Below are 64,367 nucleotides of genomic sequence, written 5' to 3'. Positions count from 1 at the left end.
TTGATTTTTCACCGGAAAAGCTCGATTTTTAAGGAAAATCCTGATTTTTCCGGGGAAAATCGACCAGACCCAGCATAACGGAGGTCATTTTCGGACTCAGCGCTAAAAACTACCCTAGTACAATCACATTTGAACCCGTGTTGACCAGTGTTACTTTAGATCTCTGGTCACTACCAAAATAGCGTAGTTTATAAAGAGTGTATTTATATTGGATCGGTGAGGGAGGGGGGCTGGGGGGGCTTAAGGTGGAGGATGGGGTGCATTTTAGGTTATGTACTGCCTATTTATGAATAAATTGACCGATTAGAACTCTCAGTAAGGCCTGGGAAAATTTGCCAAAATTGACGAAAAAATGCGAAAATTAGCCAAATTTGGCAACTTTAAAGGCCCGTCGCAACCTCTAAATGTTGACCAAATGCAAAACTGTTCTACAACGTTTGTTTTTACACTAGTAGGAACGTTTTGGCGGGGTCCCTTGTCAATTTCAAAATTCATCATTTTTAATTTCCTCTATAAGCCGCACCCTAATGTGACATACCCGTGCAGGGCTGCCAACCGGTGTGCCCGGAGTTGGTGAAGCAAGCCTCCTCCGCCCAAGGCGACGCGCAATGCGTTAACGCCTACAGCGAGGCCAATTGCGATGGGTTTTTAGGCACTTTGACGTTCAGTGACGGTAAACCCTATCTTGACTTCAAAAACAAAGTGGTTCAAGATTCAATTTCCTCGATAGGCGAGTGTGTAAGAAACAATTCCGTTATATTCTACGAGCATAAGAATTTCGGCGGGAAAAGATGTGACATGCAAGTAAAGCAGAGCTGCCAACCCATATGCCCGGGATTGGAAAAGCAAGCCTCTTCCGCACAAGGATTCATTATTTGCGTCCATGTCTATGCCAATGCGAACTGTACCGACCCACTAGGCGCCATGAAGTTTAGTGATAAAACGTCCTACTTGGATTTCTCTGGTACTAGTTTTCAGGATGCCATCTCCTCCATGAAGGCATGTTGATAAATGAAGTACATCGACGGCGAAATTCTCAAATCACGAATCTCGTTTGCGATGTCTAAAAATCTCCGTCCCAATCAGGGCCGGATTAAGAGGGTGGCCACATGGTTCGCGGCCCATGGCGGCAAACTCAGGGGGCGGCCAGTTTTGCATTTTTTTTTAAAATGTAGGTATAAAAAAAAATCGGATTCAGAAAAAAAAATTACCGACGAGAAAAGGCTACAAAATTTCTTTTTCCTGAAAGTATAGTAATTTCTAATTTTGTCGTCTTTCGGTGATACAAGAGACTGCACCTTTAATTAGTCGAGTTAAGAGAGGAACCAAACACTCAGTTTGGTCTGGAGCGGCGCGGCGCAGAGAGGAATGATGATGAGGACTTGAGATGTAAAGGAGAAGCCCTCGGCGTGGCGCGGCGGTTGGCATGTAACACATATAAACGCCTGCAAGACTGCATGAATACTTTACGCAATGCGTCAAAAACCGTGCGGTCAGCGAGAAATTCACAGCGCCTACAAGACTGCACGAATACTTCACGCATTGCGTCAAACACGGTGCGGTCAGCAGAGGTCGGCATGAGACGCGTGACGCCTACAAGACTGTACGAATACTTCACGCAATGCGCTAAACACAGTGCGGTCAACGCGGCGCGGCGGCGAACATTAAAATTATTAAATCCCATTTATATTTGTTCTTTCATAATTGTTTCGTTCATTTCTTATAGATGGAAGGCCTTGTCCACACAGAGATAGGTTTACGGAACTTAACTTTCGCGCAAAGTTCCGTGAAATTTTGCTAGTAGTGTTGAAGGGGCTTTAGCAAAAAAATGCGCCAACGCGAGTAAACGTACCTTATGGACCCCTTTCCTCCGGCACGTTCACTTAATGATTTTTATCGATGTTTCAAAACGAATGAGAAGGAGGCGGCAAAATACAGGCGACCCATGGGTGGCAAGTAAGTAAATCCGGCCCTGGTTCCCATATTATTTTTTCACAGGTGAACGAATCAACATCATTACTTGAAATTTTCGCAGAATTTTCCTCGCACGGAGAAGAAAAACTATGACAGTTTTTAAAAATGGCCGTTAAGTAGTTCTCCATTTAAAAAATAAAGTATGGAGGGAAGTCTGCAACGTCGAAAACCGAGGCACAGAGGTCAAAAAGATAGAAGGGAACTTCCTGAGATAGAAGTACCGATAGCTAATGCCTATCAGGTCGAATTCAAAGAAATGGAAAAACAATGGTGAAAATTAAATTGTGGGAGTTTAGGGGGCAATGCACCCTCTGAGATTTTGAAAAGTTTCAAAAAATGAGAACGAAAAATCTACTCAAGGGTATCCTACCAGAATTTAATGATTTACCTCCCTGTATATCCATTTCAGTGTTTAAAAAATTTACGAAAGTTACACAATTCAAGAGTCAGGGCGAAAAGGACATACACCTTGATGGGATTTATAAATGTGAGGAAAAGTTAGGATATTTTTATTTTTCGAAAAATTTGTGTAATAACGTTGACTTTGAGTTTTGGAATGTCTAGTTCTAATCACGCAGATTTTGAGGTATAGTTCAAATCAATTAAACAATTTCATCATGTCAAAAACATTAACATATTTCTGTGGTTTTCTGAAAGTTAAGTAATGACCTTTTGCGCTTTTGAGCTTACAGGCATCAAATGGACGTATTTCTGTCAAGCGGAACTATGTGCATTATTACGTGAGCCGTGTTACGCATATATTCTCATGGGTCTCAGGGCTCATGTATTGATGCACATAATTCCGTTTGGCAGAAATACGTCTAAATATAACCTCCAGAAACCAAAGGGTATATCGACGGTGTAGGTCGGCAATCACATAACTCGGTTTGCGACGTCGCAGACTTCCTGTCATACTTTGTTTTTTAAACGGAAAACTACTCAACGGCAATTCTTAAAAACCACAGTGATTTTTCTTCTCTGTGCGAAGAGAATTCTGCATAAACTTCATGGAATGATGCCCATTTGTTCTCCTTTATAAAATAACATAGAGGCGGAGATTTTCAGACACCGCAAACGAGATATGAGATTGCGGACCGACGCCGTCCATATGTCAGTAGTTAGAGGTAAGAAAATTATGTAAAAAAAAAAAAAAAAAAAAAAAAACTTAAATTCTCAATGTGACAAATAAAAATGAAAATAAAGTGATAGCTAATGGTAACCGTGTGGAAAATTTCAATTTTATTCTGCAACAAAAAGAGTTTTATTTTAATTCATCGCCCAATGTGCAGGTTTCTTCGACTAAAATTAGTAAAATTGTACATATCTGCCGTCGGGTCATTTTCACCACTTTGAACATTGTGCACGTAATCATCGGACGTGCAATGGAGCACATTATTTCTTATTATAATCATTACATTAAGCTTGGACGTTACTTACACTTTGAACAACACAAGGTGGGAAAAGAACACTGCTCAATTGAAAAGCCTATCAAAACCGTTGTAGTGCGCGACGGAATTCTAGTATAGACTCAAGTATTTTCCTGTGAGCAGAAAATTCAAATGCCTCGTGATAGATGCCAATTAAAAGTGTCATTATCTTTGTTTTGAGATAATATAAGTTATTTTCGTCAAACGTGCGTCATTAGATTGCTTCAATTCGTACCTTGTCTAGTGATCCATTATTGAGTTCCAGGTGATTATGGGTTCAAGGAAGGATGGAAAGCGCGCCATTATACCCTCTCGATCAAGTGCCTAGTGTTCAAACTTCGACCAATGTTTGATATCTTAGGATTAATTACCCAATTTTATAGTTCTTCTTATTTACCGACAGCCCCTCCCACCACCATCACAGCGTACTTTGCATGACGCCATTCCCAAGTTAAAAGTGTTTCTGCCATGCTAAGGAAGAACGCTGTATGAGCCCTCAGGCGTTGTCAAATTTCTTTTGATAAAACTCGAATTTCCTAGTGAATTACTGAATATTTTTCATTCAATTTTTCGGATAGTTTTTTTTCGCAATTTTACCTAAAGTTCCTGGAAATGTCAAAGAAAAATATGCATACCTTTCCTAAAAAATACTCATTTATCCAGAAGGAAATTTTGCAACTCTCAAATGTTCATACGGCTTTTTTCCTTGTAGCACGGCAGTATTGTACACACAGAGACGAGACAAAAAAAGAGCGACGAGTAACTACTTGTACATTCAGGTGTTTCCCGGACATCCTCTAGATTCAGCAAATAGAATAATGCACGTTTGATGTCGTTAGATTTCAACGCAACGAATTGAATGGCTATTTGGACGTATTTCTATCAAACGGAACTATGTGCTTTAAGACGTGAGCCCTGAGACCCATAAGAATATGTGTATAACAGGGCTCACGTCATAATGCACATAGTGCCGTTTGATAGAAATACTTCCATTTAATAAACGTGAACGCAGTCAACGCAATGGGGGGGGGGGGGGTCTCCGGCAATGTCTTGACTACGACCTTCAGTGAGTTTTGTTTACCTCGATTTGGCTCTAAATTGTCGTATATATGTATGACATTGACCGTCAATTTTTCGAACAATTTTCACAATCGGTAAGTATAAGTTTGGTTTTTGCTCGTTCCGGTAAATTAACTGGCGTTAGATTATTTTAGGCATTGTAGGTTGTTACTATAATAGAACGTTTAAGTCGGGCCATTACTTTCCTTTTTTTTAAAAAAAATAAAATAAAATAAAATAAATAAAACATAAGAAGACATTAGGCAACATCTAATTACTTCGGCCTTTTTTAGGCCAGCATGAAAATCATATAGCTGGCTGTAGAATGCGGAGAAAATCATACGGCCGGGCTATACGAATTAAGCGATAAAAAATTATGCAGCCGGGCTATAGTTCCTGTCGCCGGGCTTTACACTTTATCGCCTGGCTGTTGCTTTTTCGCCATCGATTATAATAGGCTATAAGAAATTGTGTAGAAATTCGTGTGCTTTGGAAATCATTAAGTTTGATACGGAACCACCTTAATATTTACAAAACACACATTATATTTTCCTTTAATACGTATTTTTTTTCATCAATTAAAATGAGAACAATCCATACAGGGTGTGCAAACATTTCAAAATCATGAGCTGAATAACGCTGACTCCACCAGATTAAATATTAGAGCCTAACACAAAACGGAAAGGCGACGCACTGGCGCCTACAAACCTAACAGGGATACTTCACGCATTGCACAGCGCGTGCAGTATCCCTGTTAGGTTTGTAGGCACCAAAGCGCGTTTCGCGCTAGCTGCCCGCCTGCCGCCTATTGGAAATCTTACAGCCGGCTGTAGGTCTATGGTATTTTGAAACACAGATTCTACTGCCAATTTTTACCAGGGGCATCTATTTTTTGCGATTTCATACCGCTAATCGAAGGTGTTTCGGGATTGAATTTCGATTCAAGAATGAATGAATGCACCCGACACCGACATGTCTGGAGCTCACGTGGATTCCATTTATTTTCTTTGGAAAATCAGTTCGTAGAGTAATGGAAACGAACTGAGTGATCAGCTGAAGGTTGAAGGTGTTAGCAAAAATACTGGTCATTGACTCGTTGAAGTTAGATGTGAATTTTACGTGTAAAAATACGCAGGAATTGAAATGCTTAACATAAGTAAACAACGATTAAAACCTCATGGCAACACATCCATTTAACAAGAAAATGATTAAAAATTCAGGCAGGATGTTGGCCCCTTACCCCCCCCCCCCATTCTCCACCCTTCTCTCCTCCCTCCACGGTAGCTTGGAAATTATTCCTACACTCATCTTAAAATTTCTTGAGTTTTCTGTTATCGTGTGATCCTCAAATTAAACTTTGATTCCGTGGCCGAATCGACTTTCCGAAAAGGGGCCATTATTGGGTGGATATTTGATCCGGGATGGTTTTTTTTTGGAAATTCCTCCAAGGTAGGCCCCTGAGCCCCCTAATCTCTGAGAAAATTCTTCAACTGGTGCTTAAGATGTTTTGAAATTCGTCTCTCAACTCGTTTAGCACCAACAAAATGTTCTGAGTTTAACTTAAGGCGATTCCACGGACGCCATTTTTTGTGTCAGAGCGACGTGCGATTTATCGCATCAATTTGTTCCATAATTTCAGCTCCTTGTACTTTTTTCGGATTTTGAGATTGCACTTCTGTTGTCATGTGACTGAAGAATTCATGTCCCAAATTTGACAAAGAAATTCAACGTAATAAAGGCGTGGTATTTTTAGAGGAAAAATATCGCATTCGAGTGCAGTTTCGATAGCAGTCTCGAATGCTATATTTTTCCTCTAAAAAAACCACGCCTTAATTGGGTTGAATTTCTTTGTCAAATTTGGTACATGAATTCTTCAGTCTCGTGACAACAGAAGTGCGATCTGAAAAATCGAAAAAAATGACAAATAGCTGAAATTATGGAACGAATCGATGCGATGTATCACACATCGCTCTGACACAAAAAAATGGCGTCCGTCGAATCACCTTAAAGGTCCTTTTTGTTCATAGAGTACATGGAGTCGTAATGTAAGTGGGAGAGCTGGCGCCATGTTCTGCTCGACGAATTCCGAGCCCGGTGGGCGCCGAGTTCGGGTCGCTTTTTCAATACATTTTCGATCCAAAATGGTGGTGTGGAATACGTGGTAATTCCTATCTCCTTTGTTGTTGTTGCTGTTGTTGTTGTTGTTGCTGTCATCGAATGGCCGGGTACCCGTGTATCGCAAACAATCGATTATGTATCGAAAAAGTGACCCGGCGTCACACAGGAGTCTCGGAATTCGGGACATGGAAAATGCTTAAAATGGCGCCAGCTCTTCCACTTACATTACGACTCTATGTACTCTATGTTTTTGTTACAGGACACACAATGCCTCAAATATGCCGAATTTGCGAACAATTTATAGTTATATCTGTGATCATATGCAAACTCCACACCGTGCTGTCGCTGTCGTCTGGCGCTCCCAATTCAATAACGCTCTACAAGGACAAGGATTTCAAAGGCACCCCTTGTGAAATTCAGGTTGAGGGCTGCAAAGCGATGTGCCCTGGAATGGAGAGGAAAGCTTCGTCCATGCAAGGAAACGCCGCTTGCGTCCATTTTTTTCGCGAGAAAAATTGCCAGACGTACATGGGCACCTGGAACGCAACCATGGGTCCGTATAAAAACTTTCAGGGTACAGCCGGCCAAGACTCCATTGTTTCTGTCGGGGACTGCTCTCAACCGATCGATGTAAGTATAACTGTACAGGGTGTTTAGACTACCCTACCAGGTTTTTTCCCCGGTTATTTCAGTCAGATGAAGTCTGAGACTGCGAAGACAAATCGTCACCTTCCAGGCAAAGTATCACAAGCGCCATGCGACATTTAAAAATTTTCGCCGCCATTATATTTTTTTACAGAGAAATTATTCAACAAAGCTGTCCGAAAATTACACCAAATTTTCTTTGTGCTGCCGATAAAATTTAGTGAAATTTTCGAACAGATTCAACCAACAAATTCTCAGTAAAAAAATAAAATGGCGGCGGAAATTTTTAAACGTCGCATGGCGCTTGTGATAATTTGCCTGGAAGGTGACGAAATAGGGAGCAGACATCAAGTAATCCAAAATTCACGCCCCCCCCCCTTGGCGCCCCTGGGGTGTAAAATGGGTGTTACGACTATGGAGGTTGGGGTTCCGTCAAGATTTTTAAAGTATCCTATCAAACTCAGAGCGTTCGGACAATTTTAACCCAATCCTAAACCGAGAAATCCAGATTTGGCTTTCTCGTATTCGAACTACTGATCCCTCAAAATGGGGGGATGAAGCCCCTCTCGCCAGAATAGAGATGTTGCATGCGTGAGGAATTTGCGTTTTGACTGTTGATTCTTATGTAAAAGTTCGCGAGAAACACGATGTGGCCATTGGTTTTCTCTGATATTAACTACCAAGCTCAAAAAAAGCTCTCAAGTTGAGGCCGAAATGGAATGGATATCCCACGCTATCCTGAGAGTCCACCTCTACATCAAGACCAACTCTCCATGCAAAAATAGGGAACAAATATATTGACAGGGCTGCCACGATATTTGGGAACTCAAAAACTGAAAACACGGCAACCCTGCTGATGTATTTGCTCCCGATCTTTGCATGGAGAGTTTGTTTGGATGTAGACGTGGACTCTCAGGATAAAGTGGGATATCCCCTCCATTTCGGCCTCAACTTGAGAGCGTTTTTTTGAACTTGGGAGATGATTTCAGAGAAAACCAGTGGCGTCATCGTGTTTCTCTCGAACTTTTACATAAGAATCAACAGTCAAATCGCAAATTCCTCACACATGCAACATCTCCATTCAGTTTCACTAAATCGGCGTAGAGGTGCGGAAAACAATATTTTATTTGGTGATTGATCACTTAAAATCCAACTTTGACCGTCTCAAAGCCCCCCCCCCCCCCAAACATTCGCTGATGTGATACGGGGCACCCTAGACTTGGGAAACGTACACAACTTTGAGCCTCCTGTGACGAATCAGCAAATGTTTAGGGTGCTTCATGACTGTTCAAATAGTACAAGATAATTATCAAAGATGAAGTGCGTACTGAAAAGAACTACGCAGAAACTACATAGAAAAGATTTCTGTGGTTCCTACCAAGAGCAAGTCAAGTATATTCTGAGCCACTGAATCTGAAAACGACCTCGAATTTTTCTTGTTCCCTTCAGTTTTTCGAAGAAACGTTTTTCTTGGAAATAGTTTTCTCACACTGCTTTTGAAAGAGGGTAAAAAGTGCATTTGGAGGGGAAACATGTCTGGAAACTAAAGGGTTAATAATTAATATAATGTAAAATCATATTGTGATTTGGTGGCTTAAAGTACACTAGAACCACCCTTCTTTTGACCTAGAAAACTCACAAGAAAAAAAGAGGTAGGGTTTTTGTCCCAACTGTTGGATGACATGGACATTTCCAATTAACTGCGGTAATACCCTGATTAATTGTGGTAGTACCCCAATAAATTAGGTTACGAACCCGAATGTTACGATACTATCGCAACTTCAGTTGCGGTACTACCAACATCATTGGAAATGTCCATATCATCCAACAAATTAGGATACTACCACAAGTTTTGGGGATAACCCTTATACTTTATTACGTGATCTTGATTTTGTTTCTTGAGGAGCAAAAACTGGTGGGTATTAGGTAAAAATGTAAGTTATTTTTTAACTGTAAAGGAACAAAATACACCAAAAACACCTCAGTTTAAGACTGAGATGCTGCCCAATCGGAAATTTGACATTGGTATAATATTGTCAGATTATTGAGATATCATTTGACACGGTTAGATTCTCAACTTTATCCAAGCTTGGCACAAAGTCGCTATTACCGGCTTTTAATATTGGATCTCCAATCTTGTGGCAATGTTGTCTCAAACTTGCAGCCCGGACCCGAAAATTAGCCGCACGGATATTGGTGCAATATCCTGGGAAGCTTGTGACAATATTGACCAAAGGTACCTATTTTTGTAGCACACCGTCACTATCAAACTAACCATAACGACTACACTGAAAAAAATTCTAGGCGTTTATACCAAGGCCCGTTGGTAACTTTACCATCTCACTTTTTTTACCAATTATATTGGTAATGTTACCAAGACAGACTGGTAAGCTTACCTAACAACTGGTATTTTTACTTTTTTTCAGGTAAGAATACCGCTTTTATTGGTAATCAATTTCCGGTAAAATTACTCAGATGTTCCAGTAAAATTAACAGGAACGCGGTACAATAATCGGTTCAGCCCGCTATGAATACCATGGCAAGGTAAATTTGCCGGGCTGCTTCAATAAAATTACCGAGAATTCTTGATAAAATTACCAATTACATAAATGTTACTTTTACCAAGAAAAATCAGGAATCAAATAGAACCCTGAATTCTTGGTAATTTTACCCCTTTTGTGGTAAATACACCGAGATTTTTTTTTCAGTGATATGCGTTCCACTATTGATGCAATTGATTTCATGTTTCACAGCCAGATTATTCAATCTCATTTTACGAGCACAAGAACTTCCGCGGGAAGAGATGCAACATTCAGATGCCGTCGAGAGGTTGCAAGCCGATGTGTCCAGATCTAGAAAATCGAGCCTCGTCCGCATTTGGGACTGGAGTCAGCTGCGCCAGAATGTACAAGGAGCCGAATTGCAAGGGATTTTTGGGTATCCTGGACCTCACCGGGCTCGCTCAACCAGATTTCAAAGACACAAACCTCCAAGATAGTATTTCCTCTATCAGCGATTGTTCCAACAGCTCCATTTCATTTTACGAGCATAAATCCTTCCGCGGGAAGAGATGTGACGTACCCGTGAAAGGCTGCCAACCGATGTGCCCGGAATTGGTGAAGCTAGCTTCCTCTGCCCAAGGCGACGCGCAATGCGCGAACGTCTACAGCGAAGCCAATTGCAAGGGGTTCTTAGGCACCTTGAGGTTTAGCGACGGCGAACCCTACGATAACTTCAAATACGGAGAGCTTCAAGATTCGATTTCCTCGATAGGCGAGTGCGTTAAAAACAATACCGTTATATTTTACGAGCACAGGGATTTCGGCGGGAAGAGATGCGAGATGCAGGTGAAGAAGAGCTGTCAACCCATGTGTCCGGGATTGGATAAAAAAGTTTCATCTGCTCAGGGATTCGTTGATTGTGTCCAGATCTATGCTGGCGCCAACTGCACCGATCCAATAGGTTATTTGAAATTTAGCGAGGGCAGTTCCAACAAAGATAGCAGAGATTTTTTTTATGAAGACTATCAGGACGCGATTTCCTCCTTTCAGGAATGTCTATAAATGAAGCATTCAGGATCCAATGGGCAAAATGAAAATTTTTGACGCAAATGAAATAATACCATATCGACGGTGTAAGTCGGCAATCACGTAACTCGGTTTGTGACGTCGCAGACTTCTTGTCATACTTAATTTTTTAAATGGGAAACTACTCGACGGCAATTCGTTAAAACTGTCATGATTTTTCTTCTCAGTTCGAAGAAAATTCTTCAAAAACTTCAAGAAATAATGTCAATTTGTTCTCTTTTAAAAATATGACTTACGGGCGGAGATTTTCAGACACCGCAAACGAGTTATGCGATTGCCGACTTTCACCGTCGATATGTATATAAACAGTGATTTTAAGTCAAATTCGAAAAAATAGAGACACACTAAAATCAAAGTGAGGTGATGAAGGAGGAAATTTATTCCCAAAAATTTTGAAAATTTTAAACAATTGTCTATAAGTAAAAACAAGCAGTTCCAACGCCAAAGCGTTGAAGGGCGCTTCTTTAACACTGCGCATGCGAGGAACGTTTTCATACGGCCAAGCGAGAGTATTGTGGACGGACGATGTATAACAAATTGCCTACGTGAAGGTGGTCCGGCAGCAACATACCCGCCGCTAGTCTCTGGAAAACAATAGAAAATAGTAGTTGCGTACGTTGCCAGCGAGCGCGCTGCGAGCGCATCTGTTTCAATTACCTAGCATCGAGTCGGGCCTCTAACTTTCTATTCTCTCTGACATAACCTTAAACCTTCAACCCAGAGCAGAGACAAGAGACCCTCCACTAGTATCTTGGCCATGGTGGAAGCTTTTACTTTCGGGACTTCAGCATTCTACTGTTGACTTACCTACATGGTTGATGTTCAACAACGTGTTGGCAGTTTCGTTTTGCAAACAAGCCGAAAATGGCCGACGTTTGGGAAAGTTGTTTGGCTCATGACGTCATCCGAAGCTCATCATCGACCATGTAGGTAAGTCAACAGCCGAAACTAGGGTGATGACTGTTGCTCCCTAATAATGGGCCTGTTGCAAACTTTTGCTAGAGCAGAATGAAGAGTTGTTTCCTATAGATAATGCCTCAAAAATCACGATGAGCGCATCGGCAAAGTCTGAAATGCACTCATAACTTCACAATCTGCGTAAGAAATTTGCGTTATTTTGAGCTTCCCGCTTCAAAAACGATACTACTGCACAGGTGAACATTTTGTTAGAGGAGTCGCTCCATCGTCGGCAATATTCATCATGGCCGACGCTTGCGCAGTTCCTCGCGTAATTCGAGGAGAGTTCAAGGTCAATTAAGGCGGGCGAGGAAAATATGAACGTAAACACGCCGATTGTTATATGGTTTAATCCTGTTCAGGTGTTATCTCGTCCCATCACACGTGTTTTGGCGGACTGGCGTCGGCCATGATGAGTATTGTCGCCAATGGAACGACTCCTCTAACAAAATGTTCACCTGTACCGTAGTATCGTTTTCGAAGCGGGAAGCTCAAAAAACCGCAAATTTCTTACGCAGATTGTGAAGTTATGAGTGCATTTCAGACTTTGCCGATGCGCTCATCGTGATTTTTGAGGCATTATCTGTAGGAAACAACTCTTAGTTTTGCTCTAGCAAAAGTTTGCAACAGGCCCATTGTCCATAAGGAATTGTTGAAACCCCGAAAGTAAAAGCTTCCACCTGTCGCTAGGAGGCCAGTGGAGGGTCTCTTGTCTCTGACCCAGAGCCGCAAACATTGTCTCTGCGCAAACAGCTGACGCTTGACGATGCTGCGCCGAGAAAATGAACCAATCACAAAATAGCACAGTAATACGTCACTAAAATGAAGAGATCACGTGACTATTCGTGATTTTTTCGAATCAATCTGAAACTACAACCTCGAATATGAGGCATTTAAGCATAACGAAGCCCCAAAATAGTTTAACCAGGTAATACGTCCGTGCGAGATTGTTATGCTTAAAAGCAAAACATTTCACGAAAACTTTTACGAATACCAGATGCAGAAAAAAATCAAATTTTCCCGGGTGTACCAGAATGGCGTCATTACCCATAAGGCAAAACGGTATGTAGTATAGTACATGTTACATCGGGGGAGTCGAACGGCTGGAAAGGGCGCATCTGGCACCCAGAAGCGCCCAACAATGGATTCACTCAAAAATTGTCCAAGTAGAATTTTATAATACTCCCTCCTGTCGTATCAACTGTGTCCTCCAAAACATATCCTGAAGATATCTTTGAAGTATTCACGTGAAAAAAAAAACAAAAAAAAAAACATCCATGTTCTTTTTCTTCTGCTTCTTCTCCTTATCCTCCTTGATTTTATATGCGTTCCGATCTTACGTAGGTATGGACCATGTTTTGCAATTGAATCAGTGAGTTCGAAAACACACCAACTCGGAAAAAAAAAAAATGTTCAGGAAACACCTAAAACTGCGCAGCGGGCGAAGAAGTTAGTCTAAGAAAAACCTTTTTGGTGCCCTGGGACAAGTACTTAGAGACTTTTTAAAGCATCAAGTTGAAATCGATACACCATGTTTGATGACAGAGAATTAAGCGTTTAAAAATTTCGGAGTTGGTGTGTTTTCGTTCTCACCGACTTTCAGATACTGATTTTTCATAGTCTGCCCTGAAAAATGTATATTTTTCGACCTGAATAACGCTTGAATACACACGCTTGAATATTTATATAACTTGTTGGTACAAGATGTACTGAACCGAAAAAAGAAAACCGCAAAATCGGATGGTCACCCATTTCCCTTGAAATGGCCAAAAATTGGTATTTCTGATGAAATACTTCGATTTTTCGCTTTTTCCGTCGCTGTTTCGAGCACTTCCGATTGCAATTTCGAAATTTCCTTTTGCGTGCAGATGCTTCTATCCATAAGTGTTACTAAACCGTAAAAAAGTGAAAATCGAAAAAAACCCGAGTAGGTGTGTTTTCGAACTCACTGATTCAATTAGGGTCTCCTACTTCTGGCTCATCTATATAATGAGGGAAATGCCGCCAGATGACGTCATAAGGCAGCAAATTTTCTCACTTTTGAATCAATTTTCCAATTCCGTATGTCAGAAAAAAATTATGAAAAATACTGCGAACTCAGCTCATTAGGCACTCGTAGAGTCCCTTTATTTTGAGAGTTAAGACAATTCGAATCCATTTCTGATTGGTTCTCGTATTTTAGGCCTCCACAGTGTCACAAACGGGAATAAAGTTTACATTTTCACCAATTGCAAAGATTATAATCTAGATTGGAACGGGGGATAACGGATTCGGCGAGGAACAAACGGAATGAGCACAGGAACGGAGAAAGTAATTTGAGAATGAGCCGATCTGAGATTACGAGAAACTATCAATTTGTGTAATCTTTATTCCCGTTTGTGACTCCATGAGGGTGTGTTGTCTTGACTCTCAGTATAAAGGGACTCTAGGCTCGGTAGGCGTGGAGTGCATATCAGCGCCTACAAGTCCAAATGAATACTTCACGCATTGCGCCAAACGCAGCACGGTCGGCTCGGACGGTTTGAGAGGCATATTAGCGCCTAAAAGGCTGAAGGGATACTTCACGCATTGCGCCAAACACTTTCCAGTCGGCGCGGCGTGAAACGCATATCGATGGCTAACGAACAGGACCGCCTATCTGCAAACGGACGATTTTGCAGCACAAAGAGAAAACGTCGCCATTTTTGTGATTTTAAGGTTAGATTTGCAATTTTTTTCATTCATTAAAGCGTCATTGACGCGCTTTCCTTGAGAATGGGCCTGTTGCATGCAAGAGATACAGCCGTGCGAATAGACTTTTTAGAGGTTAAATGACACGAAAATTACGATGGTCACATTAAAAAAGTCTGAAATACACTCCTTACTGCGCAATTCGTGTTGTTAGGAACGCGCTTTTTCAAATTTCCCGCGTCTGGGGGCAGTTTTCTAACGGAAACAATTAACGGCAACTCGCGGCTATTTCCGGTCAACTAAAACTGACAACATAACCTAAAAATCGGAGCTCGTGACGTCTTGAAATGAAATGTAGAAGGATTGCGTTGGATATTTAAAAGTTGATCGATTTGGTTACCGCATAAAGCGTATATGGACCACTATAGGAGATCACGTTGGATTTGTAAACAAACTAAAGGAAAAAATAACAACAACAACAACAACAACGACTCGGCATCTTCCGGAAATCACCGAGCCCGCCGTTTGCTCGTTTCCGGTGATTAGAAAACTGCCCCCAGACGCGGGAAATTTGAAAAAAGCGCGTTCCTAACAACGCAAATTGCGCAGTAAGGAGTGTATTTCAGACTTTTTTAATGTGACCATCGTAATTTTCGTGTCATTTAACCTATAAAAAGTCTATTCGCGCGGCTGTATCTCTTGCATGCAACAGGCCCATTGGAAAAAAACTATCAGCGTTTGTGACTCCATGAGGGAGGGGGAGGGGTTGTCTTAACTCTCAGTATAAAGGGGAAGGGGCTCTAGGCACTCTCAGATGAAGCAATACAATTTGTGTGTGCAAATTCTCCATTATAGCGATCCGGGGGTCTAAAAGACCTAAGAATATCATAATGGAGCATTTGCTTGCAAATTGTTTTATTGCTTCATCTGAAAGTGTGTAAAGAGCTGATTTCACAGTATTTTTGTATAATTTTTTTCTGATATGGGAAATAGGATAAAAATAGATTTAAAAGTGAGAAAATGCACCGCCTAGTGACGTCATCTGGCAGCATTTCCCATTTAAACACACTGGTTTTAGCAGATTAGATAATTTTGTCATATCTTCTCCAATAATTGTTCAATTCATGAACCAAGGGTATCCTCGTGTTCAGTTTACTTAGTAGTTTCCACTTAAACACGAAATTCATCAAATTTTAGACACCTGCAAATTCTCAATTCTAGGGTCGAAACTTCATCGAAGTCCATGCGCGGCCGAGCTACCGTCGCGGATTAGCAATCGGGGGATAAGTCGAAGGCATCGGTATCTTCGGCGATGCGATGATTGATTATTCCACGCTCGACCGAAAGCGCTGAGTCACCGCCCCGCGTAATTCGAGTAGAGTGCCCATCGCCGGGCGCAAACCTCCATTACATATTCCACCTGTCATCACCGCTTCCGCACCGCCACTCGCCGCTTGACAATCACTGTCCTCCGCAGGTCAACTTTGAACTTAGCGCCATCGTTGACCACAACAGGTGCAGCAATGAAGAATCAAGCCTTCGAAGGATTGTGTATGCTTGGTCAACACTGTCAAAACCAAGGTGGGTGAAACATAGGTATGCTCTTTTGCCATGATAGCGAAGAGAGCAGTAAGTGTCACATTTTCGAAATCGAGTTTCCTTCAAAATTCGTCTCAATTCTTTTAGATGAAATCACTGAAATTGCAAATACAGCGAAATACATCTTAGTTCTATCTAAACGAGGCATATGAAAAAGCCGTAAGTGCGCAAAAAATGACGTAGTTTTAGGCAAGACAGCAGTAAGTGACATTGTTTCTCCAGAGAGTCAATGAAAACAGTGCTTTCAAATAAAGTGCCGCCCTCTTCTGACAATTTCTAACTTGAAAATGCGTTTGTTGTGCGTCCAAAACGCAGCCACGAAAGCAAGCAGGAGATATCACTTACGGCTGTCTTGCTCAGCAATAACCTAGCATGAAAATGGAAAATGCCTTTTTTATGTAATTGAAATAAAATCAGTCGATTTTTAATCATCCAAACCGATTTTTAAGAGTCTTCCGGACATTTAGTGCCCATTTGACAAATAACGGAGGCTTCCTTCAATGAAATTTTCCGGTCAGAAGCTTCTGAGCCTGTTTTCCCAAAACTTTATTTTTGCACTTACAGACTGTCTTCGCTATCACGGCAGTCTTCCCGACCCTTTCGGCCAGAACTCGGTTTTCCGCTCCCGCCGCTATAGAGATGTGGCGCGAAATTTAAATTTCAATATCTTTGCAGGCTTGGTGTCAGAGCACAAAGGAGAATTTCATGAGCCGCCCTGCACTGTCCGCTGCGCTCATGGCGCACGACCCGCCTCTCATTATTACACTTCATGTAGCGTTGAGAGTTCATTAATTACTTCACACGACCAATGTGTAATTTTAAAAGTCGAAAATTTAAAAAAAAAATAAAAATAAAAACAAAAAAAATTACACGATACACGAGTTTCTCCGCCAGGGAGCTCTTCCCATAAGAAATCGTTCACCACTCGCCCGCTGGGAGAGCCGTGGCGTGCTGCCAGCGCGAGACGCGCACTGACGCCTACAAACCTAAAGGGATACTTCACGCATTGCGCAATGCTTGAAGTATCCTGTTAGGTTTGTAGGCGTCAGTGTGGGTTTCTAGCTGGCAAGCACGCCGCGCCGCGCGCCGCAGCGTGCCATAAACTTGCTTACAATTAATAGGTCAGGGTGTTAAAATGCAGGCAATTTGACATCAAATTCGAAATTAGCGACTCAAAAAACATCAGTCACGAAACTTAAGTGATCTTTCAGTCATTATCCGACTTATTTCTTCCTATTCTTGAGTTTTGGACCATAGTGGCCGCGGGCGGCGGCGCTCATGAAATTCTCCCCTGTGATCAATTGCAGGCTTGGCCGAAAACAAATATATCCGTCTGCTGCTGATAAAAACGAACACATTCAGTGCAATCAAATTCTTTTAAGAATGGAAATCCCCATGCAATTAGCGAGGTGACGGTTTGTTCATTTTTATCAACAGTAGATGGTTATAATTGTTTTTGGCCGAGACTGCAATGTTTTTGAAATTCAAATTTCGCGCCTTAGCTCTGGCGGCGGTTGCCGAAAGTCGAGTTTTGACCGAAAGGATCGGAAAGAGCATCCTTTCGTTCCACTTACCTTGTGTCAAAACGGTACCTTGGGAGCAAAGATAAAACAAGAGCCACAGTACTTTGCCGTGCTAAGTGCAACCTAAAGGGATACTTCACGCATTGCGCAATGCTTGAAGTATCCTGTTAGGTTTGTAGGCGTCAGTGCAAGCAAACGAAAAAAAGCATTCGAATGCGCCAAATTTCTGCTTCAAAAATATATATTTTTGACGAAAGTTACGAATTTTTTTCTTGGAAATTTTAAGATTTTCTGGATAAAATTACGAACGAAACACTGTGAAAAATTGGAGGAGAAATATTCACAAATTTTCCTGAAAATTCGTGTTTTTCAAGGGAAATTCGGCAGCGTCTGGCGGCTCATACGACGCACAATGGATCGAGTCAGTAGGAGAGGTCGGACAAAATTTGGGAACTTTAAACGCTTATAACTCCGTTTATACAAAACTTTGAGGCTCTAAAAGTGGTTTCATTGGTTTCATCGTAAAGTTTCCTTCTTAAAGCACCCCTTGAAATTTAAAATGTTCCGGCCAAAGTATCACAAGTGCTATATGCGTTTTTAAAAATTTCCGCCGCCCTTTCATTTTTTTACAGAGAAATTTTTGGTCGAATCTGTTTGAAAACTTCATTGAATTTTATCGGCAGCACAAAAAAAATTCAGTGACATTTTCGGACAGCTTCGTTGAAAAATTTCTCTCTAAAAAGTGAAATTAATTGCAGTGAAAATTTTTAAACGTCGCATGCGCTGGAAAAAAACACATTTTATCTAGAGTCCGCAGACTCTTAAAAACATCGACACGGAAAAAATACTCTTGATTCAATCGGATTTTTGCTTAAATCAAGAACCAAGGCCTCTTAATTTGAGCGGATTTCCTTTTGATTTAAGCAAAAATCTGATTGAATCAAGAGTATTTTTTTATCGATGTTTTCAAGAGTCTGGACTCTGGATGCAATGTGTTTTTTTCCAGTGTGGCGCTTGTGATACTTTGGCTGGACGGTATCGATTTGGTGCCTAAACTTAATAACTATCCTCTTCCATAAGAATCGCAGGTATCTCAGGTATTGAATCTCAGGTATTTCGGGTAAAATGCGCAACCGTGCACGGAAGTAAGCGAGTGCCTAAATTCGAGCGGCAGAGGCACGTAGTGTGGGTTGCCGGCCGCAAAGGTCACTGGAAGAGTGATATTTGCCATTATGCAATGCTGCCCTCTATAGTTACGTCTCGGATTCACACTATTCCGAACGCCTGTTTTATAAGATTATGCCTATACATGTTTATGACGCCTCGCGACTATTTATATTCCGGTTCTCTCGGCGCTTTCAGAACGTGAAGCTCGCACCGTTTTCGTGGAGTGATGACCGATGATCAGGATCTTATCTGTTGAGTTCCCGATGCTCAAATGCCGCGAATTGAATCGCGGTTAACATTTAGACGCTGCGGATTTATTTTACTGCATTCTTCATTTCGACGTATTTCTGCCAAAGGGACCTACATGCATTATGACGTGAGCCCTGCAATGCATGTAGTCTTACGAGTCTTAGAACTCATGTCTTAATGCACACAGTTCGGTTTGGCAGAAATACGTCCATTTTTGCGCGGAATCGGCACGAAGAGGAGTACTGCCGTGCTAAGGAAAAACGCCGTATGAGCCCTCAGGCGTTGCCAAATTTCCCCCGGCAAATCACTAATTTTCAGGAAAATTTTTGAATGTTTGTCTACCAATTTCTCAGATAATTTTGTTTGTAATTTGATCTAAAACGTCTGAAAATTTCAAGGAAAAATATTCATGATTTTCTTCAAAAATAAACATTTGATCGAAGGAAATTTGACAACGCTCGAACAGGCCCGTCACAAGGGGGGGATACCGGGCACCGGGGCCCGGGACCCGGCGGGGGCCCGTGTTACCCGTGAAAAACCACTACGAATTCACATGCAACCCTTGTTTTGTAAGAAAAAGTGTATAATACCCTAAAAATTTCTCAAAAGGTGAATAGATTTTCAGAAACACGCTGCGGCACTGTAGAATTCTTCTTAAATTTTCGAAGAAGTATACTTCTTGGAAAATTTCTATCTTTTTTCAAGATTTTCAGTACAGAGGGATATTTTTAGTAAGTGCGTTTCATTTTCTTCCGTCATCAGATGCTAAGAGTCTCCAGTCTGGGCATCCTCGACTTCAATGGCTCATGGCTCAACTCCCTTGCCATAGACAAAAGAAGGGGGAGTCCAGGGGGGCCTGGCCCTCATAGAACTGTTAATATTATCACATGCCCCCCCCCCCCCCCAAAAAAAAATAAAAATTTTCCAGATGTTTTGAATGCAACAATTTGCAAGTATTTTGTGCTGAAAGTAGAAAAAAAAAACATAATTATTCCGCAGAAATTGATGGAAAAATTCTTTATGGAAGCTTCAAAATGCGTCCGATTAGTCGTATAAATTCTAAAATTTCTCGGGGGATGCCGCTCGGACCCCCCCCCCCCCTCCATGCTTGGAGCCCTGACCTTAAAACTGGTACCAGGGCCCGAGATGGGATGTGGCGAGCCTGCATGAAGGCTATTTCCATTTAAATCTTCCGTCACATTCATACAATGATACAACTATTTGAACTCTTCGGAATGCGTGAGGTATCACTCCGCATTTGAAGGCGTTTTCAAAACAGCCAAGTTTCGTTATCGGAATAATCGTTTTGCATATAGTTCATATTATTTTGTTCCCATTTCTAACCACTTATTTAATTATAATCCTCCTATAAAAACCACCCATTTGCTAAATACAATTCTAGCTGAAGCGCACTTAAGCGCATTCATGACTGCAAAAATGTTAACAGAAATCGAAAAGGCCAGCGTGCATGAAGGCTATTTCAATTGTAATCTTCCGTCGCATTTCTAAGGCGCAATGATACAACTATTTGAACTCTCCGGAATGTGTGAGGTATCACGCCGCATTTGAAGGCGTTTTCAAATTAGCCAAGTTCCGATACCCGGATTATCGTTTTGCATAGTTCATATTCTTTTGTTCTCTTCCGTGCCACTTGTTTAATTATAATCCTCCTATAAAAACCACCCATTTGTAAATACAATTCTAGCTGAAGCGCACTTCAGCTATGCATTCATCACTGCAAAAATTTCAGAGGAAATCGTTAAGCCCAGCCTGCATGGAGGCTATCTCAATTTAAATCTTCCGTCACATCCTTACGGCGCAATGATAAAACTATTTGAACTCTCCGGAATGCGTGAGGTATCAGCCAGGTTGCCGAAGAAGGTCCTTGATTGGGTTCCTCCTGGGAGAAGACGCAGAGGGCGCCCAATGAAAGGTTGGAGGGAGGGGATTGAAGCGGAAATGTTAAGGTGCTCAATGCCCCAAGATTTGTGGTTTGAAAGAGAGCAGTGGAGGTTAGGAGTCGTAGAGCGCGAGGGAGTGCTGTAAAGCGACTTATATGTATGTAAGGGTGTATGTATGTATGTATGTATGTATGTATGAATGAATGAATGGAAGAAAAACAGTGTTGCCACCTTGCAGGAATCGAATCCCAGTATGTACAGACGGTCCCACAAGATATTCCACTAGAATATTCCATGCCGAGTTCCGTGGAGTATTACTTCAGAGCGATGACAATCGATAATGCAGGTGCCCTATCTGAACTTTAGGATCGAGAGTGTCGGAAATACGTGAGTCCAAGAAAGTCAACTTAACCTATATCTCGCGCATCACTCGGGCAGACGCAGAACGCAGCGCAGCGCTCGGCGAGGAAAGTAATAGCAGTTATTACCGGCTGTAGGTTGCGGGGCTTACAATGAAACCCGAGCTGAAACCTGTTCGCCTGAATGTTACGAGCGCCATCTCATAATTTCCCGCGTCCCTTATTACACTTCCACCGCGTATTTTGTCGGTTAGGAGACTAAGAATGCCGTGCTATGGAAGAACGCCGTATAAACCTTTGGGCGTAGCCAAGTTTCCTTTGATAAAGCACGAATTCCCTGGTGAATTTATATAAATATTTTCGATCTAATTATTCAGATAATTTTGTTCACAATTTCACCTAAAATTCCTGAAAATTCCAAGGAAAAGCATTCATAACTTTCTTCAATAATAAACATTTTACCGAAAGAAATTTGGCAACCTTCGAATGTTCATACGGCGTTCTTCCCTATCACAGCAGAAGAGACGAATGCCTTCATCGTTGCCGCTGCGTTCCTGTTTTGAATCGTAGATCCCGGACTGACGGCCTAGACGACTCTCTCGTGATAAGGAAAAGCACCACGAATAAGCATTCGAATGTTGCCAAATTTCTTCTTTAAAAATGTGTACTTTTGAGGGTAGTTATAAATATTTTTCCTAGAAACTTTCAGACTTTCTACATCAAATTACAAACAAAATCCTGTGAAAAATCGGAGGAGAAATATTCACATAGTCCTGAAAATTCGCGTTTTGTCGAAGAAAATTTGGCAACGCCGCCATAAGAATATTCGAGAGTTGCCAATAAATTTCCTCCGATGGAATGTTTATGTTTGAGAAAAGTTATGAATATTTTTCTTCGAAATTTCCAGGAGCTTTAGGTGAAATTAAAAACAAAATTATCTGAAAAATTGGAAGAAAAATATTTATAAGTTTACCAGAAAATTTGTGTTTTATCACAGGAAATTTGGTAACACCTGAAGACTCATACGGCGTTCTTCCTTAGTACGGCACTACTGACACGACGAGGTGTTTTCAGCGTCGATTTTTCAATAGAAAACTCGAATGTTCATACGGTGTTTTTCCTCAGTACTGCAGTACAAATCGGTGGTACTGTCTTACTTTTCTACTTCAGCGTTAAAGTCTTTTTATAATTATTGTGCTGTTATTTGCCCGGGATGGGGTGGAGGCGGCTTAAGGGATTTTATTGAATCAAGATAACCATGTAAGTCTTCAGCAGCTCGTAAGGTATAAGGGTAATAGACGGGCTACACCCCCTGACAGCTACGCGGCCCGACCCTCCAAGGGCATTGCGGCAGTGCGGCTGGGCGGCACCGATTCCCTCCGGATTCCCTCCCGAGATTCCCTCCCGGATCCGATTCCCTCCCGCTAATGACCTTCAATAAAATGAAGCGGCAACGTCGCATTAATCATTCAACTTACCATTTCCAGAGAGGTGCGCTGTTTCCCGTGAGTGTTTCAGGAAAATTAGTGGGAGGGGAGAATTCCCCCCTTCTTAGAATTTTTTTTTAACATATTTTCTTCTTTGACGCATCGGGCTCTCTATACGCCCCTTTTAGTTTTTCTGTGAACATCCGGCAGCCATAAAGAGGGTTAGAAGGGGGAGAGGATTCTCAAATTTTGTTTCATGCATACACATGAAACAGACTTTGGGAACTTTCTATCAACCTAGCCCACTTTCTTCATCAAATCATCATAATTTTGTGAATATACACTAATTTTCCTGAAACACTCACGGGAAACAGCGCACCTCTCTGGAAATGGTAAGTTGAATGATTAATGCGACGTTGCCGCTTCATTTTATTGAAGGTCATTAGCGGGAGGGAATCGGAAACGGACTTGGCCAGCGGTCATTAGCGGGAGGGAATCTCGGGAGGGAATCTGGTGCCGCCCGTGCGGCTCTCTCGTGCATTAACTAATATAAGCGAGCGCATTTAGGGACTACCTCCTAATGTAAGTAAATAATGTTAAGTAAGTAAGTAAGTAGTAAGTAAGTAAGGCCGGGCTGGCCGGCGAGGCGCCCTCAAGGGGCCAAGGCAACTGGCAACTGCCGTCGTGCACCCCGAAGTTGGACCGTACTCCTTAACATATCTTCGTACTATTGACACATTGAGTATCATCTATATTCCCGCAAGGCTCAGCGGCCGTCTGATAGCCAACGGAAGGTCTTATCAAAGACTGTGGCAGACGCTGCAGAGCACGGACTTTCGGAGCACGGCCATGCCTCCACCGAGTTGGACTGTGTTGTTGCAATCTACACTGGTAGGTAGCGCTGGCAGTCGCGCACACTACGAGTGATTACCGATATTTCACAACCCAGTCGAACAGTGCAGACGGATTACTTACTGGGTGACTATGTCCCTCCCGCACCCTGTAACCTCGAAGGGTCAGGGTATTGGAGTGGCATAGTCATCCACAGTCACGATGACTGATATTTGAGTGTCCTCAAATATCAGTCACCTCCGGGGATTGAACCCGGGACCTCAGTGTTGGCAGCGAACTGCCTTGACCACTACACCACTGAGGCTGACAAATAATGTTAAGTACCTAGCGGAGAGGGCATTTCTTGAGGGACCTGCAGACTGATTATTGAAATTGATAGACAAAGTGATAGACAAATTGATAGATAAAGATGACTACTTGTTAATAAATCTATCCTTTTGGTGGAAGCCGTGTGGAAGCGGGCGGTTGCATGCAAAGGAAACAAGCAGTTCCAACGCCAACGCGTTGGAGGGCGCTTCTTTAACACTGCGCATGCGAGGAACGGTTTCATACGGCCAAGCGAGAGTATTGCGGACGGACGATGTATAACAAATTGCCTACGTGAAGGTGGTCCGGCAGCAACATACCCGCCGCTAGTCTCTGGAAAACAATAGAAAATAGTAGTTGCGTACGTTGCCAGCGAGCGCGCTGCGAGCGCATCTGTTTCAATTACCTAGCATTCGAGTCGGGCCTCTAACTTTCTATTCTCTCTGACATAACCTTAAACCTTCAACCCAGAGCCGCAAACAGCTGACGCTTGACGATGCTGCGCCGAGAAAATGAACCAATCACAAAATAGCACAGTAATACGTCACTAAAATGAAGAGATCACGTGACTGTTCGTGATTTTTTCGAATCAATCTGAAACTACAACCTCGAATATGAGGCATTTAAGCATAACGAAGCCCCAAAATAGTTTAACCAGGTAATACGCCCGTGCGAGATTGTTATGCTTAAAAGCAAAACATTTCACGAAAACTTTTACGAATACCAGATGCAGAAAAAAATGAAATTTTCCCGGGTGTACCAGAATGGCGTCATTACCCATAAGGCAAAAGGGCATGTAGTATAGTACATGTTACATCGGGGGAGTCGAACGGTTGGAAAGGGCGCATCTGGTACCCAGAAGCGCCCAAAAGGAAGTATAAGTAATAGACTATAACTAACGGTAACCCACGAGAGACCTTACGGTTAGTCCATCATTTTCTCCCTTGCAGTTTATTCCATAACAACCATCCGTTTCAACCGATAGGATCGCTCCTCCCTATGTCCTCTTTGTCTATCATTGTGTCTATCAATTTCAATGATCAGCCATCTGCCGTGTCTTTGAGAGTGGGGATATGGAAATGGGGTAAAGCCGAACACACTGCCAGCGGGCTGATTATTGAAATCGATAGACAAAGATGACATAGGGAATATGGAGCGAACTTAATGGTTGAAATGGTTGGTTCCTACAGACTAAGGAGAATATGATGGACTAACTAGAGGGTCTCTCGTGGGTTGCCGTTAGCTAGTCTACTACCTACCTCCTTTGTCCATTGCAACCATCCGCTTCTGACAATAGGATCCCTCTAAATCCTTTTTGTCTTCTTTGTCTATAACTTTGTGTATCAATTTCAATAATCAGCCCCCAGGATAGAATCAACGCGAGGAGCCAATTTTTAAGGAAATTCTGATTGGAAATGACTATCTGGCGTCTCTGCTTTCAAGTGCTCTACTGCATGCTCTAGAGACACGTGCTTCTCGCTGCGCGGGTAAATATTATTCCGACAGACTTTGCGTGTTCACATCCCATTTTCATTGTTCGTTAGAAGGCGCCGTCGAGCTTGGCACTCAGTGATGGAGCATTTCGCTGGAGTTAAATCAGGATTGATGGCTTCATAGACATGTTTTGGTCTGTTGATGAGACGTTCGTCCATTTCATCCCATTTATTCCGTCATAAGTGAGGATCGCACGGAATAAAATCATAAGGTATACCAAAAAACTATTCACAGCACAGGACACCGATGCAATACACGGAATCGACATGGTATGGACCACTACTGCCGTGTTAAGGGAAAACGCCGTATGAGCATTTACACGTTGCCTTATTTTCTTCAATAAAAGCGAATAATAAAGAAATGGAGATATTGCATGTGTGAGGAATTTGCGATTTGACCATTGATTCTTATGTAAAAGTTCGCGAGAAACACGATGGTGCCACTGGTTTTCTCTGAAATCAACTCCTAAGCTCAAAAAAACGCTCTCGATTTGAGGCCAAAATGGAGGGGATTTCCCATACGCTATCCTGAGAGTCCACCTCTACATCAAGACAAACTCTCCATGCAAAGATAGGGAGCAAACATATCAGCAGTGATGCCGTGTTTTCAGTTTTAGAGTCCCCAAATAAAGTGGCAGCCCTGTCAATGTATTTGCTCCCTATCTTTGCATGGAGAGTTTGTCTTGATGTAGCAGGTGGACTCTCAGGATAGCGTGGGATATCCTATTTGCCTCATTGAGAGCTTTTTTTGAGCTTAGGAGTTGATTTCAGAGAAAATCAGTGGCATCATCGTGTTTCTCGCGAACTTTTACATAAGAATCAACAGTCAAATCGCAAATTCCTCACACATGCAACAACTTCATTTATAAAGAAATTGCAAATGTGTTTCTTCAAATTTTTCACACAATTTTACTCGCACGTTGATCTGAAACGTCTGAAAATTTCAAGGAAAAATGTGCATAACTCTCCTCAAAAATACATATTTTATGCAGTTGAATTTGGCAACTCTCGAATGTTCATACGACGTTCTTCCTTAGCACGGCAGACCAAGCCCTGGTCCAAATTCAGAAGATCCAAATCAATCTCCAGATCAGGCCCATCGACAAAAATTCCTTCCTCGCCCCTCGGTGTTCTGTCGCCTCCGGACACGCAGAGGTCGAACTTCCGGGCATGCGATTCGTATCATTCCTCGCCGTGCATGGGTATGGTAATTATAGTTCGGAATTGTTTCTCGCCGCGAGTTTAGAGACCCCATTGCATCATCTAAGACGGGGGACGGGCGGGGGGCAGGGGCCGACATAATTTATATCTATAGTTGCACCGGGACGTTATTGTATATCCGTTTCGGTCATCCGTTGCGTAATCGATCGGCCGGCTCGGAGAGGTCCATCTCGTGCTGGTCCAAATTGAGCTGAAACGCCGTATGAACATTCCAACATTGCCAAATTTTTCCTGATTATATATTTAATGTGGACAAAAGTCATAAAATTTTGTACCTGAAATTTTTAGATAATTTAGATCGCATATCGAATGAAATTCTCTGGCGAACTGGAAGAAAAATATTCACTGGTATCTCTGAAAAATTGTATTTCGATCAGGGAAATTTGGCAACCTCAGAGGGCTTATACGGCATTCTTCTTTAGCAAGTGGTCCTCCGGTCCATGCCGACGGCTGTGCCCACTTTGTTGGACGCGAAAGCTGTGGCGCGTCGAAATTTAAGAAATGGGTCACACGGTGAAAGAGGATGATCGCCCTTTGATCGTTGTTCTAATCTCGTTGGGGCTCAAGCAATAAATGTGCCCAGAAATCAGGTGTTTGGGTCTTTGATTAAAGAAAAACCTAAGAAATTTATACGATCTCGGTATTCATTGCGTTCTTTCTATGGGCGAGACACTTTTCGGAGAGAGGGGGGAGGGGTCTGTCGGCTCGGTCAGCGGCGTGGAAGCATAGTAGCGCCTACAAGACCAAGTGAATACTTCACGCATTGCGCCCAACACAGTACGGTCGGCTCGGTCGGCTTGAGACTGAGAGGCATATTAGCGCCTACAAGGCTGTACGGATACTTCATGCATTGCGCCAAATACTTTGCAGTCGGCAACGAGAAGTGGCGATGATGAGAGACTAGCGAAAATGTGTATGACTGGACAACCCTTAGGAAAAAGGGCTCTCTTCTCCCGAGGATGATTGACGATTTTATGCTGTTGTTGTCGATTTGACGAGTTCTTTATTTTTAGTGATTTTTAGATTTTTAATACTTACATATGTATAGTTGTTTGTGCTTAATACTGGATGACCTGACAAACAAGGCTGCGCCCTAGTCGTTAGAAGAGGAAGAAGAAGAATCCGACAAATTTGCTAACTCATTTTAGTCCCTTCAAGGTCGGTATATTCGATTTACACAAGATTATTCGGTTTTTGGCTACTCATAATGCAAAAACAGAGGTTGAGGTAGTAGCCGACTTTAAAATATATGCAATAAAAAAAAAAAAAAATTGTAAATATATTAACATCCCCTAGCACATTGTTTTTTTTTTTTTTATTAAAACATGGTCTGAATTTCCATCATTGCATATATTTGTAAAGTCGGCTAATAGCTCAACACTTGTTTTTGTTTTTTAGATTTCCGCTGTATATAAAAGGGCCCTAAGTTATGGGATAGACTGACAACAACGGTACCTATTAAGGTAGAATGTATAAGTCTAAACCGGGCTGAAACTTTCACACGGAACCCAGTATTTCCTGGCCGCGCCGCGGCGTATGCGCTATCTTCTGCTCACATTTTACGTGTAGCCTTTTCAGCGCGGGTCCAGACTCGTGCAGTGAAATACTCCAGAAATATATCTGTCATCGTCACCAGATAAAGAAAGGCGGACACCACCCATCTAAAATTACCCTCCGACTCCGAGGACCTAAAATATAAATGATCCACGAGGCTCATATATGGATTAACTTCCGAGCGTTGAATTTTACTTATTCTATTTCCACTTCATGCGAAAAAACTTATTTCTATAGAAATTTGACCTATCGGTTCCCCATTTACAACAATACTTGAGCGTGTCTTAAGTTGGAGGAAATTTTATTTCCATATAGTCTTCGATCGAGTTGCAGTGAGCTTACCTTCCACAGGCAGATGCAGAGGTGCCATATGAGGTATTTTGATCTACATATAAAGGTCAATCACACTATTGAAATTCGCCTAGTTTTTTTCATCATTTCAGAAGTATGATTTTTTATCTCATTTTTTAAAGTTTAGTTTTATGATAGTTTAAGATCAGATATAAGAATGGGATCGGTTTGACCGCCGCAAAGTTTTTTCAATAAGATTCATGTATATTCTTTTACTAGATACTTTAATTTTGTTAATATCCGGATTTTTTGTAACATGATCACATTGTGAGTTAAGGTGACCCCCGTTCGCCCGAAAAAAGGAAGAAGAAAAAGGGAAGAGAGAGAGAGAGAGAGAGAAGGAAGGAATGGAGGAAAGAAGAAGGAACGACGCTTATAATAGGTAATTATTCATGCCAAAATTGACTAAGACTACAAATTAGATAGGTACTTTAAGATTTTGAAATTTTTTGGGGGAAGCCCCCCGAACCCCCCTTTCGCCCCCAAGTTTGATGTGTCTGGATCCGCCTACGTTATCTTCCTTCAGCCCCCAGTCATGCATATTGTTGTATTATGCGACACCTGAGTACTGCCAAAGTGATTCGCATGTAAGTGATTTGCAAGTCGGGTAATACCGGTCATTCGAGTCGAGAATTATGTGATGCGATTCCAGTTGGGAAGACTGATGACAGTGCTGCCGTGCTAAGGAAGAACGCCGTATGAACATTCGAGAGTTGCCAAATTTCCCCGAATAAAACGTGTATTTTTGAAGAAAGTTATGTCTATTTCTCCTTGAAATTTCCGGAATTCTTAGATAAAATTACGAACAAACTCCTCTTAAAAATTGGATGAAAAATATTCACAAATTTTCCTGAAAACTCGTGATTTGTCGATGAAAATTTGGCAACGCATGATGGCTTATACGGCGTTTTTCCTTAGCACGGCAGAATGCAGATTGCTGCAATATTATATCACCGGCTGATAATTCTGATTTTTTTGTCACTCCAACCCACGATCTACGTGTAATTACTTGGAACTTAGAAACTTCGCGGCTACTTGTTAGGAGTAGGAGATCCCGACATGCTAAGATTGACTGCTGGCAAGATCCTGATTTTTGCGTGCGTTCATTTACGATTCTCATGCGTTTTTGACTTCTTATCTATTTATGCACGGAAAGACGTGGTGAATTTTTTTTTTTTTTAAATTTTAACTTTCTTGTTAAAAAAGGTCATCCGATTTAACAAACATAATTTAACTCAGAATTTTTGTATTATTTTACAAAAAATAATTTCGACCTGATTGAAAGATTTGTTTGAAAATTTTCTTTGGTTAAAAACTGTATATTTTCGTCATTCATTACGCATTCTATTTTCTTTAAATGAAAGTAAACATCCTCCATTCAAAACAATTTTTTGTTTGTGATTTAAGAAATGTTTACGCAACTCAATAGTTTATACCGTGTACGTTCTCTTCAAATCTGAGATAATGATTTTTTTTTAAATTTTGAAAATAATTTTAGGCGAATTTTTTAAGGTGGAAAATTAATTAAACACCCCAAAAAATATGCAGAGAGATTTCTGTCATGCGCATCATATGTTGAGAGATTGCGCTGCGTGAGAGAGGATCTGAAGGTCCAGTTACACGATCAAATTGAGCCATCAAATTGGGCCCCTCATTGGTCGCATCCTCACCTCAGGTCTTTTTCCACCTATCAGAGCTTCAATTTGATGACTCAATTTGATCGTGTAACTGGACCATTGAATTCAATCACAGAGAAAATTAGATTAGGAATTACAAGAAAACGGTCTGAAGTTTCACATTTCATCAAGTGCAGATGGGAGCCAATTAAACAATGCCCTACTCCAACCATCGGCACAACAAGTTAAAGAAAGACCAGCTGTGACTCAGCTGTCATAAAATTTGCATGCGAGCACAAGGAAAAAGAGGACTGTGTGCAGTATCTGTACAAAATTTGCGCTTTCATGGCTTTATACAATACCCTCCCGTTGTCGGGTTGGTGGCGATTTTGGAAAGTTGGCAACACTGTTTTTCCTCAATTTAAGTATATGTAAAACAATCGATTCTTGGTGAGGCCTTGCCTAAAATCAATATTTTTAATGGATTTAAATGGCTGAAAAATAGTGTTACCAACTTGAAAAATTGCCACCATACGCCTCTTATTCAATATTCACTGCCATAGAAAGGCTCGAAGATCCCCTCAAGTTTCATTTTCATCTGCGATTCGTTAAGAGCGTAGGCATGTGGCCTTTCATCCTATTCTACTGAGATGATACCCGTTCATTTATCTGCACGCGTCACTCTGGTGCAGGGCTGATGAATGGGCGATGAATGCAGACACTCTCGGATGAATGCAGGAATAAACGATTGCAGATCGCTAAAGATGCCGAGTGAATGTTATAAATGATGTTTGGCTACTGACTCAGTTTGCATTTCTTCCGGTGTTCCTCGCGGCGTTGTCAAGTTCCATCGATTTTTTTCGATTTTCTACTAAAACCCAGTTGAGTTTGTGTCACACATATCAAACACGAAGATCCAACTACTCATAGCTCTTCGTTTCTCGGTCGAGCACTGGAAAAAAAAACACCTTGGATCTAGAGCCCAGACTCTTAAAAACATCAACAAGAGAAAGTACTCTTGATTCAATCAGAATCTAGCTTAAATCGAGAACCAAGCCTCTTAATTTAAGTGGATTTCGTTTTGATTCAAGCAAAAATCCGATTGAATCAAGAGTATTTTTTCTTGTCAATGTTTTCAAGAGTCTGGACTCTAGATCCAATGTGTTTTTTTCCAGTAAGGTGACGTTATTAAATTTTGACGTTGTCAAATTTTAACTCTTAAATTTTACTTTTATCATTGAACAGTTGGGCATTTTGAACTGTAAATTTTACTGATTTTTCTCCTGATCACCCACGAGAACGAGCAAAATTTTAAAAAAAAATTAGCACAAGCGAAATCCTATAGAAATTTGAATTGTTTGAGGCAATTTTGCAACTTTGGAATAGAGTTTTGCCTTGATATAGGAAACAACAAGTTGGCGGAGTACTTCATGAAGCAGGCGCAGGACGATTTTATTTCTTCTTTTTTGAAATTGCTTCCAAAGTTCATTACTTCATCAAAACATGAAAACTTAAAATTTAACTATTCATTATTTTACTTTGTCTTCCTTGAAAAATTAGCTAAGCATGATCAACTTTAATTTAATCTATGCGTTTCTTTATGTTGCGAAGGCATCTTACGAAAATAAATACAACGTCCAACTGAGAGACAGAAAATACACCGAAAAAAGAAGGATGCTGATTTCACATTCTGGATGTAAAAAAGTGTGCGACAACTCACAAAACGCTGAATTAACTGGCACAGCAGTTAGTTTTACATCTTAAAATTGTTGACGTAACTATGCTGTAGCGGTTAATTCAGCGTTTCGTGAGTTGCCGCACACTTTTTCACACCCAGAGTGTTAAATCAGCATCCTTCTTTTTCGGTGTTGTTGAATAATGTCTTATGTGAATCTTAATATTATATAGATATGACAAAGCTTCATATTCATCCGGAACAAAAAACCTCAGAGACTTGAACGCAAGTGTAGAAAAAAACCCGTTTTTTCACAAAAGGAAAGGGTGGCTATGGTGTGTTTATCATTAGTTAGCCATTCGATTTAGTATAGATTTAAGGGGTACGCTACCTGACCGTTTCGCGGTCCAACCCCCCAAGCCGCTTCGCGCCTCAGGCGTTAAACGTTAAGCGTTACACTTATTATTTTATATTATAGAGTACGATACGTACTCACGCAATAGCGCAAAAGTGTGATGCATAATTTGGAGCCTTGATACCTTGTCCATGTACCTTTATGTCCATACTCCTATATTCACCTTTTAAGCTGAACTTACATGAACTTGCACCTGCAAAAACTCAGAAGAACAGGCCCAATATTGCAACCTTGTTCAAACGTGCACTTGCCGACCTCACGTTTTGCATCGATGCAATCAGTTACAGCTAAGCAGGGATTTAGTTGCAAAATTGGAAACGGTTCCTTGCAATTACAATTGAAGACTGTCACACAAGGATATACAAGGATAGAATGGTATCGGTGACTAGACTATCTCAAAATATTATCCGAAGGGCGCACTGGGTAATGAACTATTGACAGAATGTATAAAATACCGCTTTTCCGTTTCCCCAAACGGGCATCATGCCTACTTTCACACACTGGAAAAAAAAAACATATTGGATCTAGAGTCCAGACTCTTGAAAAACTGACAAGAAAAAATATTCTTGATTCAATCGGATTTTTGCTTGAATCAAAACAAAATCCGCTCAAATTAAGAGACTTGGTTCTTGATTTTAGCAAAAATCCGATTGAATCGAGAGTACTTTTTCTTGTCGATGTTTTTAAGAGTCTACTCTAGATCCAGTGTGTTTTTTTTTCCAGTGCATTGTTCCTCCTGCACATTTTTAGAAAACACCCAATCTTTTCCCCTCGTCTATAGTTCCGTTTGGAAGAAATACGTCCATTTCAAAACCTTCACGTCAAAAACCAGGATCAAACAGATTTGTCAACGATTAACAATGGACATTCCATTGTGACGTCATGGCTGGAACTGTGTATTTCGTCATTTTGCGCGTTGGAATAGATGTCATGTGACGGAAAGGAGTCGGAGCACGCTAATCTGCTGTTCTGGGCAAAAACGGTAGATTCCCGTAGAACTGTTGCTGGAATTACGCGGTTTTTGCACGGCGAGGGTAGCGATCTGGAGACCGGAAGGCGGCGAGTGAGAACCGGGAGCCGGGCCCACACCGCTCCAGGAGACAAAATTATTCTCAACTTTGACACACAAACGCATCTGATAATCCGCGCGAAGAATCTAAGTGGATTCTCAGGATCGCTGCGTTACGACGTCTCGGATTTAAGACACTGTTGCCGCGCGAGAAATACTTTGACGTGCAGAAATCTCGTGAAAAATTGTACGATACTATCTCATGGAAAATAAACTGAAGTGAAAGGAAGATATGGAGTTTAAGTGTGAATCCTCTCATTTAAACATTGTAGGTGTTAATTTTTTCGTGACAGTTCCTTCAGTAGATCTACCGGGTCAATGTTAAAGAATTTTCGGCACAATGACGTAAAAATCGGCGGGTTGACGTAGGTCTCTTCGGCACATGCACTCTCACCCGTATTTGTCGGCACGAACATAAATTTTGAAAGTCTATCCGTTTTAGGATTTTAGCACGGGAGGTAAAGTTTTGCTTCTTTCTCTGTACATTGCTTTCCTGAGAAGAGGCAGATCTTCAATCCATTGTTGCCGTGCCTTAAATCTTTCGAGATACTTATACTTTCCTCAACTTTCAAAAATTACGGTGTGCCAAATTGTACCATTGCATTAACCCTTTTCGGCACATTGTGCCGGAGTGCGGTGTGCCGAAAGGAGATGTTGCATGTGTGAGGAATTTGCGATTTGACTGTGGATTCTTAGGTGAAAGTTCGCGAGAAATACGATAGTGCCACTGGTTTTCTCTGAAATTAACTCCCAAGCTAAAAAAAACTCTCTCAAGTTGAGGCCAAAATGGAGGGGATATCCCACCCTACCCTGAGAGTCCACTTCTACATCAAGACAAACTCTCCATGCAAAGATAGGGCGCAAATACATTGACAGGGCTGCCACTTTATTTGGGGACTCTAAAACTGAAAACACGGCATTACTGCTAATGTATTTGCTCCCTATCTTTGCATGGAGAGTTCGTCATGATGTAGAGGTGGACTCTCAGGATAGCGTGGGATATCCCCTCAATTTTGGCCTCAACTTGGGAGCTTTTTTTGAGCTTGGGAGTTGATTTCAGAGAAAACCAGTGGCACCATCGTGTTTCTCGCGAACTTTTACATAAAAGCAGTAGTCAAATCGCAAATTCCTCACACATGCAACATCTCCATACTGTAGGAAAGCGCTTCAATGATTAAAAAATTGCAAATCGAACGTTAAAATTACAAAAATGGCAACGTTCCCTATATGTTCTACAAAATCGTCTGTTTGCATATAGGCGGTATTGTTCGTTAGCCATCGATATGCGTTTCACGCCGACTGCAAAGTGTTTGGCGTAATGCGTGAAGTATTCACTTGGACTTAGCGTTTGACGCAATGCGTGAAGTATTCACTTGGACTTGTAGGCGCTGATATGCTTCCACGCCGTCGACCGAGCCGACTGCGCTGTGTTTGGCGCTATTATTCGAACGGGCGGAGTTGAGTAGTTCTCATCATAGTTGTTTGTGCCGATTCACAAAGGCCATTGGATTTTGAGGCTATCGCTAAAGGATAGTCGAAAACATAGGAAAAAGCGGAAACAAGGCTAAAATACATATGAAGGCTGTACACAGTGTGTATTTTAGCCTTGTTTCCGCCTTTTCCTGCATAGAGAAAAAAAGGAGGTGTTTGCATTTCGGGCATCTTGGAATTTTTTGATGACTTGATGACGTAGGTGGGTACAGCGACGTTTAGCTAAATATGAAAAACGGACCATAATGTCCGATTTTTTCACTTGAATCAACTCATTATATAATTTCAAGCAATTTTTATAGAATGACTTTTTTCCTTAAATTACACCATTTCCAAGAAATCGACAGGATAAAAACGTCGCTGTACCCACCTACGTCATCAAGTCATCAAAAAATTCCATGATGCCCGAAATACAAACACCTCCTTTTTTTTCTCTATGCTTTTCCTGCGTTTTCGATTGTCGTTTCCGTTTCGGGCTGCTTTTACATTCTCTTTGTTTTCCACTAAAGGATAGTCCCGAGATGAGCCCGCGAAGCTGATCTTAGAGGGTGCTTTGCGCCTTCTACCGGTCAGGCCGCGTAGCGAGCAGGGGGCACCCCCCTGGCTTATGATAATGTTAAGACAATAATCTGCCCAACGACACAACTACGGTCCATTATAATGCTGAGGCCGGTGTCTTCGATCCCCGGAGCCGGCGCGGATAATGGCACGCATACCGGTTCGGTCGCTGAGATTCTCCTACGAGGGCTCCACGCTCAACTTCCTGCACGAAAGAGTCAAGACCCGGCCTGGTTTTTTTTTCGCCGCTGTTTTTTGTAGCCAATCCCCCGACGGCCCTTCCGTTTCCGACGGTTTTTTAAAGTCGCTTATTAACATATTTTATTGTGATTGCAACAGATCTGTCCGGGCGTTACGCCCCGCTCGGCCCACTCTGCCGCTCATAGGATGAACGTCGCACAGGGGACCGAATCAATAGAACTGCCGTGCTAAGGAAGAACGCCGTATGAACCTTCAGGCGTTGCCAAATTTCCGAGGACAAAACGCGAATTTCCTGGTAAATTTATGAACATTTTCCTCCCAATTTTTCAGATAATTTAGTTCGAAATTTTACCTAAAGATTCTGAAAATTTAAATGAAAAATATTCATGACTTCCCTAGAAAATGCGCATTTTATCGAAAAAAATTTGGCAACTCTCGAATGTTCTTACGGCGTTTTTTCTTAGCACGGCAGAGGAGAGGTCGGACAAAATTTGGAAACTTTAAACGCTTATAACTCTGTTCATACAAAACTTTGAGGTTCTAAAAGTAGTTCCATTGGTTTCCTCGTGAAATTTTCCTTCGAAAAGCACCGCTTAAAATTTAAAATGTGAAGAATTAAACATCAAAATTCGCAGTCTTCAGTCAAAAAATTTCATGACCGACCTCTCTAATTGATTCGATCCACTACTGGGCGTCGTAACAACATTCGGATGTGGCTAAGTCTCCGCTGATATATCGATGACCGAAGCGCGAAACCACTTACCTGCGTTTGCAACGTTGCAGATTTTCTGTCATACCTTAATTTTTCATCGAAAAACTCGTCAACTTTACTTAATTTCTTGAAAAGTTGCTTGATTTTTATTCTATACTAGCTTCCTTAGCTCCTATACAGAAAATACTGATTTTGCAGTGATGAACGGACGCTTCATTTTCTAAAATGACTTTGCTCGTTTTGCTTAATGCGGCTCATTTGTCCATCAAGAATGCGCCCAATAATTTGTGATCCTTATGATAAGTGAGGGCATTAATCAAACAGCCGTAGGCACGGAGAGTTCGACAAATTTGCATGGATTTTTGGCGCGGCGGGTTTCCTGGTCGGGCTTTACGTCCGAAATAAACTGGGTCACGCTCCGAAAAAATCAGCATTATTCAAAACGGGTCCAGTATGCGACCGTGGCATTGTTGCCAAATAGCGCTGAGAACTCGGCATTTATCCCCATTTAACCTCATGCAAAATATCCACGTTTCATTTCATGACCTGGCAACCCTGAGCAGTGGGCTTTGTTTGATCATGATTGAGAAACACAAACGTAAAGGAAAGGTGGTGTCGTCTCTATTTTGTGGGCTACCCCTGTGGAGACAAGAGTTTTACACACGATTTGATTTTCGGAATATTGTGTTTTATGTTTTATGTATTTTTTCAAAGCATGAATTGAAAAAATTCATAGAGAAACACATTTTGCTCACAAGCACAGTGGGCCTGTTGCAAACTTTTGCTAGAGCAAAACTAAGAGTTGGTTCTTACAGATAATGCCCTAAAAATCACGATGAGCGCATCGGCAAAGTCTGAAATTCACTCATAACTTCACAATCTGCGTAAGAAATTTGCGGTCTTTTGAGCTTCCCGCTTCGAAAACGATACTACGGTACAGGTGAACATTTTGTTAGAGGAGTCGTTCCATTGGCGGCAATACTCATCATGGCCGACGCCAGTCCGCCAAAACACGTGTGATGGGACGAGATAACACCTGAACAGGATTAAACCACATAACAATCGGCGTGTTTACGTTCATATTTTCCTCGCCCGCCTTAATTGACCTTGAACTCTCCTCGAATTACGCGAGGAACTGCGCAAGCGTCGGCCATGATGAATATTGCCGACGATGGAGCGACTCCTCTAACAAAATGTTCCCCTGTGCAGTGGTATCGTTTTTGAAGCGGGAAGCTCAAAATAACGCAATTTTCTTACGCAGATTGTGAATTTATGAGTGCATTTCAGACTTTGCCGATGCGCTCATCGTGATTTTTGAGGCATTATCTATAAGAAACAACTCTTCATTCTGCTCTAGCAAAAGTTTGCAACAGGCCCGTTACTAGTATGAAAGCAGCAGAGATTTGTAGCATTTTTATCAGTGCGAAGTGTGAAAAATGCGAAAAAAAATTGTTCTCTTTTACAAGGTGAATTTTAAAACTTGGAATACGTTCATTGTATGCTACTCAAAATTTCTATAGAGAAAAATACATTATGGTGCTTGCTTTCTAATCCTAGGTGGTGGTCTATTTACGTAATAAGCTCATCCGCAAAAAATCCACCAAAAAACAGGCATACAGACAAGCGTAGAGCAAAGTTATCCACACTTCAAAAAATGATCCTGGTGGATCTACACTTTTGTGCTCCGCGTTTAAGTCTTTCAGAACTCTCATACTGTGCTCATTTTCTAGTCCCAGATGGTGGTTTATCAAATACGTTTATATACAAGAGAACCATCGAGAGACTTGAACGCAGGAGTATAGAGGTATTCAAAAGTTGCGTATCTACTCTTTAAGTAATCACGTTATTGTAGCGGACAATTTGGACTACATTTTGCAATTTGGGACTATAAATCCTAGCCCGGTTTAAAAACAACGCAGGTGCCATTAGTTTCCCTAGGCACATAAGTGTTTTTTCAGATGAGCCAGAATTTATAGCTCCAAATTGCAGAATGCAGTCCATTTAGACTAATCAAAGCATTGCCAAATAGAAAAGTCGTAAGAAAATGCACATTTCATCAAATTTCCCCCTACGAACTGTTTATTCCCTGGGAGAGAAGAATTTCTCTCGGGAGGGAAAACTATTCTCTCTGGAGAAAATATTTATCCGGAGAGAAAGCGCCTTGGGGGTTGGCGGTCAGAGGGCGTATCCCCTCGTATTAAATAAAACATTCAAGGTTTAGTGGCCCATTGTACGAGAAAACCAATGAAACCACTTTTAAACTTTTGAGTTTCGTACTATCGAGGATGTAAGCCCTTAGAGTTTCCACAACACGCCCATCCTCTCCCACTCTGCCGTGCTGAGGAAGAACGCCGTATGAGCCTCCAGAAAGTTGCCAAGTCTCCTTCGATAAAAAAGTGAATTTACTGGGAAAATTGTGACTGTTTTTTTTTTTTCAAAAATTTTCAGACAATTTTGTATGCAGATCAATCTAATGTACCTGAAAATTTCTAAGAAAAAATGCAGAAATTTCATCAAAAATACATGTTTTATCGAGAGAAATTTGGTGACTCTCCAATTTTTATACGGCGTTTTTCCTCAGCACGGCAGCATTGACTCACTCCACTCGTCGCTCCTCTAACGCAAGAGCATATCTCACTTTCCACATGAGCCCTGTGCTTCGTAAAACTCTATACTTTCCGGGGCTCATGTGAAAATAGAGATACGCCCTTACACCAGAGGCGCGATGTGCCGCGCTAAGGAAGAATGCCGTATGAACATTCGAGAGCTGCCAAATTTCCCTTAATAAAACATGTATGTTTGACGACAATCATGCACATTTTTCTTTGAAATTTTCAGATGATTTAGATTAAATTATGCGCACTAAATTGTCTGAAATTTTTGGAAACAAATATTCACAATTTTCCTAGTAAATTCAGTTTTTTTCGAAGGGAACTTTGGCACGTCTGAAGGCTCATACGGCGTTGTTCCCTAGCACGGCAGAGAGGCACGATGTTCCGTGGCACGACAGTAAGGAGTTGCGGAAGTTCTTTCCGTTTCCAGAACTCGGAGCTCTGGGTCCGGCGTTATCTCCAAAGAGAAGAACCAAGCTGCAAGTGCAGTTATGTGGACTCGCCGCCGCTGTCATTGCTAATTGCTTTTGCCGTCATTTTTTTCCTTAACGATGCTCCATGTTAGGCCGGGGCCTTTACGAGCATGTAACACCCGGCGCGGCGTGTGGACTCCGGACTGGTCCCAACACAATGGCCGGACGCACGGGGAACCAGCTCGCGCATCTTCCCTCTTCCGCCCTTGCCGTTTTTTTACAAAGTAGTACGGAATGGAACTCAGATGATAGTGGTCGCCGCGGCGGGTCGACGTCCTGACAGGTTGTTTGGGCGCTGGACGTCCACGTTGCCTGGTCGTGCGTTTTAATGGAGATGTTGCATGTGTGAGGGATTTGCGATTTGACTACTGGTTTTTATGTAAAAGTTCTCGAGAAACACGATGGTGCCACTGCTTTCTCTGAAATCAACTCCCAAGCTCAAAAAAAGCTCTGAAGTCGAGGCCAAAATGGAAGGGATATCCCACGCTATCCTGAGAGTCCACATCTACATCAAAACAAACTCTCCATGCAAAGGTAGGGAGCAAATTTATTAGCAGGGTTGCCGTGTTTTCAGTTTTGGAGTCCCCAAATAAAGTGGCAGCCCTGTCAATGTATTTGCTCCCTATCTTTGCATGGAGAGTTTGTTTGGATGTAGACGTGGACTCTCAGGATAGCGTGGGATATCCCCTCCATTTTGGCCACAACTTGAGAGCTTTTTTTGAGCTTGGGAGATGATTTCAGAGGAAACCAGTGGCACCATCGTGTTTCTTGCGAACTTTTACTTAAGAATGAATGGTTAAATTGCAAATTCCTCATACATGCAACATCTCCATTATGTTTCAGCTCAGAGCACGTTGACCGAATGGATGAAGAGAGACCGGCGGATTTTTGTATGACCGGACAAACCATAGGAAAAAGGTTACCTGGGGGCTGATTGTAGAAATATAGAGAATTTGCAGGTGTCTTTAAATTTTGTGAATTTCATCTTTAAAACGATACTGCTAGGAAAACTGAGTGCGAGGATATCCTTGGTTTCTAAATTGAACAATTATCGGAGGAAATATGACAAAATAACCTAATCTGCTAAAATACATGTGTTTAAATGGAAAATGCTGCCAGATGACGTCAAGCGGCACATTTTCTCACTTTTAAATCTATTTTTCTCCAAGTTCCCATGTCAGAAAGAAATTATGAAAAATACTGCGAATTCAGCTCATTAAGCCCTCTCAGATGAAGCAATACAATTTTTGTCTGCAAATTCTCCGTTGATACACAAAGCGATAGAAATAGAAGACAAAAAGGATATGGAGGGATTCTATTGGTGGAAGTGGGTTATTGCAATGGACAATGGATGTAGGAAATAGACTGAATAACGGGAACCCACGAGAGACCCGATAGCTAGTCCATCGTTTACCTCCTGAGTCTATAACAACTACCGAAGTTCGAAAAATTTAGTTTTGAAAAAAAGTAATGTTAACTTTTCTCCTGTCGAGTTAGGGGCCAAAATTGTCAGAAACCTATTTACCGCCTTTCGATTGGCACCAAAACAGAACTACACTGTTTGCAATTTATTTCTCAGGTCTGATTATATAATCAACGTGAACGTGAAGAATTGGAGCTCATGCCAACATGCGAAACACGTCAACTCAAGCGTAAACTTTGAAAAGGCTACAACGATTCGCGATTAACAATTTGACCGTAGCAACCACAATCAGCGAAAATACATCAAACATCGCTTAATTTCAATACCTAATATATAAATGGATGACATTTTGCAATAAGGAACCAATATTTCTAGCCCATTTTAGAAACAACATACATGCCATTGGTTCCCCTATGCAGATATGTGCTCTTATAGGAGAGCCAGAGATAGTGGTTCCTCATTGCAAAATGTAACCCAAATGTTCCCGAGTTCCCGATGAGTTTCAGGTAAGATGGACGTTGTTTCTTTGTCCACCTATATGCCACGGATCAAATAATTTACTTGTCTTGTTGTTTTTGCTAATATCCTTCTTAACACATTGGCGTCTAAAATTGGTAGGAGTATTTATAAATTTGTTTCCCTTAAACATTTAAGAAATCAAGCGTTCGCCGGTTCAATTTTTCGAGTTGAAAAGTAATATGCCACCATGCTGTTGTGCTAAGGAAAAACGCCGTATGGACCTTCAGGCGTTGCTAAATTGCCTTCAATAAAATATGAATTTCCCAGAAAACTTGCGGAAATTCTTCTCCCAATTTTTCACAGAATTTCATTCGCAATTCAATCTACAGTTTCTGAAAATTTAAAGGAAAAATATTCTTAACGCACCTTAAAAATTAACATCTTATCGGAGACAATTTGGCGACTCTCGAATGTTTATACGGTGTTTTTCATTACCACGGTAGCATGGTCATAATAAAATAAATTATGGCTCGAAGCTTTCATTGGAAGTGAGTAAAGATGAGTGTATTAGACTTGAACCATCTTAAGAAGGTCGCACAACATCGGCAGGATTATCTTGAGCTCTCCCATCGAAACAGATCTACGGAAACGCTGCGTAGGAAAAACAACCACACGAATTCGTTCCTGTGCTGCAGTATCGTTTCGATAGAGTACCTTTATAGACAGAGTATGGCCATTGGTATCTTTTTACTGCAGGAAAACTGTTCCGCTTTTTGATTGGTCAACGAGTTTTTAGGCTTCATGATGCTCTTACAGCCGTAAATAAACAAACAAGATGGCGGCTCGCCGTAACATTGCTAAGATGCTAAAATTTAACAAAAATTTTAATTATGCGGCAGTAACAATTGAAACCAGCATATCTAGGAATAACATATAAAAACACATGAAACCCCTATTAAATCGCCTTTTGCCTTTATCACAGGAGGATGTAAGATGTGCATAACCTCAAACTTGCTTGCTGATAACAGCCATCTTGTTCGTTTATTTACGGCCGTAAGAACATCGTGTCAGCCTTTTTGCTCGCAACCAATGAAAAACCGGCACAAAAATGGCCATATCCTATGTACTCTAGTTTTTGAAACGGAAAGTTTAAAAAAACGCATATTTTTCACGCAGATTGTAAAGTTCAGAGTGTATTTCAGACTTTCTCGATGCGCTCCTCGTGATTTTTGAGCCATTTGCTATAAGGAAAACCTCTTACTTTTGCCTCAAACTTCAGTTGGTCTATAGAGACCTTTGAAGAGGTTTGAAGGCCGCGCCGGCAACAGAGGCTCCGAAGCGGCGATGGCGGGCACTGAGCCGGCCGGACGTCGGACGTCTCTTCGGACGTCTTCCGCGCGCGGTCAGTTCCTCGTACACGGGCCGAATACGAAACGGCCTTTAATGTCCTCCGGACGGCGACGCAGGGATAACGCAACGGCCGGGCAGTGTGACGCTCCACCCCTCCCGCCCCCCCCCCCCCCCCCGCCCCCTCGCCGATCGCCGATATTTGTGAACGGCCTCGGCACTGGAAAGTTGAGCACGGTGCTTTCACTGCGCGATTATTTCATCGCCCGAGTTGAGTAACGCCGGAATCATCGTGAATATTAATCGGCTGGGCCATTGTCACGCCTTTGATCTGATCTGGTTTTTAACATTTGTTTGAAGAGTCATCGCCGACCTTTGACTCGGATCGGAGTTTAGATTAGAATTTAGGCCATAAAGTCATCCCCTTAAATATTTATGTAAAATGCAAAGTGAGAAGCCTCCTGTGAGAGGCCCTTGGGGACCGCTCATAAAATACGTAATGGTCTAGGGGTAAACTGCCGTGCTAAGGAAAAACGCCCTGTGGACATTCGAGAGTTGCCAAATTCCCTTCGATAAAATGTTTATTTTTGAGGGAAGCTATGAATATTTATCCTTGAAATTTTTAGAAACTTTAGGTGAAATTGTGAACAAAAGTACATGAAAAATTGGAAGCAAAATATTTGAACATTTTCCTGAGAATTCGTTATTTACCAGAGGAAATTTGGCAACGCCTGAAGGTTCTTACGGCGTTCTTCCTTATCACGGCAGTAAAAGAGCCGAGAAGAGCGCGGTATTCCATTTGGTTTGGATACGTGAGGACAAGACTCACATCACAAAAGAAATTTGAGGGGAGGGAGGGATGCCAAAAATCCGATTTAGCAATACACGTATTTCATGACGTATTTATTCATTTTTTTTTTTGATTGGTTTAATTTTAATAGCAAGTCCTTTTCTCATTTAGTTCCTTTAGGGGCTTCTTTAGTTTTAATTTCTTTTATAGTACTGATTGAAACCATTAGAGGACTAATCCGTCCTTGGTCCTTAAGAATTTGTTTAATATCTAATGTAATTTCGGGAATAATTGCTAATAATTCTTCTGGGAGATTGTGGGTTTTATATATTTTTAATTCAGTTATGTTTACTTCTTTTTGAATTTTTTGTCTGTTTTGTCTTCAATTGATTTTTGATCCTGCCAATGCTCTCACACGTGGCTAGAAGCACGACTTTAGTATGGGACAAACCTCTATGAAAGTTTTGTTGCGTTGGTTTTGTAATTGATTGTCAACAATCAAATCAATTTCGTGGATTAAGGCGGCGAGAAATCGAGCCGATGAATTGGAGCGATTCTCCTTTCGCGGCGAAAGGAAAATTTTGGGGGCTTGTCTTTGGTAGAAGACTGAAAAAAAAAAATCTCTTGGCTCTAGAGTTCAGACTCTTAAAAAATTTGACAAGAAAGATTGCTCTTGATATCATCAGACTTCTGCTTGAATCGAGAGCAAAGCCTCTTGACTTAAGCGAATCTCCTTCCTGATTCAAGTAGCAATCCGATTGAATTAAGAGTATTTCTTGTGAAACTTTTTATGAGTCTGGACTCAGGATTCATAGGCCTTTTTTTCTAGTGACCCTGGTAAAAATTGGCGATAGGAGCTGCGTTTCAAAATACCATAGGAGTTCTTATAGCCGACTAAAGAGGGCTATTGAAAATCATATAGCTGGCTGTAGACAGCGGAGCGAATCATATAGCCGGGCTATATGAGGCTATAAAAAAGTATACAATCGGGTTATAGTTCCTATCGCTGGGCTTTACACTTTATCGCCATTGGTTATAAAAGGCTATAAGAAATCGTGTAGAAATTCGTGTGCTTTGGAAATCATTAAGTTTCATACGAAACTACCTTAATATTTACAAGACACACATTATATTTTTCTTTAAAACATATTTTTTCCATCAATTAAAATAAGAATAATCCATACAGAGTGTGCAAACATTTCAAAATCATGAGTTGAAGCACGACTTTAGTATGGGACAAACCTCTATGAAAGTTTTATTGCGTTGGTTTTGTAATTGATTGTCAACAATCAAATCAATTTCGTGGATTAAGGCGAAAGGAAAATTTTGGGGGCTTGTCTTTGGTAGAAGACTGAAAAAAAAAATCTCTTGGCTCTAGAGTTCAGACTCTTAAAAAATTTGACAAGAAAGATTGCTCTTGATATCGCTCAAACCTAACAGGGATACTTCACGCATTGCGCAATGCGTGAAGTATCCCTGTTAGATTTGTAGGCGCCAATGCGCGTTTCGCGCTCTCTGCCCGCCCGCCGCGCCGCAGCGTGCCACGGCATCTGAATCAACTGTTTCACACCAGATGTATTGCACAGTATCATAAGAAATTGAAGGCGCTGCAACATATTAAGAATGACAGGCATCCTTCAAAAGTACGGAGCTTTCCTCGCAAAATAAATCAAGATACTACGGCACAAAAAGAGAGCGGTAGTCCAAAAACTAACGAAGTCCTAGTATCCGTTTTTAGTAACGTTTAGCATAAAATGTATCGTCTGGCTGTTGCTTAATCGCCAATCGAATATAAAAGGCTATAAGAAATTGTACAGCCGGCTACAGAAACTATTGGAAATCTTACAGCCGGCTTTAGGCCTATAGTATTTTGGAACACACATTCTACTGCCAATTTTTACCGGGGGAAGGATTCCGCCCCGGAAACAGGTTGTATTTTCAACAGGTTTTATTTTTGATTGTAAAGATAATTGATCCATTTCGAATATCAATGCCAGTAATTTTTAGGTCATTATTATGCCTTAGATTTACTCATTAGTATCTATTCGTATAAATAAATGTATAGATTTATTGATGGATAAATTTCAATCCAACTTTTGACACATTTCCGTAGTTGCAAGCTATGAAATCTCCTACTGAATTGGAAAATCAAGATAAACGAACACTGCACAGATCAAATAGATGATGCTGACGACAGAACCTTCTGCTCACAGGGCTCCTGCAGGTTTTTCTTACACTTGCAGAATTTTTCTGTTGTAAGAACAGAACTTCCGTCGTGGGAACAGAGTACTCTGTCCTCATAACGGAAGCTTCTGTGACTGTTGCCAAAGAAGTGCAGGAGCCCTGTGAACAGACCTATTTTTTTCAAAGTGCACGATATAATAGAACGTATTTCTGCCAAACGGAACTATGTGCATAATGTCGTAAGCCCAGCTACGCATATATCCTATAATGGGTCTCAGGGCTCATATCTGAATGCACATAGTTCCGTTTGGCAGAAATGCGTCTAATAGAGCAAAGGCATTCGAGAATTTTGAGATTGCCGAACTTTCAAGATGTTTTTTAGGCTTTAACAATCCGTTTTTCTGCTTGTCTCTTAGCGAAGAAACGCATCTAAGGCTAAGCAATGCCGAACCATAGAGAAAAAAAAGGAGGTGTTTTCATCTTGAGGTTTGTTTACCCTGTGACGTAGGTCGGTACAACCTAGCCAGCGAAATCCGGAATTCGAAATATGAAAAACGGATCATAATGTCCAATTTTTTTGCTTAAATCAACTCATGATATAATTTCAAGCACTTTTTATACAAAGAATAACGTTTTCCATAAATTACACCATTTCCAAGAAAATCAATGATAAACGTCGCTGTACCGACCTACGCCATCAAACAAATTCCAAGATGCCCGAAATGCAAACACCTCCTTTTTTTCTCTATGATGCCGAACCAACATAGACCCAATTATCAATTTTTGGCGCTCAAGACTTCTTCAGAATGACCGATTCAAGCGTAGAACGCCACTCGCCACACTCCACAATCGCTCGCTGGAGACTGCGTTCTCTCCAATCTCTGGTGCGGTGGCACGGTTGAAGACTTGATCCGATCTGCATGATCGATACTGATCAATGAGCGTTTTAACGGTGGCGCATGCGCACATGCACGCGAGCAATATAAGTCTGTTCGCCGCCCCCCCCCCAGCCCCCGCGCAAAAGAAGCCGCAAAAGCACGAAACTCACGCTTGTGCATCCAAGTGTCCGTAACCAGAGCCTTTGAGACGTTGTCAAGTGGGAGGTTTTTTTACATTTCTTCAGCGTCCAATACAGCTGTGGTGAGGAAAAACGCCGTATAAGCATTTGGCGTTGCCTAATTTTCTCTGATAATTTGGATTTCAGGGTTAATGTGTCTTTTCTCCTCTCACTTTTTCAGAGAATTTCATTTGCAATTTCAACCACAATATCTGAAAATTTCAAGGGAAAATACTCATACATATCCTGAAAATTGAATTTTTCATAGAGTTAAATCTGGCAACATCCGTATGTTCATATGGCATTTTTCTTCAGCAGGGCAAAATGGGTATCTAGCAAAATTTTGCCATATTTTGCGAAAAGAAAGGATTGTGTTTTAGGAATTCAGCACGATGCAAAGCAAATATGTGTCAGTAAAATTCGAAATTTAATCCTTCCTTCTCAATTTGCATAAAAATTACTTAAAGGATTGTAAATCGACGGTCAGAATACTAAATCATGTATGTCGTTTGCAATGTTTCAAAATCTCCACTTTTATGTTCTTTTTCTTTAGACAAAATTAGCAACATTCTCTATAGTTCTCACAAAATTGTCCTCGCAAGGAGAAGACAATTTACGAGGGTTTTAAGATTGACGTCGAGTAATTTTCCATTGAAAAATAAAGTGTAAAAGGAATTCTGCAACGTCACAAACGAGCCCTTATCACGTTGAGACGCAGCGCAGAAACTCTCGAAGCGGCTGAAAAACTAAAGTGCCTTCAAGTTTTCGTGTATGCAATTAGGGCATCCGTGGAACACGAATAGTTGCATCTAAGCGTTATGGACAACGTAGCATCGACTCATCAAGTTCAATCCCTTTGTAGTAAACTACTGGCGCAAAGTAGTCCTGCAAGTTTTCTTTTCTCAACACAATTGTTGTTGTTGTTGTTCCTCTTCTCCTCCTTCTTCTTAATCCTCTCCTTCTCCTACTCCTCCCTCTCCTCCTTCTCCTTCTCCTCCCTCTCCTCCTCCTCCTCCTCCTCCCTCTCTTTCTCCTCCTCCTCCCTCTCTTTCTCCTCCTCTTCCCTCTTTTTCTCCTCCTCTTCCCTCTCTTTTTCCTTCCTCTCTTTCTTTCTCCTCCTTCTCTCTATTTCTCCTCCTTCTATCTCTTTCTCCTCCTCCTATCTCTTTCTCCTCCTTCTCTCTCTTTCTCCTCCTCTTTCCTCTCCTTTTCTCTCTTTCTCCTCCTTCTCTCTCTTTCTCCTCCTCCTCCCTCTTCTTCTCCTCCGCCCTTTTTTCTCCTCCTCCCTCTGCTTCTCCTCCTTCCTTTCTTTCTCCTCCTACTCCCTTTCTTTCTCCTTCTCCTCCCTCTCCTTCTCCTTTCATTCTCCCTTCGCCTTTCCCCTCTTCTTCAGTTACTCCAGCTCCTCCTTCTCTCGATGTACAGTGCGTCCTCATCCAAGATACGAGGGTCATCCAAATAGTAAGGTTCCCTACCTTGTATCTTCCGAACGAAAAGAAATAAATCAAATCGGTAAAAACGTACATATTAGGCATACTCTAAGCTTTAAAACAAGCTCAAGTTTTGGAAAATCGGTTGAGAACTTCGCGAGAAAACTCAATTTTACTGAGAAAACAAAAGATTTACAAAAGATTTTATCAAGTAGGCCTTACTTTACTTTTTGAGATAGTCTCCGCATCTTTTTTGACATCTCTGGTATCATTACAGCAGCTCTTTCATGCCTTCCGCGTAAAAGGTCTCGTCTTGGCCCCAAAACCAGTCATTGCCAGCGATCTGCACCTCTAAATCGGTTGGAAATCGCTTTCCACAGTGGGAGTTTTTCATCTCAGGAATAGACGAAAGTCACCTGAGGCTAAATTAAGAGAGTACGGAGGCTTGGGGAAAAATTTTACCACGGTATGCAACTGATTTGGAAGTGCAGATCGTTGGCAATGACTGCATGGTTTTGGAGCCAAGACGAGACCTTTTACGCGGAAGGCATGAAAGAGCTGCTGTAATGATACCAGAAATGTCAAAAAAGATGCGGAGACTATCTCAAAAAATAAGGTAAGGCCTACTTGATAAAATCTTTTAAATTCCTTTTCGATTTGATGTTTAGAGGCGATAAGCCGAGTCTGAAGTAAGGGACTCTCCGCGCATCCTGACCTCGGAGGTGGGCACGCGACGACGGGAGGTCGTCTCAGTAAAATTGAGTTTTCTCGCGAAGTTCTCAACCGATTTTCCAAAACTTGAGCTTGTTTTAAAGCCTAGAGTATGCCTAATATGTACGTTTCTACCGATTTGATTTATTTCTTTTCGTTCGGAAGATACAAGGTAGGGAACCTTACTTTTTGGATGACCCTCGTATCTCAAAAGTCCCAAGACCCAAGCTCATGAGACCAGGGCTAATCGAAAATGCGGCGTGTGGATAACATGGCAAGAGGGTCAGTGGCACACGGGACGGGTCGCGGGCTATCCGCTACGCAGGCGGAGGCCGGCGCTTTATTTCACTATCACTTTATCGCCGGAGTCAACGTTCAACAAGGAGCGAATGATTGCAAGCTGCACAAACGGAAATAGCGAGCGGCGACTCGGTCGGCAAATTCGTCTTTCGCTTCCTCCTGTCCTCCCGAGGACCAGGACCTGCCACTTGCCAGTCGGCTTCCTCTTGGCTCTTTCCTCCTTTCTCCCCCCCCCCCCCCCCGCTGCGGCCCTGCACTCGCGCGAAAAAGCCCTGCAATTGGGGACCGGCCACATGCAAAATGAGCACGGCACGCAGTGGATCCAGTCAATAGGAGAGACCGGTCAACATTTGAAAACTTTAAACGCTTATAACTCCGTGTCTACAAAACTTTGAGGTTCTAGTAGTGGTTCCATTGGTTTCCTTGTGAAATTTTCTTTGAGAGGCATCTCTCAAAATTGAAAATGTGACGAATTAAAGATCAAAATTTGCAGTTTTAGTTAAAGATTTCATGTCCGACCGCTCGGATTGACTCGATCCACTCTGTAAATTGTTGGAAGGCAATGACTCTGAAATGTATTGGCCTTATTTGGATGGAACCACAGTCGGACTGACTTGGGTCTCAAAAACCTGAATCTTCGTCTTCCAAAGCAGTATACGAAAACAAAGAAAAAGAGAAAGAGGAAGAAAAAAGAAGGCAAAGACAGTGACGAAGGATAATAAGTTGAGGAAAAAGAAGGAAACGCTCTTTTTCATCCTTTTTTCTTCAGTTTTTCTTCTTTTTCCTTATGTTTTTCCTCTCATTTGCTCTATCTTACTACATACATTACTTTAATAAGCTCACAAGCAACAAACCGGTAGTAAGCTGATCCGATGTTAATGTACTTTTATTAAGCCTGTCCGCACTACATCCATCACTATAATAAGCTCATACTTAAGTAACAGGTAGGATTATCGTAAAATTATCTCTTTTTCTGTTTGTGCTACTACATCCATCTCGATGACAAGCTAACAAGCAAATAACCGGTAGCATTATCGTAAAATTACACCTATGTACCATGTATGAGTTTCACCGTCAACACACCAAACCTGCTGTGCGAAGCAGCGGCGTGGCTTGCTTTGCGATGTATCGATTATTCTGCCATTTAAACCCATAGAAAAGGATCAATACACATAGTGTTCGCAACGAACACCTTAATGATCGATTCCTTACCACAGTTTCAAATGGGGAAATATTGATAATCGATCATTCACGTTAAGCCACTGAATGCACATTCAAATGTTGCCAAATGTTACCCAATGTAGAAACGTAGTTCCATTCCAAGGTTGCGAAATGATTCAAAAATACAATTTTTGCCAAAAGTGTGCCTGGGCAACGTTTTCTCAAAACACCGACTTTCCACGAACTTTACCTTTGACTAGGAAAAACAGGACCTATTTATTTCAAGTTAGGCAAGACAGCTGTGAGTGCCATCTTTTGCATCCTTTTCTGGTAGCTTTTTGAAAGGAACAATCAAATGTTAAGATGTGTCTCGTCAAAATTGGACGTTCACGGGGTGATAACTCCCGTCTTGCCATGTCAACTACTTTTCTCACTCTGCGTTTAAGTCTCTGATAAAATTAAACAGCCTCCGACTCTAGTTTCTCTGGAAGACCGATTCCATTCATTCTCAAAATCGTAAGGTGAGACCGTAACGGACAGAAGCATCCACGCTGCGTTGAAAATCTATTTTAAGCATAGGCAGTCAAAATCTCCGTTGGTTGCCCTTTTGGGGTCCTAAAAGCTCCATATCCTGAACTCAAAATTTCCGACATGTCCGTATACTCTCATCATATACATACTCTAATAATTCATAGCATAAGGCGTTATTTATTTGTGTTAAGCATAGCGAGGGACAATGTGGCAACATTTCAATGCTCATACGATGTTCTTCCATCACTGAAAAAAAAAAAAAAATCGGTCATGTGAACCCGAACATGTTCCATATCATCCCGAATATTCGGTTTGTCAAACTGAAATTTCGAATCGTGTAACCAGACGTTTGATATATATAACCAAACTTTGTTCGTCAGTTCACTTTACCGCACAAGCTCGGTTATACACGAACCGAAAATTCAGTTTGACGAGCCTAATTAGTCGGGATGATATGCTGTCGTGCTGAGGCAGAACGCCGAATGAAAATTCGAGAGTTGCCAGATTTTCTTCAATAAAATGTTCATTTTTGAGGTTACTTGTGAATATTTTTTCTTGGAATTTTCAGGAGCTTTAGGTGAAATTGCAAGCGAAATTATCTGAAAAATTGGAAGAAAAATGTTCCTCAGTTTACCAGAAAAATCGTGTTTTATCCATCGAAATTTGGCAACGCCTGAAGGTTCATACGGTGTTTTTCCTTAGCACCACAGTATGAAACAGCGAACTTCACTGGAAAAAACACCACATTGGATCTAGGGTCCAGACTCTTAGAAACATCGACAAGAAAAAATACTCATGATTCAATCATATTTAAGCTTAAATCAAGAACCAAGCCTCTTAATTTGAGCGGATTTCCTTTTGATTTAAGCTTAAATCTGACTGAATCAAGAGTCCTTTTTCTTGTCAATGTTTTCAAGAGTCTGGACTCTAGATCCAATGTGTTTTTTTTTCCAGTGTGAGTTGATTTAAGCAAAAAAACGGACGTTATGGTCCGTTTTTCTTACTCCGAATTCCGGATTTTGCTGACCAGTTTGTACCCACCTACGTCACAGGGTACACAATCCTCAAGACGCAAACACTTCCTTTTTTTCTCTATGTGAGAAACAACTCTTCTTCAGGCTTCAGCTTAAGTTTGCAACAGGCCCATTTGGATTAAATTCTGCAGAGTCCTTTTTCTTGTCAATGTTTTCAAGAGTCTGGACTCTAGATCCGATGATGTGTTCACGATGTGTTTTTTTCCCCAGTGTTCGGTACTTACTAGCGAACTTTTTTTTCAGTACACGTAGCACGGCAGTAGCGAACCCAGCGCGTAATGGCAACGAGGCCCGGTCCTGCTGATCGTCGCTGATCCCGGCTGATCCTGTGCCATCGGCGATCGTTTCCTGGTGACCTAAGTTCAATCCGGATCCGGCGCATTCATCACATGTCATGCACCGAGCCCGGTCCGGAGCCGAACATCCGACATCCCCGGTCGGCCGACCGCCTCCGACGAACCGTGTAACACTCTCATCCGACCGGACCGAAACCGAACCGCAGTCGGCAGCCCCAGTCATGCTGCGGTCGCCCGGTTAGGTAACTCACCTGCGGCGGCGGCGGTACCTGCACTGCCCATGCAACGCTCGAAAAGTCGCCCGCCAACGTGAGGATGCGCCGCGGTTGAGCGCTTCTGCGTGCGTGGAATTCGGCTGTGGGAGAGATGGTGAGCTGTCGAAAAGAGGTTGCTCTGCTGAAGTAAAACTGCATCATACTTGATGTTCACTGCACTCGGAAAAAAAACGAATTGGATCTAGAGTCTAGACTCTTGAAAACATTGACGAGAAAAAAGACTCTTGATTCAATCGGATTTTTTCTTGAATCAAAACGGAATCCGCTTAAATTAAGAGGCTTGGTTCTTAATTTAAGCTAGATTCTGATTGAATCAAGAACATTTTTGCTTGGCGATGTTTTTAAGAGTCTGGACTCTAGATCCAATGTGTTTATTCTCCAGTGTACCCGGAGGTGTCAATCCGATTGCATAGACGTAAGGAAACCTGTCGCATCTACTTTGGTAGTTTTGGAAGGAGATAAAAGAAGAGGGGAAAAGGGATAAAAAAGAAGAAGGAGGAGGAAATGGAATGAAAATATGATGAAGAAGGAAAAAGAGGTCAAAAGGGGAAGAAGGTTTTTTTTCTTGTCGTTGTTTTTAAGAGTCTGAACTCTAGATCCAATGTGTTTTTTTTCCAGTGTTGCCCTGCTGAAGTAAAACTGCATCATACTCGATGTTCACTGCCGTGCTAAGAAAAAACGCTGTATGAGCCTCCAGACGTTGCTATATTTTCTTCAATAAAAATCTATTTACCTAGGAAAAATTGTTAATATTCTTCTTCAAATTTTTCATGGACAATTTTGTTTGCAATTTCATCTAAAATAACTGACAATTTTGAGGAAAAGTATGCATAACTTTCCTCATAAATACATGTTTTACATGGGGAACTTCGGCAACTCTTGAATGTTCATACGGCGTTCTTCCTCAGCATGACAGTGTATTGCGATGCTAAGGGGAGACTCCGTATGAGCCTTCAGGTGTTGCCAAATTTCCTTTGAAAAAATACGAATTTCTGGGTAAGCTTGTGAATATTTTTCCTCCCGTTTTATTGTAAATATTTTTCTCAATTTCACCTTACTCACCTGAAAATTTCAAAGAAAAATACGCATAATTTCTTCAAAATTACACGTTTTATTCGGAGCAATTTGGCAACTCTCGCATGTTCATATGCCGTTCGTCCTTAACACGGCAGTTCACTACTCACGCGATGGTACTCGCATCATACTACCCCGTCTCCCGTTCACTAGCATCATACGATGCGCGACGGCGCGCCAGCGCGAAACGCGCACGGGCGCCTACAAACCTAAAGGGCCGCTTCACGCATTGCGCAATGCTTGAAGTATCCCCTTAGGTTTGTAGGCGTCGGTGCGCGTTACGAGCTGGCAGCACGCCATGCCGCGGCGCGAGCTACAACTATTCGTACTCCGTGGATGTCCGTGTTGCATGCAGAGAAATTGAAGGCGCTTTGGTTTCTCCTGCCACAAACGATCGCGTGGCGGGGTTGAGTGACTCAATGGCAAGGACATAATCATATCCAACCGCTTAGCAACACACGATTTGTGTAGGTTTGTGATACTCTTCTTATGTTACAAAAGTAACAAAAGCTATTAAATATTCATCGAAAAAAGTGAAGTTGATTTAACATTCTAGGTGTAAAAAAAAGTGTGCGCCGCAGGAGTTAGTTTTACGTCTTGGCATTGCTAAAGTAACTGCTGTAGTGGGTAATTCAGTATTTTGTAAGTTCTCGCACACTTTTTTTACGAATCCAAAATTTTGAATCAAAATCAATTTTTTTTTCGGTGTTTTTATCAGTGAAGTCGCATTCAGTGACGACATTAGAGGTGACTCGCCCCTCCCCAAGGTTTTGGTAAAATGACGGTGTCAGTCGCTTTTTTGAAAAATCGCTTTGTCTATCAGCCCGCAGCATCAATTTCGAAAGTCGAACCTCAAATGTTTACCAACCCGCTTACGCTTGCCGCTATTCGACCGCGGCATTTTGGCTCGACCGATCATCAACGAAAAGACGCTTCGTGGCTTTCTGTCAAACTTAGTTCATCAAACTCAAATTTTTCCGTCAAACGAATAGGTTATTCTCAGAGAGACCCAATGAGGATACGAGAAGTTTGCTTTAGCCTATCCAAACGGACAGCGGCAACAGCGATAGAGTGCATCAGACGAGGGGGCGAGAGGCTCTTTTTCGCTATCCAAATTTGATGCAAGTTCCCGCACTTCTGTCAAACTCGGTTCATCAAACCCAAATTTTTACGTCAAACGGATAGGTTATTTTTAAAAATAGCCAATGTAGATACGAGAAGTTTACTCTGGCCTGTCCAAACGGACAGCGGAAATAGCGAGGAGTGCATAACGCGAGGGGGCGCGAAGCTCTTTTTGACGTGAGTCCGTGCATTTGTCAAACTCGGTTCATCAAACTTCAATTTTTACGTCAAACGGATAGGTTATTTTTAAAAATAGCCAATGAGGATTCGAGAGGTTCGCTTTTGCCTATCCAGACGGACAGCGGCAACAGCGAGGAGTCCATAAGACGAGGGGGCGCGAAGCTCTTTTTGACGTGAGTCCGTGCATTTGTCAAACTCGGTTCATCAAACTCAATTTTTCCGTCAAACGGATAGGTTATTTTTAAAAATAGCCAATGAGGATACGAGAGGTTCGCTTTTGCCTATCCAGACGGACAGCGGCAACAGCGAAGAGTGCATAAGACGAGGGGGCGAGAAGCTCTTTTTGATGTGAGTTCGTGCATTTGTCAAACTCGGTTCATTAAACTTAAATTTTTCCGTCAAACGGATAGGTTATTTTCAAAAATAGCCAATGAGGATACGAGAGGTTTCCTTTAGCCTATCCAAACGGACAGCGGCAACAGCGTGGAGTGCATAAGACGAGGGGGCGAGGGGGGCGTGAGTCGTGACCGACAACTAGGAAGTGCCCGGACTTGGACTTCGACTCGGGGATCACCGGCATCGGCATCGGGACCGACAACAACCAACAATAACAACAACCACTTTCGCTGCATAACCAGTGTCACGGCCCCCAGACCCCCGCCCCGCCTTTGAAACCACGCCTTTTGCCTCAGTTTGAGCTCGCGAGACCCGAACACACCGTCAAAGGCTCGTCTGAATTTCGTCAAATGGAGCCTTTAGTGACTGTTGCATCACTCGTCATTCAGCCTCCTACTAGACCACTCCAATGCTGTCGTGCAACACTGGTAAAAAAAACCTCTTGGTTCAAGAGTGCAGTTTCTTGTCGCCGGATTTAAGAGTCGGGACTCTTGTTTCAATGCCAAATCCGTTTGAATCAATGCAAAATCCACTTGAAACAAGAGTTCAAGACTCTTTAATCCGGCGACAAGAAACTGCAATCTTAAGTCAATGCAATGCGGCATTGGTCCAATAGGTTTTTTTTACCAGTGAACGCAGAGACGCCGTTAACACCATTTTACATTATCGGAAACAATGTATCATAGCAGAAAAACTTATGTACATTGGGATAGTGTTTTTCCAGAATTCTCTCGCAAACACAATCAAGAACTTAACCTGATTTTTTTTCTTTCTTCTTTTTTTCAGGTTTAATGGCTTATACCTCTTCTCAGAGGTCTACAGCCAACTATAGACAGAGATTTAATGTCCTTAGACAACAGGGCGATAGGGACATCCATGCTCCGGCTTTCAAATTTTCAGGGATTAAGGCAGGGTAGAATCCGTTTCTGCAGATCCATTCGTCGAACCTGAAAATTTGAGGTGCATAGACAAAACAGTTTTTACTTTATAAAGTGTCAAGTTCCAAAAAACGAGGGAAAATCTTGATGGATTTGCGGTGTTCTTGCATACCACGGTAGAATGGTGCTCTTGCAAGTGTAAGGAATTTGCGATTTAAGATTTGATTCCAATGTAATTATTCAAGAGGAACACGATGGTGCCACTGATTTCCTATGAAAGAAACTCCAAAACTGAATGAAACTCTCAAATCTGAGGCCGATAAGAGGAGATGAGAGTCCAACTCTATATCAAGTTAAACCCTCCATGAAAAGATAGGGAGCAAATACCTTAACAGGGTTGCCAATTTGTTTTGGGGGCTCCAGAACTGAAAACACGACAACGAGTGCACAGATTATTTTGACGGTGAAGCTCCCAAACCACGTATCTCGTTTGCGGTGTTTCAAAATCTCCACCCGCTTTTTATCTTTTTGAAGGCGAAAAAAAAATCAACATTATTCCTTGAAATTTTCATAAAATCTTTGAGAATTGGCGTTGATTAGTTCTCTTTTTATAAAATAAAGTATGATAGGAAGTCTGCATCGTCGAAAACCGAGATACGTGGTTTGGAAGTTTCACCATCGATTTTGCAAGTCACTTACTTTTTTTATGCAGATTACGAGGGAGGATGGAGTTTTGATTTTGCTGATGCGCCCGTCGTGCTTTTGAGTCATATTTTGAAGAAACAATCCTTATTTTTACTCTCACAAAAGCTTGAGTTGGACCCATTGGACTCTTGCGGTATTTTTCTAGGAAAAAGAAAACCTACTCGACAATCTTCCATCAAAGGCCCATTTTACGAACACTTCGATGCATAAGGAATGCGCGTGCCACTATATGGACTGCATTTTGCAATTTGGACCTATAAATTCTGGCTCATCTGAAAAAAACACTTATGTGCATAGGGAAACTAATGGCACATACGTTGTTTTTAAACCGGGCCGGAATTTATAGGTCCAAATTGCAAAATGCAGTCCATATAAAAATGAGTTTCATTGGCAGTGCTCCCATTTCCCGAAGCTAGTTCCGAATTCCGGAACTTTTGAGGTTTTTCTGAATTTTTTCCCGGAACTTTTGAAATTCCCGAAATATTCCGGATCTTTTGCATTTTTCGGAACTCTCCCGAAACTTTTGAAAAAATCTAAAAGGAAGCCCGGAACTTTTGGCGGTCATGGAGTGGGAGAAATCGGAACAAAAAAGTTCCGAATCCCGTAGCTTTTGACGGACATTGAATGGGAGCACTGTTCATTTGCGTGTGGGTTAGTGCGATGCTATTTTCGGACTTCCCACCGAGAAAGCGTACCTTACAACTCAGTCGATGCTTGATGCATTCCTGGCGTGTTCTTGCCTCTCATTAACGTGGCTCAATATTCCGTCACGAGCGATCGAAAATCCCCAATCCTCTCCTCCCCCTCCCCCTCCATCCCTCCTTCTCTCCTCCCCCTTCCTCTACTTCCGCCGGCAAATTCGGACTCCGCGAGAGCTGCGCCCAAATTCAGTCAGGTTTACGACTCACGAAGCGAGGGCCGAGCTTTCAAATGCACGCTTTTTCGCGAGTCCATCGAGCTCGCGGTTGTACACCGAAAATCTGCACCAAAATTACCGAGGCGCCCATTCCCATTGCGCGGTTTCAAAATGTCGTCCTTCGCGGAAAAAAATGAATTGCCTACTTAGCAAACACTGGGAAAAAAAGTCGCTTGGATCTAGAGTCCAGACTCTTGAAAACAATGACAAGAAAAAATACTCTTGATTCAATAGGATTTTTGCTTGAATCAAAAGGAAATCTGCTTAAATTAAGAGACTTGGTTCTTGATTTAAGCAAAAATCCGATTGAATCGAGAGTATTTTTTAAGAATCAAGACTCTGGATCCAAGCGATTCTTTTTCCAGTGAATAAATTGTTAAATGATATGTCCGACATGTTTCAAATGTACATTATTTACAACAGCAGGAAGCTAATTTAACAACGGTGGTGGTTGAATTAGCATTTTTTTGTAAAATCTACATTGAATTATGTCGGACACTTTTTTTAACTACAAAACTGTTAAATTAGCAATTTCATTTTTTCAGTGTTGTTTTAAGGTTAGGGTTAGTTATTGAAGACTGAATCATCGGAGGTTATGTGGAGAACGTTTAAAGACCACGCTTCTCGGAAAAATAAGAATGTTAGTGGGGTATCCAATGACTGTATAGCTATGTTATTCACAAAATTTGGTAGTATTGCACGAGCTTCCTAGTTATATTACGTTCATTATGTCTATTAAAGACTCCAATTTAACTCTATACCAAAAATCTAGTATTTGATTTCCTAGAGAGCACACACAGCTTAAAAGTCTAATGCATCTATCACTCTTCTTTAAATGTGTTCTTCTTCACAGAATAGATGGAGAGGATGAGGAAAGGATAGAAAGAGTGTGGGATATAAAAAATAAGTGATGAAGGTGATGTTTGATTGGGGAAGGGGAAGGAAATCAAGAAAAAAAACCAGACAACCCTGGTAAAAATTGGCGATAAGAGCTACGTTTCAAAATACCATGGGAATTCTTATAGCCGGCTGAAGAAGGCTACAGAAAATCATATAGCTGGCTGTAGAATGCGGAGAAAATCATACGGCCGGGCTATACGAAGCGATAAAAAATTATGCTGCCGGGCTATAGTTCCTATAGCCGGGCTTTACACTTTATCGCCTGGCTGTTGCTTTTTCGCCATCGATTATAATAGGCTATAAGAAATTGTGTAGAAATTCGTGTGCTTTGGAAATCATTAAGTTTGATACGGAACCACCTTAGTATTTACAAAACGCAATTATATTTTCCTTTAATACATATTTTTTCATCAATTAAAACGAGATTAATCCATACAGGATGTGCAAACATTTCAAAATCATGAGTTGAATAACGCTGACTCCGCCAGATTAAATATTAGAGCCTAACACAAAGCGCAGCGGCGACGCACTGGCGCCTACAAACCTAACAGGGATACTTCACGCATTGCGCAACGCGTGATGTATCCCTGTTAGGTTTGTAGGCGCCAATGCGCGTTCCGCGCTGGCTGCCCGCCTGCCGCACCGCAGCGTGCCACGGCGCTTAAAGCAACTATTTCACACCAGAGGTATTGCACAGTATCATACGAAACTGAAGGCGCTCTAATATATTAGGAATGGCAGGCATCCATCAAAAGCACGGAGCTTTCCTCCCAAAATAAATCAAGATACTACGGCCCAAAAAGAGAGCATTGGTCCAAAAACTCACTAAGTCCTAGCATCCGTAATTAGTGACGTTTAGCATACACTTTATCGCCTGGCTGTGAGTTGCTTAATCGCCATCGGCTATAAAAGGCTATAAGAAATTGTGTAGCCGGCTATAGAAGTTATTGGAAATCTTACAGCCGGCCGTACGTCTATGGTATTTTGGAACACAGATTCTACTGCCAATTTTTACCAGGGAAACCGAAACTGAAAACGGATATGTACCTACTTTTATCTAATAATTTGTTTCTACTATCCTCCGTCTGGTTTTCTTCTTCCTCTGTTTTTTTGTCTGTTTCGTCTTTTTCGTCTTCATTTACTTTTTTGAATGTTCTCCTTTTTATTCCTTTTTTATTTTTCTCTCTCTTTCTTTTCCTTTTTTCCTTCTCTTCAAATTTAGCCTCTTTTTCCATGACTCATCATATTAAAGGGAAAAATGAGGAAAAGATGAGAGAAAGTAGAGAACAGAATGAAGTATGCGATGTGACTCTTTGAACTGAAGAGTTTTAGGAGTTCTCAGTCGGCGAACAAAGTCTCAACACTGCACCAATAAAACCTTTATTATTCACTTCCAATAATGACAGCACTATCACGTTGGATTTCCAATCATCAGGAATCAATCGCATTCTCTGTGAGTTGCGAGGCAAATAAAGCATCTTAATGTGTTTGAAAGAATGCATTTATTTCCTCAACATTTTTACAAGCGAAATTTGTGCCCCGTATATTCAGTCTTTTTTTCAAGCTATGAGTGTATTTAAAGCAATTAAGTCACAATCATATCTTCTCAAAGTAAAAGTATGCATGGTTGCCTTTTTTCAAAGTTTAATGCTGCTTTTTGTGATGCTTCACGAGGAAATTATATTACATTTGGTCCACGGTTGAAACTGAGTTTCCGTGTTCCGTTGTAGATCAAAGAATTCTCGCAATTGATATCCTCACCTAGATAAACCACTCTGTACTTCTTGAAATAATTGAAACTTCTATGTCAACAGTAAAAGCTTCACTTTATTTTGGAGTATTAAGCTGACAAATTGAGCATTCATGCCTGTCAAAATAATTTCATAAATACAAATAATTTGCATGTCTTTGGGCGAGACAACTTCAAGATAACGAGGAGTGGTTCGATTAAGCAAACTGCTGGAATCGGATATTAATTTTGTTTGTTTATTTATTATTTCATTATTTTATTGACCGAAGGGAAAAGAAGGAACCTGTCTGAGAGAGGTGATTATTCATTCGCTTTGAAAGCTGTTTGCAACCTCAACATGACATCCAAGAGTGAATAATCATTTAGGATTTTGAACTTCCTTTCATTCCGATATAAGTGAACCAATGGTGAATGTTGCTTGGATTAGTGTCCAGTCCTGAGAGGGTGCGGATGGAACCTAACCGACCTCTACAAAATTGCATTGAACCTACTCCTTTATAGGTATGATCACTAGATCGATTTTTTCGAGTCCTTTAAACTTCAGGAGGTTTGTACTGCAGGATCTCAAAAGTAGCCACGTAGGCACCAAATTGGTTAATACATTACCACCCGTAAAGGGTATTAAATACTTTGCGACCGACCAAAGTTCGGTTGAATTTCAACCAATGGTGCTTTTAATGATCTTAATGTTTGTTGTTATGAGGATCAGAAGGGCACAAGGTTATTTTTTGACGAAACTGAGATAGTAGCACCGATAGGTAGATGCGAAATTCCGGCGAATTGGCATGCAGATCCTTACATACTTGTAATTTCTCGTAAGTTCTGCTTTAAGGCAATAAGTGAACTATGGCTTCGGTTTTAAAAACGTAGTCAAAATTCTCGGAGGAATGGTGTCGGGTCTTTTCGGTGCAGGGTTCTAAAAACTAGATTCTCCGCTGTATAAACCTCTTTACCACAAACTTCCTTGATTGTGCACCTTTCTGACGGATCGGTGATTCACTGTACGGCCTGGATGCAAATATTTGACAGTCAGACGGACCGTTACTCCACAATTATTCTTAACCCATCTATTTTTTTTCTTCCTTTTTTCTCTCGCTCCGTTAATCTTCCACCAATACTGTTGTGCTAAGGAAAAACACCCTATGAATCTCCAGGCGTCGCCAGAGCTCCTGAAAATTTCAATGAAGAATATTCATAACTTTCCTCAAAAATAAACATTTTATTGAGGGAAATTTGGCAACTCTCGAATGTTCATACGGCGTTCTTCCTTAGCACGGCAGAATAGGATCCCTCCATATCCCTTTCGTCTTCTTTGTCTATAGCCTTGTCTAACATTTTCAAAAATCGACCGGCATTCTGAACATCGTCCAAAATAAACGCCCAAGCGATTAACTGTAAAATTTAACTGATTTAACCGACCCGGAACAGAATCAACTTTTACACCAAATGCAGGAACAGTTCAAGAATGAAGAACATCTACAGATAAAACTAGAAGTCGCACCTTCAGGCCAAGGGGAATAACAAAACAATTGTCAACTTCTAGTCGCCGCATCAGATTAAAAACCATATATGAATCAAATTCAAAGCTATTAAAATCCCTATATTCGTAGCTCCAAAATCACTGATGACCTAAAACTTTACATGTTAGGATAGGATTTTTTATTTCATCCATTAGATACGAGGGTTATCCAAAAAGTAAGGTTCCCTACCTTGTATCTTCCGAGCGAAAAGAGATAAATCAAATCGGTAAAAAAGCACATATCAGGCATACTTTAAGCTTTAAAAAAAGCTCAAGTTTATGAAAATTGGTCAAAGGATTCGCGAGTAAACTTAATTTTACTGAGACAACCTCCTGTCACCGCGTGCCCACCTCCGGGGTCAGGATGCACGGAGAGTCGATTATTGAAGACTCGGGTTATCGCCTCTATACATCACATCAACAAGGAATTTTAAAGTTTTCATTGAGTAGGCCTTAACTTACTTTTTGACGTAGTCTCCACATCTTTTTTGACATTTCTGATATCATTACAGCAGCTTCTTAATGCCCTCCGCGTATAGAAGCTTTCGCTTTAACTCTGAAACCAGTCCTTGACAGCTATCTGTACCTCTGAATCGGTTGAAAATCGCTTCCATCGTGGAAGTTTTTCCGCTCGGAAACAAATGAAAGTCACATGAAGCTAAAGTAAGAGAGTTTGAAGGATTGTGGGAAAATTTCCCTACGCAAAGCAACTGATTTGGAAGTGCAGATCGCTGTCAATGACTGGTTTTGGAGTCAAGGCGAAAGCTTCTACGCGGAAGGCATCAAGAAGCTGCTGTAATGATACCAGAAATGTCAAAAAAGATGTGGAGACTACGTCAAAAAGTAAGGTAAGGCCTATGAGGTATAAAATTCGGATAGAGGGAAAAGCTAGAAAAACTAGGAATACCAAAGGTAAAATCGTTCAAAAGGGCTCCATGGTGGACACATTTATGAGCAGAATGCAGAATCCTCCCGGCCTATTCTTGGACATGCGTGCCGGGGGCCCGTGGGCCCGTGGGCCAGGGGTCAATGAATTATGCTCGTCGGCAACTCGGGCGTCTGACCCACATTTAATTAGCGTCGCCGGCGGCAAGGGGCCCTCCTCGCCGTGTCGGAAGCTGCTGCTGCTGCGGTGGCGGCGGCATGAAAAGGAAAAGTTCTGAAATAATGAGGACAGTCGGATTACGTTTGAAAATTCGGTTGCGTAAGCCGAGAGGAAGCTCACAAGCTCGCAAAGTGAATACGGAACCGCTGCGATGGATGCCGCGATGCTCACAAATTTGAGACCACCGCGCTCACCGCTCCGACTTGCTCGTTCGCCGTGTTGCCGACGCCATGTTGGGCGGTTAGCACTCACTCGGGATATTATTAGGAGGCTTGGACATTTGGACTACATTTTGCAATGAATTGAGGCACTACTATTTTTGGCTCATACATAAAAATATACGCTAAAACATTGAACACTGGCAAAAAAAACACATTGGATCTAGAGTCCAGACTCTTGAAAACATTGACATAGAATAAAATACTCTTGATTCAATCAGATTTTTTGCTTATAATCAAAAGGAAATCCGCTTCAAATTAAGAGGCTTGGTTCTTGATTTAAGCAAAAATCCGATTGAATCAAGAGTATTTGTTTTTTTGTCGATGTTTTTAAAAGTCTGGACTCTAGATCCAATGTGCTTTTTTTCCTCATAAAACATAGAAAATGAAGCGGGAGAGAGGGAGAAAGAACCGGAAGCAGAGGAAGAGGTAAGAAACGAAATAAAAGTGAAAGAATACGAGGAAAGGAAGGACGAGTAGGAGAAGAGAATAAAAGGAGATAGGAAAAATAGAGGACGAATAATATGAAGATGAAGATGAAGAAGAGGCAGACGAGCAAAAGAGAGAGAGAAAGAAGAAGCAAAAAGAAGGAGAAGAAGAAAAAAGAAGCAGAAGAAGGAGAAGAGGGTGCAAAAGTTGAGAAAGAGAAGCAAAGGACAAAGAGGACAACGAAATATATTTTTGACCTTCTCTGGTTTGGGGCTGCTACACCCTTCCCTTGAATACTGAAAAATGTCATTTCTGCTTCTGTTCATATCCAGTGTGCACAAGCGTGGCCAATTTGCTATCGTATGTTTAAAGCATAGCCGTTTAATTAGAAAAAAAACTACAAATTCAATTTTTGCCCTCAGTTTCCGTCGTTTCGTGCCCGGAAATACCACGTCTCGGCGGAAAAACAATCGTGTCGCATAATAGAAGTATCGCAGTGAAAAAAAAAAAAAAAACACATTGGATCTAGAGTCCAGACTCTTAAAAACATGGACAAGAAAAAACACTCTTGATTCAATCAGATTTAAGCTTAAATCAAGAACCATTCCTCTTAATTTGAGCGGATTTCCTTTTGATTTAAGCTTAAATCTGCTGGAATCAAGAGTCCTTTTTCTTGTCAATGTTTTCAAGAATCTGGACTCTAGATCCAATGTGTTTTTTTTCCAGTGAGATGATCGAGTATTGGATAATCGAGATTCCACCGTAGAATCCTCATAAGCTGGCAACGGGGGGTGAGAAAAAGTCCAGCGGGCAATTAATGAATTATTAGCGCCACGCCGTTGCATAGTAGGCGCGTGAGCTTCTTCGGGTTCCCGGGAGAGGGGGGGGGGTGAGAGAGAAGGGAAGGGGCGGAAGG

The 64,367-nt window shown here is 41.5% G+C and overlaps 1 protein-coding gene across 1 annotated transcript; it reads left to right on the top strand.

Annotated features, from left to right (window-relative positions):
• The first annotated feature begins 4,425 nt into the window (after nucleotides 1–4,425).
• Nucleotides 4,426–12,908, top strand: LOC140225904 (uncharacterized). The gene is made up of 3 exons (XM_072305911.1): nucleotides 4,426–4,555; nucleotides 6,838–7,208; nucleotides 9,977–12,908. Exons 2-3 carry the CDS (start codon nucleotides 6,846–6,848, stop codon nucleotides 10,784–10,786), a joined length of 1,173 nt encoding a protein of 390 aa, XP_072162012.1. The 5' UTR covers nucleotides 4,426–4,555; nucleotides 6,838–6,845; the 3' UTR covers nucleotides 10,787–12,908.
• The last annotated feature ends 51,459 nt before the right edge of the window (nucleotides 12,909–64,367 follow it).

Source organism: Bemisia tabaci, unplaced genomic scaffold (assembly GCF_918797505.1).
Source record: "Bemisia tabaci unplaced genomic scaffold, PGI_BMITA_v3".
Taxonomy (NCBI): Eukaryota; Metazoa; Arthropoda; class Insecta; order Hemiptera; family Aleyrodidae; genus Bemisia; species Bemisia tabaci.
This window is presented reverse-complemented; position numbering and strand designations above follow the sequence as displayed.

Bases quoted from the DNA above. Each gene is read 5' to 3' on its own strand.
- LOC140225904 (XM_072305911.1), top strand. From the start codon at position 6,846: ATGCCTCAAATATGCCGAATTTGCGAACAATTTATAGTTATATCTGTG. The intron at 7,209-9,976 runs GTAAGTATAACT...CATGTTTCACAG, and splicing joins ACTGCTCTCAACCGATCGAT to CCAGATTATTCAATCTCATT.